Source organism: Archocentrus centrarchus, chromosome 21 (genome assembly GCF_007364275.1).
Source record: "Archocentrus centrarchus isolate MPI-CPG fArcCen1 chromosome 21, fArcCen1, whole genome shotgun sequence".
Taxonomy (NCBI): domain Eukaryota; kingdom Metazoa; phylum Chordata; class Actinopteri; order Cichliformes; family Cichlidae; genus Archocentrus; species Archocentrus centrarchus.
In genome coordinates, this window is record NC_044366.1 from 12,154,719 (window position 1) to 12,226,807 (window position 72,089).

Here is a 72,089-nt window from a genome sequence, read left to right on the forward strand (position 1 = left end):
ACAGCATAATTCTAGTAATTCGTATTTATTCTGTTTATCAGTTTATGTTATGAACTGGTATTTCAACACATAAACACATGGCAGTTGTCTTCCTGATTTTATAGTGTGTTTAATGTGATTGCGAATCTAACATTCTGATATATCATTTAAGTCTATTGATTTGTGCTCTGAATGTGGAGAGTTCAGAAGTTAGATGGATGCTATTTCAGATTGAGGTTGCATCTTGCTAATGCTATCAGCTGATTAGTGATGCACATATGTGCACAGTGTCCATTAGCCAGCCTAAACTCAGTAGTCCTCTGACTGGATGTTGGGATGATTGAGGCCTTTCATATAAGAATGTGGAGATGCTGCTAATATACCTGATGAAGGTTGAAATCAAACATGTTGCCATTTAAGCTGGAGCTGAAGACAACTCAGATGAAATGCTGGGGTGTCATTAAACACTAGTGAATCTTTCATGTTACACTTTGAGAGAATGAAGAAACTGTAGATCAAATAAATCATTACATGCACACTGGTAGCACTGACATATGTGTTTATTCCAATGAACTGCCAGAATGACCTTAAATATAATTAAAAATAACTTTCCATTCAAGTCTAGAACATGCACTTTGGTGTGTTAACATGAATAAATTTGCTCGCAAACATTGCAAAGATAATATCCAGTATCAGAGCAGTATCTGTTTGCACAGAGTCATCCAAGTCCACCCAAGTAGTAAAGTATCAAATAAAACCATGCACTGAACTATTTGTAGCTCATGGTGCTGAAGTTCTGCCTCACAACAATCAGCCCAGTGGATAGTTTTACTTCCATATGACATAAGGAAAGTTGTGGTATCTGCACCTATATGCGGAGCAGTAACATACACTTTATAATGATAAAATAGTGGAATGTGTTTATCCATAGAGCTTGTATATAAAAGCTAAGCTTTGTAATAAAATGCAGCTCATGTGAAGCATTTGCAGAATGAGACCAGTTTGGCTTTTTTTCCTAAGTGGGTCTGAGCCCTGAGGAAGTCGGTACAACTCCTTAAGAGGATCACATTCCGTGGTTTGCAAACAACAGAGGAAACATTCGAATGTTCAGCATCAATCCCACATCCGGTCTCTGTACATGCCACAAGCTGTCATGCTGTAACACAAACTGAGTTTGCAGTAACCATTCAATAAATCCTGTGGCTTGGGCACTTGTTATGTTCAGTATTTGTTTGGGAGGGGGGGGGGGGGGGGGGGGGTGCTGTGTAGAACACTGACAGGTAACAGTTATTCAATCACATGTATTTACTTTAAATGACAGACAGTAAATCAAAATCTCACCCTCAGTACTGGGGATGTACTGGATTATTTTAGATTGTAAACGCCAACTTAAAAAATGCTGAATAAATACCAGTTTTTGCACAGAGATTGTGTCACACAAAGATGCACAGCACATACAGTAACAAGGCAATCCAACACACTGCAGGTGATGTTCGAGTCCACCGCTATAGCATGTTGTATAATATTATATTGTAGGTGCAAACAAAAAAAATTATAGGCCCATAACATACTTATTGTGCATAATATTAATGGAAATAAACACTATTAATATCTAAAATGATACAAGTTGGAAACATTTAAGGTTATATACACATTCAGGACATTTTTTTCTTTGGGCTTATTTGATTATTTCAGAGATAAAGCAGTAACATCTGTCAATAATGGGTTTTTGGCATCACAAGACAAGCTGGCAGCAATGCTTTCAAATCATCATATTATTTCCAGAATTCTATGTTCTCTTAAAACTCATATATTATTAATTATAGGGAATCAGCAAGCATGTGTAAAGCATACAGTGCAGCATTTTTGCAAAAATGATACAAGGCACCGAGCAAGTTAAAGCTGAATAACAGTTTAACTGTAGAGCTGCCAGGTTCAGGCACATGAAATTGAAGATCAATGCTTTCTAGCTGTCACTGAAATAACCAACCTAAATGCAATATACCACTTATATAAGACACACAAATTCTTTATTGTAATTCTGGGCTTGCACGTGGCCACCTTGCGCTCTCATCTGCCTCTCCCTCTCTAGCTGTTCCACTGTGTTTTTACTTCCTTGCAACAGTTTCAGACAGCTTTTTCAGTCTCTTCTTCAGCTCCAGAGGGAATTTCTCATAGCACTTCTTACACACCGGCTTCATATCAAACTCCACAAACTTGTTCCTGTGAAAGAAAGATGAACAGTTGTAGGTTGGATGCTTGAAGATGCAGTCACCATTAACATATACATATCTTAAGTTCACACATTGAAGATACGTGTGAATCATTTCTACACTTAGTAGCATGCAAAATGGTTCAAGGACTTTTTGGTTTGTAGCTGCACTTTAGCACACTTAATTACAGCTTTAATTTTCTTATAAAGCACCACAGCAACAACACACACTGTACAATGACATATTGATGTGCGTATATTGTGAAAAACAGAAACCTGGTCAGTGATCAGTAGAGGATATTGTCACCAGCTGAAGGGAACTATCTGGAATGGTTTGCTTTTTTGTAACATTTCACAATTTCTGTCACATCACTGTATTGAACTAATTCCTCATGAAGCCCAGTTTTTACTTGCATTCGACCTACCGAGACTTTGAGATTACTTCTAGAGCTTGGACACAGATGCATAGCTTTGCACATGTTTCTGGTAGGGTGCTGGAATTAATCAAATTTTTATCTTTATATACAATATGTCAGAACATATTTTGTTCATTTATTTTGCAATAATGTTCTTGTGTTGTCTTGTGCACCTATTGCTTTACAGCACTGCACCGTTGCTCATCCTTTATAATAAAAACTCACTCCTTGCAAGCCTATGACATGATCCAGATGACAGAAAGAGCAACTTTGGTCATCAAGAATGGTCAATCTTTTCTTGAGGTCTGGAAACACTTTGTGTTTACTGAGCAATGCTTCAAAAGCCACTGAGTAATCATGATCTCAAGATTCACTGAAAAAAATCCTGATTGTTCTTTTTGTGTGTGATGGGATTCATGGTGAACCACTGCACTTCCTTGACATAAAAAAAAACTATCTGACCCATGTTTTCCTAGACTGAAATCACTGTGTGTTCTGACATAAAGTTACATGAAAACATTTTCTTCATTAAAATAAAAAAATTCACAGAGGTGTATGAGCTCTTTTTGTGCCTTCTGATTATGTTCTGTATTAAATGCCTTCATTTATACCAACTTGGCCAGCTCCCTAAGCCGTTTCCTCCAGCTGCCCCTGAACAGCATTCCCTCCCAAAGCAGTTGTATGGAGTGGGGCACATGTCATAACCATTAGGACCTCGGCATTTCAGCAGCTGAGGCCAAAAAGCTGCCGGAAGTGATTATGGCTTTACTCCTTACACCAGACAGACTGGGAGACCCAAGAAACAAAGCTTTCCCTTCAACCTGTGATTGAACTGATTTTCCTGCTTACATAGCAGAGGTTACAAGAGTACCAGCTAAAATCCTGACCAGAGTTTCCGACTTAGACGGGACCATGTTGCTGAAAGGTTCCCGGTCTTACGTCAATCAAATACATGTACAAATTTCTGCTTTCATTTTTTCTGGCTTGAAAGCCAGTTGAACTCAGTGTATTAGTGTTCTAAAAGTTAGAAAGCGGCATGGAAAGTAGGAAAAAAAATTAAACAGACGGCAAGGAAGACGAAAACTGACCAAAGGAAAATCTGCTGAAGCGAGGAGAAAGGAGAAAGAGGGGATCACAGACACATGGGTATCAATTTCTTCTTCTTCTCTTTTGAGTCTCGTTCTCGCTTGGCCAGCCGGCGTTTCATGTCATCGGGGAGGCGTTCATAGCAGTGTTTGCACACCGGTTTCAGATCCACCTCCACAAACTTATCCCTGATAGAGCAGGGAGGAAGCGGAGATGGCAGTGTGAAAGAGGAGGAAGACAAGAGGACGGGTAGACAGAGAGTACGACGAGAAAAAGATGAAAGAGAGGGCAGGGGAAAAGTGGAACAAGACAGGAGGATGATGAAAGGGAGGAGAGGTGGAAGCCCACAGAGACACAACAGAAGAGAAAGGTGAGAAAAACAGCAGAGAACACGACTGAAAAACAGTTTGTCAGCAGCAGCAAACAGTCTCAGATGCAGGAAAGTTGTGAAAGCGAAACATGACAAACTAAGCAGTGAAACCGTCAGACAAATCACGGGTGAATTTCTGAGTCTTCAGAGAGTATAATTAATTAGTTAATTGTGTCAATTGTCTGTAAAACTTACTTGAGGGTGAGCTTGGTGTTGCAGGTAGAGCAGGCAAAACAGTTGACACACCACGCCTTGTTAAGTGCAGACACCACTGGAAAAAAAAAGCAGAATAAAAAGCCACATGATGCAGATTGTCATCACAAAATTTAAAGGAAACTGATGCAGTTTGGAGTGGAATTCAGACTACAAATAACTTTCAGGGGAAAACATGAGAAGAAATCAAATTAAGGTCAATATAATAAAGAGGAGAATCACAAAGTGAAAAATGCCTGATGTAAACAGGGCTGCACAACTGCCATTATAGATTTGCTAAAGTTAGCTTCCTCACCATCTCCTTCAATAACACGATTGCAGTGGTAGCAAACATCCCCGAACAGCTGTGTGTGATAAGGGAAGAGAAACAGCATGTTAGCAGTGCAGTGACAGTTCTTATCAGCCTTCACCATGGCCTCATATGACACACAGGTCTGTGGTCAGATGGCACAGCGACAAGCACAGGCTACAAGGCATCTGTAGTGTTTTGGGGTGAAAGAAAGCTTTCTAACACTAGGTGGCGTTGTTACATTGATTAAATCATCTTTGAGAGCCACTGAAGTTTACACTAGTGTAACCTGTCTTGCATCTGTTATAACATAGATACATATTCTCGAATTCCACTGCAGAGACTTTGCATTATTCACTGTTTTAAAAATAAAAAGCTTATTTATCTTCCTTATTTTCTTATTAGTTAGGAAAGCCCACTTTTCTGAGTGCTCCTTACTTGGCTTTCACAAATCGGTGCCTGTGATCCTAAACTCCTCACAAACACAGAAATCTGTGCCAAGCTGATGTTAGCTCAGTACAAGAGTAGAAAAACATTGCAAACTGAGCATTTGGAGCTGGCTGAGGCCTGAGCTTTTGGCTTGGCTCACTTCTACATACATTTATCTCATTATTTGAAACTTTAGCCACGTTTAAAATAAGAATCCAACATATATAAATATAACAGAAGATAAAAAAAAAGGATGATAGGTAGTCTCCTTTAATATAGTATTATAGATCTGTGTTTACATCTGAAATTTGATAATTGCATTGGAACAGAAGGAATATCTCATCCAATGTTCCTCATATTGACCAGTAGAACAGGTTTATATACAGACACACTAGCCACTTTAATAATTACACGTTGATAGTACCTGGTTGGACCCCTTTTTGGATTCAGAACTGCTGTAATTTGATGTTATCATAAACAATACAACCATGTGAGGTTTAAATGATGCTCAAATATGAACCCCTGCTACAACGCTTTCATGTTGTTTACACCAAATTCTGAGGGAACTGCCACTCACTGGATCCATCCATCCATCCATCCATCCATCCATTTTCTTCCGCTTATCCGGGGCCGGGTCGCGGGGGCAGAAGCCTAAGCAGAGAAGCCCAAGCTTCCCTCTCCCCAGCCACCTCCTCCAGCTCATCCGGAGGGACCCCAAGGCGTTCCCAGGCCAGCCGAGATACATAATCTCTCCAGCGTGTCCTGGGTCTACCACGGGGCCTCTTCCCGGTGGGACCCTCACTGGATATTTTCTCTTTTTTGGACCATCTCCGTGAACCCTAGAGATGGTTGTTTGGGAAATCCCAGAAGATGTGCAGTTTCTAAAATACTCCGGTTGTTGGTGCCAGTCCGTCTGGCACCAACAACCACGTCACGTTCAAAGTCACTTAAATCACCTTTCTTCCCCATTCTGATGCTCAGTTTGAACTTTTGCACATCATCTTCACCATGTTTACATGCCTAAATGCACTGAGTTGCTACCATCTTATTGGCTGATTTCCATGAATGAGCAGCTGATCAGGTGTACCTAATAAAGTGGCTGGTGAGTGCATATATTATATATAGATGAAAAATTTCTTCTCCAGTTTGATATTAGATTCTCAGGTTTTTATCTTCACATTATACTTCAGCAGCTGTGGACAAACACGCAATTCCAACTCACTGCTAATGTAAACTGTGTTACTGATAGCTGAGTCTTGTTTTGACAGACATGCACCGTAAGCGAAGCCAGAGAAAACAAAATTTCACAACAGGATAAATATAACAGCATGTTTGATTTTCTATTTATGCGTTCTACATCAAGTGAAGTGTGTGTTACCTGGTTGTAGTGCGTTTCGCAGTAGGCCAGGCCCTTGCGCTCATAGTGACGATGTCCCAGGAAAGGTTTCTCACACTTAGCACACACAAAATGCTGCAAGCAAACCCAAGCCAGGCACACATGGTTAGCACAGCCATCAGTCAGTTTATTACCACACACAGACTGTGCTAAAGGCAGCACCACAGTCTGGCCTAGATATTAACAGATCAGAGCATAAACAGGTGAGCTCAGTCCAAATATTTTGTTACTGCATCCATACAGAGAGTCAAGAAGGTGGTCAGAATAGTGACCTCTAGCGGGTATGGGATAAATCCATTTTTTATTATGATAGTGACTTATTTTATGACTATTATATGTACAGACATCATAAAAAGCATAAAGACTATACTATAGGACTAATTAGCAAACTTATATACTTGTGTAACCCTTGTATGGAAGCCGGGTGACTGTAGCCAGGCAGGGACACGGGACGGTAGTCAACATAAGGCCTCTCCTTAATCCCCTCACCATATCAAAGTGTCTCTCACAATAGGCACGACCACCTCGCTCATAAAATGGGTGGCCCTGAAATGGGCGCTCACACACAGTGCACACATGATGCTGCATGTGGAGGAGGGAAGACAGGAAAATATGCAAAGAAATATGTAAAAACAGAGGTGAAAATATAAAAGAAAAAGACACAAAATGGAGGAATAAGGCCACTGAATTTAACTGTGGAGATGAAGTCGGTAAAAATATGGGTTACATGCGGCACATTTTTAAGAGCACTTGCTAGGATAAAATGCGTGTCTATTCTATTTCTATAAAAAGAGAAAAGGAAAAGAACCGTAAGCAATACATCATTTATACTTAAAACAGATCTACACACAGTCTAACAAGTGACACTAAACAAACAAACACATTAAAATGTTATCTCCTTTAACGTGACTGTGAATTCAGCTAAGAAATGAAGCCAAGTTTAGTGTAACTAAAGCTGTTTTCAGAAGCATTTCAGTTCTTTTCTTATCTCACCTCCACATGCCACTGCTTGCCCATTGCATTAACCACTCGGCCCTCAATGGGTCTCCTACAGGCTCCGCAGATCGGGACACCCATCTTGTCGTGGCAGGGTAGACAGTAGAGCTCCCCCTTGAGCTCCCTGGCATCAGCTGTCAGCTCCTTACTGCAAAGGTTAAAAAGCTACCAGTCAGTTTTCCTGTAATTGAAGAGATTTAACAGCAGTACATCGTAGCTCTTTTTCATGTACACATCACAATAAAACATAGCTGTATGTGCTTGTGTGGCTTCACACAACTGCTATAACACAGTTTGTCCAGCAGAGTGCAATATTAGGTATATGCACTATAATTTTGTGATGGACTGATATTGCTACTGGTTGAACAATGGGTTTAAATATCTAATTATATGTTTAAAAATAGGAAATATATCTGTTTACCCGCAGTTGTTGCAGTTGAAATGATCAGGGTGGTATGGGTCATTCTTGAAGAGCAGAGGCTGCTCCTCAATAATGGCGTGACACTTCTGGCAGATGTACTTGCCGAGGCCCCGGGCTTTCTCCCTGTTGTGACATGGGCGGCACAGATGCCTGATGGGACACCGAGAGGGAGAGAAAAGACAGATGGATACTTGATTAGATACTTCCTCCCTTAAGTTGGACAAATAAGGTACTGTGTTGCAAGGCCCATCAACTACTGTAGCTCAACAGGCACGTTCTGTCAAGGATCTTTCCAGATCTAGATTCATATAATTTAAAAGGTGTTTGTTTTCTGTGATTCAAGTGAATCAAACAGAACCTACAATTATCAACCTCCTTTAATCCTGTTCACTGGAAATTGTGTGTTCATGACATGTTTTCACACATTAACTGTGAATAATGCAGAGAAAATCTGGTTGTGACGTCCTCACAGTAGTATCAGTACTTCAGATGTACAGAAACGACTGGAAATATTCTGGTTTACACAAAGGTGCTGCCTGGGTAGAGCATGCAAAAAGCAGGACAAATGATGCTTGCTCATTGCTGTGAATCCACCAGACATTTACCTCAGTTGGTCATTAGATGGACTTTGTACTAGGGGAGCTGGCAAGGTAAAGACTGTCTAATGTGTTCCAGCTGTGTCAGATATTTTGGTTCTCACATTATGAACTGCTGGATGGCTGTGTTACACCTATGAAAACTGCTTTGGTGTAAGATTTCTGAGGTGAGCCAGGACAATATAAAAGGTGGGGAGAGGAAGATAGGGGCTATGTAAATGTCTGGAGACAAGTCAGTACCTGATAAAAAAAAGCATGACAGAAAAAAAAAAAACATCTGTTAACTGATATTATTTTAGAAAAATCAACGCTGAAATGGTGGTGAACTGATGTAAAGGGACCGACCTTCCAGCATTCTTAACAAATCCAACATCTGCGAGCACAGCCTGGCAGATATCACAGCAGAAGCAGTCTGGATGCCAACTGTTGTTCATTGCCTTGATCACACGGCCAATAATGAACTCACCTGGGAAAAGAAAATAAGTTTAAATAGGCGTGTACATGAGCAAACAGTTAGATATAGATTAACTGTTTAAAGAGGAACAAACTCCACATTCTCCCTCTGACAGGTGAGGCAGGTAAAGAAGATGGATGGATGTTATTAATTTCTTTTACTTACCACACTGGTGGCAGCAAGGAGCAAAGAGCATCTGGAAGTCATGCTCACAGTACTTCCTGCCTTCAAACTGTCAACAGATTACATCAACAGATTGTAAAAGTCACAACACTGATAAACAGAAAAAAGCTCCACTGACTAAATATACACAAACTTCTAATTATTATGCTGTGTTGTTCAGAATTAGTAGACTGTATATAAAAGGTGGATGTAGCCTTGAGGTCTGAAAGCAGAAGCGCCTGAAACCTGCATTCTTTCTGGTGGCCAGCAGGGAGGGACTCCTGTGGTTTAAAAAAATGAAATCGGACTGTATTGCAGTTTCTCATATCGCATCGTGCATGTATTACTCAAGAGTTGTACACCACAACACTACCACCTGATGCACAGTTTATATGATATTATATTCTGAATGTGACTGGAAACACAGTATAATCCAGTAACAGGCATGACAGAAAACCTGACTGTCTAATGATGCCAATGATACCACTTCCTTTGAAAGATTAAAACAAAGAAAACAAAGGGGTGTTTCAATCAGCCTGCCAGATTGTGTTGAACCCGTCAGTTGTTTGACTGTGAAAAAGTGAATTTCTGACTTGCTACATTTTTGATTAAGTCTTCCCTTTAAAACCACAGTTTTATTCTAATTGTTATCGAGAGAATTAAAAAAATTGCAATAAATTTTAAAACCTTGATGTGTATTATCTAATACAGCACTGACAATCAAAAGTTGACAAAATGACAAGAATTATAATACATTCATCAGGGATGTGCAAGTTGTGAAGCCGTTTTATTTGTTATTTATTCCTGCATTTATAAACAAAACAAATCATCAGATCTTTGAACATTAAGGAAGCACAAAACTGACTAATGCCATTTAATTTGCTGATTGGCCTACATTAGTCAACAAGGCTGATAGTGATGTTTGGACATGATATTAGAAAGTCTGTAAAATTAATCCTGTAAAAAAAATGTCTTTGTAATTAAAAGGTAAAAGAGAAACTTAATGCAGTCAGCATTTTTAGAGCAAGCATCTCATAATCATTGAACCTGTGGAGTTTTCTATCACTATCAACACACTCCTTTAAGATTTTCCTCATTTATTACCACCCATCCCAGCATTTACTGCCCAAATACTGGGGTGGCTAATCTTTATCTCACTATTTATAGCAGCATGTAGCATGAGGAATGACAGCTAACATCCTCTGCTTTGATGTTTATATATTGATCAGAGCTGATAGGTTCTCTGGGGCTTGCCGGAGAAACATCTGGCCCTGTGTGATGTAAGCAAACAATTTACTGGAAGAGGGCTTCTAATAACTCAATAGTGCTTTGAGATTGTGCTAACCCTTCTTTATTTACCTCAGTTGGACAGTTTCCTCACACTTAACATTGATCTAACTATAAAGAGAAAGGCAGTTTATTGATCAGCTGCACTGTACTGCTATAAAAAGCTGACACAGTTGACAGGTGTTTATTATAATGCCCAAACCTGTCAGGTACTGCATAATGCATATTTAATGGGATTAATAAAGAACAAACTCGTTACCTCATAGAAGAGCCCCTCTGGGAACTGCTGGAAACACTGGGCGCACACGAAGCACTGCTCATGATAAAGTTCCCCATTACTGTTCACTATCTTCTCGACCGGGTCAAAGCCACTCTTGCAGCGCTCACACATGGCATTGGCCAGCGCATTGGCCATGTTGCTGAGGAGAAGAAAAAAGTTTTAAAATCAAGGACAAAGTGTACTTCTGCAGTTAAATTATATATATCTATATATATAAATGAAAAATCATTACAAAAACCTTTCTCAACTGGAGTAATAGTTGGCTCACAATAACATTTTAAGCAAAATTCAATCTGGTTTCAAACTGGGTAATAATACCATAACAGCAGCTATGCTAGTAACAAATTATATTATTAATGCCTTGGACAGGAAGCCACATTGTGCTGCCCTGTTTGTTCATTGGTCCAAAGCATCTGATTCTGTCGAGCAAGCTTTTAGGCAGACTTAGTGATGTTGGTTTAGATGGTCAGGTTCAGGAGCTAGCTTGCAGATAGAAATCAGTATGTTTACACAGATGTATACAAGTCAAGTTTTATGGAGATCTCAAAAGGAGTTCCACATGGTTCAATTTTAGGCCCTGTTTTATTTTCTATTTATTGAAGTTTTATCTTGCAAATCTTTGGGTATCAGGTTGGATCATATACCTTCCTTTAGACCGCGTACCGAGCACTTGGTGAAAAAGCTGAAGTTTGTACTGGATTTTTATTATCGATTGAAGGCCTGTCTTAATTTAGAAGTTAGGAAAACAAAACTTGCATAGGCTACATTCGTGCAAGTTTTTGATTACAGTAGCATTATTTACATGCAAGCTGCCTCATCTACACTTCATTGTCTAGACTCTGTGTATCATAGTTCTTTATTTTTATTATCAAATTTGTTATTTGGCACATGTCACTGTCTACTTTACAAACTGATTTCTTGGCTTTCATCAAGCCTAAAGCTGTGTCCACACAGGAAATGAGTCGCTAGTCATGCATTGCTTTGAAGGTGACTGCTAGTTGCTTGCAGACATTCTAGGCTCCACCTAAGTAACCCGCTAATGAATTAACTACCAGATCACAAATCAATCCATGGTATTCTTCACTCTTACTGATAGTTGATTCAGTTACCCGCCTGGAAGTTGAGAAAAGTTTTTATCAGGTCCTGCCCACTTTGCGTTGCCAGCAGTTACTTTGCCTGTAGTCACTTGAAGTTGTCAAAGTTGCCACATCGCTGTGAATCACATCCAGGGTGGACGCAGAAGGAGACAAGAGCACTGGTATATTTTTATGTACAAATCCATACTGGGTAAACTCGTCTCTTATCTATGTAAACGCTTGATGCTTACAAACACCTGCTATGATGTGTGCTCCTCTAGATGATTCCTCTTTAGGGTTCCCAGGATTTTTTTCTAATTTAATTAACTTAAATCATATTTCTTCAACATAATTATAAAAATGCTTTAGTTGTTTCCTTCCATTGGTTGTAACATCTGTAAGAAATTTGTTTCTGTTTCATATTTGCCAAAGAATAATAATAATAAGGATCATCTCAGGACACACCTAACATCTAACCTAGAATCTCCTATGATGCTGTTTCCACCAACATGATAACAGCTGAAAGATATACTCAGTAAAATGAGAAAGTATTGTGGGAAAAATGTGAAGAAAGAGGTTATCTAACACACGCATGCATGCACGCACGCATGCGCACACACTCAATCTGAGTCTGAGGTTTATTTTGGCTCTGCTTATCAGGGCGTGGGGTTTAGTGAGGTGGGAAACCTACATGCTTCTTGTCTTTTGGGAGACAAACCAAAGTTGCTGCTCATCCATCCAAGCCATGTGAGTGCATGCACTAACACGGATTAATACAAAAACAACCAAAGGTAGTTTTATGACTTTTTAAATAAAAACTTTTAGACATGCAGCTGGTATTGCAATTTCCTTTGACAATCAGAATCATTTTATTGCTGCACTGCTAAGAACACAACTGTAATACATCATTAGGGGCGAGGCCTAGGCTAATATTTTCTTACGCTGGAAAAACTGGTGCCAGAACAAGCAGCACATAATGAGGCACACCCAAAAATCTGCCACAGAGCTTTGTAGGGAAAAAAGAAAAAAACAATTATTTACACTCCTTTTTTCTGTCTACCATCACATCTGCAAATTTGTCACAACACACTGCAAAAAGCCCCAAACTTTTAGTTCATTAAAAAAAACAAAAAAAACAAAAAGACATATGAACAGCTGGCACACAGCTGGGTGTTTTGATTCTGATTTTCAAAATGGAAAGCAAGCCAATCTGATCTGGCAGCAGACAAACTACACTCTCCTTCAAACTCAATGAAGCTATTATGAAAAATGTGCAATGCATCTGTTAACCAGTCAGTTAAAATTTACAGCACCGAGTTTTTATAGTTGTTGACAAGTTCTGGCTATGCTATCATCTAACAGTTGGATGATCAGTCCAGTGTGTATCGGACCAGCCTGTATTCATTCCTAAAGGGATGTTTTGTAAGACTGAACACAGAGGTCTGACTAGATGAATGTGGTATAGCAATTTTCTGCACCACTGAACAATTTTCCATCATCTGATTCTGTATATCATCATAATTCATTTCTGTTGCAGATGATGCTTAAGCTGAACTTTGGACTACATTCATGCTCAAACCCAAGCGCAGAAAGCATCCAATGCCAAAATTGCAACATTTTGTACTAATTAATAAATAGCAGATGCCCCACTGCTCAGAATAACAACACCTCCTAATACTTGATACCAACTGGAGGTAAATGGGAATGTGCTGCAGACATTCATAAGTTCATAAGAGAAAAAGGAACAATGAGTAAATGGTGGGATGATCCCGACGTCGCTGCTTTGTTTTAAAGGTCAGAATACCACAGTGTATCTAAGCAACACAAGTACGCACTCAAGGCCGTTCAAGGATGTTTATGGAGTGATGCCATGTGTTCCTTTTAACTCGCACCAACTTGGGAATCATCAAGAATTCCATAAACTTCAAGACATTTTATCTCATTGTTTAGGGCTTTACTCTAAACTGGTCATCATTCCAAATTTCTACCAACTGGCTTTAAGAGTCCACACTACATTAAACGGGTAGAGTAACTGGAGCTTCTTTTAACATGACCACATTGAAACAAGATGTTTCCACTCCTTAGATGCATATTGTTTTATATGCCCTGTCTGGGCTGATATCAAACACACTGAGAGCCCTGCCCTGTGCAAAGGCTTGGTGGGAGGAAATGATACATCCCTTAGGCATTTCCACCCTGGTATCTGCTTCAAGCACCCTGTCTGAGCCAAAGATAATCCAGAGATGCAAAGCTCAGGGGAAAAAAATGAGCTCTTAATTCTTCATTAAACCCAATGTAATCAATGATAGTCCCACTTTTTAAGATAGTGTAGACTGAAAAAGAAATCCCACACCAGCTTCTGCATGAAGTGCTCATTCGGACAAGTCAAGAGGGGGCCAAACGTTTTTCTGAACCTTGCACTATCCAAACTCCCCTGTATTTGGGATCTTTAATGCGTACATTAAACTAATCACAAAACGAATCAGCACCTTTACAGTGGACCAAAATGTATACATATGCTCAGGCAATGAGTTATATTCAAGACACTGCTGCATATGTTTTGATATTAAAAAAATTAAAGCAAAAAATGTACTCCAATTGAAGAGACACAATTAGGATGGGGGCGTATTTCTTAAAACTCACCTGTTAACTCCACAGTGAATACAAAGGAGTCTGGCTGTCATCAAAAGAAGAATCACATGTGTTAAAGGATCATCTGTTACCTCTACCCTGCCTTCTCTGGTCTCCACTTATCTTCAGGTCTTCTGTTTTACATCACATTTCATACATTTTCATATACTTCCTTTAATACTTAAAAACTCACTCCTCTGACCATGCTATGGTCAATTTCAGCTTTTCACAGCATGATTTCACTGATTTAAATATAATAAATATCTCATTACAGTAGTAAATGCTCATATTAAAAATGGCCAAAGTTTCAAACAATGAGGTCAGCATATGTGCAAGTAATCCCTGTGAGCAACAACTCGCTTTCCCAACATGGCCCTGTATGATGTCATTGAGAGGAGATATTCCTAACATGACCATCTTAGGAACACAGTTGTAGCTGTGAACACAGAAACCCCGCCTACCTGTTGTTCAAACCCTCTGTTTGCTAGGGGACGCCAGTCAGATGAAACTTGGCTTAAAGGTAAAGGCAGCCACAAAGGTAGAGGAGATAAAACAGCTTGTTTCACGATGATGAAATGAACATCTGCATCATAATAAAAATAAGGATAACATTTAACAGGTCCACCTTAATGTCTTATATATCTGACACGCCTCTCACTTTCCTCCAGCTAGTTCATGCAGAAGCTGGTGAGGGATGACAGGCCTTAAAATGTCCTTTCAGAAACCCGTGGGTGACCCTAGTGCCATGCTTTCCTACATGTGATGATGAACCCAGATCAGTCAGAAATAAAGTATGTATATTTAGCCTTCCTGTCTTTCAGGCACACATACTTCGAATGCCAGTTGGCATATTCTGCTTTGCATAACAACTCCCCCCTTGGCACAAAAATAACTCTTCCTGTGCGCTCCCCTCCTGTAGCGCTTAGAGCTATCCCTGCGCAAACATGGCACCTAAGGCAGCTTAAGCTGATAAAACCCAGTAAATATATCAGGATTCTTCACATTCTGTAACACGGCCGTAAGCTCGGGGTTAACACATTAACGCTATGTCAGCGAATGAGCAGAGCAAAGTGTTCAATGCACAATTCCTCTATCATAATCCAATTTTTCTGCACTGCTACCAGTTTAATTGGAATGTTGTTTACAAAAATAAAACTCTTATGGTCAGATGTTATGATAAATTATCAACCAGTCATCATACAGCCAGGCAGGGAAAACAACTCTTAAATCCTATTTAGATTTATAAGCCTAGGTGTGATATTTTGAAGCTGAAACAGATGAAAGGGGAAGTATGTCAAAAAGCATTAAAGAAATTTAAACATAAATCTTCATGCTTTAAGACTACTATACACCTAAAGGCACAACCACTGAATTACATCTTTTCACACCACACACACCAAATTTGTCTGGTTAGATATGTAAAACTCCTAAGACACAGTAAAATCGTACTTCTATTCTACTTACTAGCGAGCATAAAAATCACAAAACTCCTTATAGACTTTCACATCGCTCTTTCGCCTTTGTGATTTGGACACAGGGACTTCATCCTCTCCTCCATCACCACCCTGAAGCCTCTGGTGATAACCATTCATCTCCCCGTGAAGACCGTGGTGTAAAACTTCGCCATCCTCGGGTATTGACGGTGGTATTCTACGTCCATTCATATCCATGCTCATCTACCAACGGCGTGAACTGTAAAAAGTCTGTCTAACACCCGCCCAAAGGAAGTGCTGTCAAAACTCCTTACACTCCAGCAAAAATACTTTGGGATGCTTCAGCGTTAGTTTCCAGCAGCAGGAATGCAGTAAGCAGCGAGAGCCGTAATCCACATAGCAAGAGGGGGAGCGAAACACCAATCACACTATGCTGGGAGTAGTCTTCCTCTCTCTCTCTCTCTCTCTCTCTCTCTCTCTCACACACACACACACACACACACACACCCTCTCTCATGGACAAACTCCCCCTTTCTCTCACTCCCTCCATCAACTCGTTCTCTTTCCTCTCTCTCTCTGTCTATTCTTGGGCAGGTTGCTGAAATTAAAGGGCCCACTCTGACGCCTGACCAGACAGAGGTCACTATGTCAGGTCGCGCAGCTACGCACTAGGTACAGGCTTTATTTTATTTTTTTAATCCATAATATTTAAATAGTCTTTGCCTGATGCCTCCTCATTCTATCAATCTTTGCACGTGTGTGTTAAACAGCTGGAGCTCTCAGCTTTCTGGGAGATCTAACAATGTGGCTCCAGCTCAGGATTGCGCAAAGTGGGAATGTTGGATAGCAAAGAAATGAGCCTAAAAGAGTCCAGTAAGAGAGACCAATAAAACAGAAACACAGAGAATAACAGTATAACAGAATACTGTTTATTTCTTCTCGTGTAAGACAACATGGATAAACACACTAGATAAAGAAACCAAGCAACAGCATGCTGGGCAAGATTTGAATGATGTCTAATCCTCCTCCTGATATGAGGTATGTAACTAACGCTTGCAGGAAAAAAAAAACAAAAAACCTTGAAACTGATCTAATTTGATGCAGAATGGTAACAGAGCTGATTTTAACTGCATGCACGCTCCCTTTGTTTTTTATTATTACACACAAGCATCCATGTTTCTTCCCTTTCCAGCTGCTGGGGAAAGCAGGAAATTCACAAAAATAACCCCAGAGTTATGAAAGGTTTTGCCAAAGGCTCTGAAAAGTTTGAGCAACACAAGTTGCCTCGCTGAGTCAGAATCTTTGAACACTTTCACATTCACTATTTCCAAAAACACCTATTTATAAACTCTTTTTGGCAGTGAGACTCGGCAACTGGAAAAATAGTATGAATCTTCTTCAATATCAGTCTGAAACATCAGAAGCTATCGAGGGCTACAATTATAAATTTGTTAATCATCTTGCAGTCCTACACTGGTCTAAGTCAAGGGCATTCCTTTAAAGCCATAATTCTCTCTGATGGCTCTTTATGTGGCCACACTCAGCTGGCATCTCAAATTAATGACCACTTCCCAAACCATCAAAACAACACCAGGCCATATCCGGAAATACGCTCCAGTGAAGCAAACATGTTTGACTCTCCACTGGAGAGCAGCCAGTGTGTTAATCCTGCAAGAGTAAGGGATGACTGATGATTGTTTAAACCTATAAAGGGTCAGCACCACGATGTTGTAGTCCCATGTGTCTGTGTGTGTCCAGCTGAAACATGTCGGAGTCCTTCGGCATAAGTCTTCTACATGACTCCATTCTACAAATAGACACCCAGTGGAGCCTCAACTCCAAACTAGGTGCTGGCAGCTGCTGTTCTGTGTCTGTGTATGTGTGAGAGAGTTTGTATACACGGTAGGGGCCAACTGCTTCAAGTGAAAGAGGCTACATAACATCACATTTCAAGTTTCTTACCAACAATTTATTGCTGAACTTGTTTGCAAAATATGTTTTTAAATGCATCATAGCTGGAGATGCTTCCATGGTTCTGCTCTATAATAAAGTATAAGTGTATTGTTGGGATGCTCGCGGCTAGTTGACTGGCGTAAATGAGTAAGGTGGAAAGTGAGTAGATGATAACCTTCCTAACTGGTGCAGTTCTGCAGTACTTTGATGCAGAAAATGAGCAGTTACATGTTGACTGCGTCAGAGCAAACTAACATATAACCATGCAACTGAAGCCAGGTGTAACCACACTCTGTTCATGTGTCTGGATAGTAGCATGGAAGAAAGGATGGTTACTGATAAGGTTACCGCTAAGGTTAGCCACACTCAGCGAGCTAATCTGATATTTTACGCATAATTTTATGTTAAGGCTCACTGAGGCTCGCTGCATTGGTCACTTTGAGAGCAAACAGTGATGTTGCTCTCTACCATTTATACCGGCACTGAGTGCACGAGTACTCTCCTGTATTCTCCTGAACAATAGGCGTCGCCACTCAGACAAAACCTCCACATCAGCATCAGGTAAAGAAGGAAAAGGAGTAAAAACCAGGAGCAAAGAAATTGGAGTTTGTTTTTTTTTCCAAGTTTTTTCCAGAAAGTCTCATCTTGTCAAACTGTTGCAACATCTCAACATCAGAACTGAGAGCATCAATGGGCCCTTACGCACAGCGCAAAGTACTACAATTTGTGTAACGTTTAAAATAGTTTCAAGTAGCTCTTAAATACACACACATTTGTGTGGCCAGAGTTTAACCTCATCCATTATTAGACTGTGCTCAGTTTTAAATATTTCCTCAGACTTTTTTTTCCTCTTGATTAAAAAATACAAAATTAGCCACCAGGACCATCCATAACTGTAGGCATAGACTGAATTTAAAAGACTGACATAGCTTCCAGGTCTGAAAAGTAAAGCCTGTGCACAAATGTCTTAAACCGGAATTCTGTCTTTCCAGAAAGGGGAGGGGGGGGGGGGGGGGGGGGGGGGCTCCTCTGGTTGCAAAAGGACACCCAGTTGTATCAAAGACTAGGTGCTTTAGTTACCTTGATTTATGAAACTGAGGCCATATTTTCATTATGTGTTTATGGTCTCAGTTTCTAATTTTATGATTGCTAAATATTATGTATTTGTGTAAATAATGGTCTTGCTCAGGGTAAAAATATAAAGTAGGGTATCCTTTACTGTTTTACTGACAAGTGGCTCCTAGTCATATTCATCCCTCGTGTGCCATGCCAGCTTTCAAAACATCAATATGGTGACAGCGAAAAAGCTCACAGGAGTACTAACCAACGGGCGATGTCTTGATAGGTACGTCTATCTTTTATAAAGAGGCAGGGTTTCTGTCATTCACCCATGTAATGATCCAAACATATCACCAGGCAGGATTTAAAGCCTTCAGAGCCTTTTCAACAAAAGAACATTTTCTACAATAAAGTCACATCCTCTGTGTGGGGAATCTTAGTTATTTGGAACCAGTATTGTGCGACCGGGACACAATGGTCACAGGGTGGGTGCTCCACAGGAAATTTTCCTCCTGATTACAGTCACAGCACAGTGTTCCACCCTAAAAATGAAAGCTCAACAATTATTCAAGTTCTCTGGTGCCCAGCATGACCATAGTTGTTTTTGGAAGTTGGGAAATTTGAAAATATTTAATCTGCCTTTACTGAAACCAGAAAGCTCAACTGTTATAACTGAACTTCTCTAGATATTTATTTCAAGACTAAACAAGTGATTTCACCCTAGAACAGAGTTTGTCATTACTCAAAATGACTGTTTAGCCATGTGAGGGGATCAAACCACTCAAGAACTGTGTCTCTGGTTTGTGCTGATCACTGCAGACACAACTACACTAGAAAATGTGGGGGCAAAAAAAAAAAAGAAACCCCACCATGCATGACTTTCTGTCTTAAACTCCGGAGACATCCAAGACACAGAACAGATAGAGCTGTGTTGCTCTATAGATGTCAGCTCGGACACTTTGATAGTGTGTAGTCTGATCTTAGCACTCAGAGGTTTTCAATGCCACAAGAGAGAGAGAGAGAGAATGTGAATGCTGATGTGAATGTCAACCTGAGCTTAAAATTGGCTACAGCAACTGTCAGCAGTTGGGCTAAATGTCTCTGATGTGTTCCCTTAGCAGGACAGGATTTTCAGACTTCATTCACGCCTTGTTAAGTCTGACGTAATGTTGTCAGGCGCTACTGAGGGTTAAAAAAAGATCCAAGTCCTTTCAACTCCAATACAGGGATCAATGAGCAGTGCAGTCGAGGCATCCATGAAAGAAAATAGCAGTTTCTTTACTATTAAACACAAAAATTGCTGCCCTTGTTAGTCCACACCCTAGTCAGCTAAACAAGTTCATATTTTATTAATGTACATAATGCCAGTAAACTGTTGTTTCTGTGTTATGCAGCCACCTGCCACCAGCTGGGGCTGCAGTTCTACTAACAGTATTTAATGTCATCTATTAGTTTGTGCTTAATTTTGAATGATTTTATTAATTCTATATTAGTCAATTAATCATATTATGCACTTCCGTTTAAATGACTATTAAATTAGTCACCAGGAACAGCCCATTATTACATAGCTAATAAAAACTAGAGCCTGACTGGATTTCGTGGCAAGGCAATATTATCAGCTGATATTAGCTATTTGCTGATTGATCAGTATCGGCATTTATAATGGCTGACTACATATTACAAATGTTAGAGTGATCTGTGCTGAAAGAAAAAAAATTGGCTGATATATTGGCATATCAGATTTTTAAATCAACAAATATCAGTATTGGTTTATAACATAAAGAGTATAATAAACCATAGGAATCCAAATAGTTTTAAGTTAAGATTAGGAAATAATAAATTTATTAAAAGGTTTAATGAGTAAAGTACAACAGCTGAAACAAGTGTCATCATATAGCAGAGCACTGAAAAAGGAGGATTTTACAGCCGAGAGAGTCTAACATCACACCATCCACAACACTGGCTTAAGTAATCCATATTTTGTTGTGTAGTTTGAATTCCCCCCCCCGAAAAAAAAAAAAAAACATGCCCCCTTAATCTTCAACCAGTATCTCAGCTTGCAAGTACGAGTCATCATTTCTAAAACTTTAAAGAACATAGGACACCTGGGACAGCATGTCCAGCGTCCACTGGGTTAGCTTGAAAGAGTGCTATAAATGACCAGTGCTAATAAAAGTGTGGAGAGGGGGGAATCACTGGAGGTCAGGTTCCAATAAAATGACCTGGGCTTGACTCCAACCGTCAGGAATATTTAGACAGAAATACAGACTTTAGAGAGAAACGCAGTAACAATATTTTTCTTTATATTTTCTTTGTTTCCCTTCATAGACTCTAGCACTGTCTGATTTTCTTGGAACTGATGAAAAGCATCCACTGATCTCAAAGGAGCTGATGTTTGAACTTTTTTGACCAGCTTATCCTGAAAACACTTGTTTCCCACTTGAAACAGAATGAATGATAGTTACAGTGATTTCAACTGTTATATCTCCTGTAAAATTTATTGAATATACAGGGCCCCTATTTCCCAAAGAGAACGCCACACCAAATTTCATTGTACTGCATAATGACAATAAAGACCATTCATTCATAGTATAATACAATAGAAAACAGTTCCATTTAAATGCATATTACTGTAGGCTCAATCGATGGTCTTTCTGCAGGTAAATTTTAAAACTTCCTCTTGTGCAACACAAGCAGTCTCAGGCCAGAGAAACAAGCATACACCAGTCACACACACACACACACACACACACACACACACACACACACACACACACACACACACACACACACACATATATTCGCAGTGTCAACAGCAGCCATGGCAACACAGACATGAGGTCTCCTTGAGCAAAACGTTTGGCGTAGATTCAAGTGTATATGCACCAAATGCACACAAACACATAAAACTGAGTCACACACTATGAATCAGTGAGTGTGCAAACTATTAAATAATAATTCATGACTAACATTTCCTTTGTTTTAGGCGTTTTGTCCTGAGGGCCATTTTGACCTCCACTATCAACGGTCCAGTCCCACTTAACTGCCCAGGACAGGAAAAACACACAAAGCATAACAGCAACGTGTCACATGCTCTTTGTTATTAGTGCTGAGTTACTGGCAGCCTTTGTTTTCCTTTACAGATTATTTAACACCACCCCCTCACAATAAATACTAATCAATAGCTAATCATGACATGTAATGAATAAATAATTTTTATGTACATGTCTCTGGTTTTACAAATGCAAACGTTACCTTTGTAAATCTTTGAAACCATGCTGTTTGTGTTCTTTGTCAATGTTATAACCGCTCCACCTAATGACGCGTGGAAGTGCAGGGGCGGAGGCAAGGGGTGACCATGACCACGGACACCGGAGACTAAAATGTGGCCACCCCTCCGGCCAAACCACACAACCAAGAGTGAAGTTAAAAGGGTACGCACGCGCTCGTCAGAACTGGTTTGCGAGGGCAACTATTATTCCTCCACAGATGGCAGTCATACCTGTATAAGCAAATGAGTAATACCAGCTGTTCTTACATCAGTTCTGTTCTGAGATCAGCTCATCCGGGCACAGTCGGAAATGAGTAATCCACGACTTGTTTTAACAATAAAACAGACTCGCAAATAACAAATGTTAAGGAAATATTTTTTTTGTTTTTCTTGTGTCTAAATAGACAAAAAAAAAAAAGTTAAGTCACCAAATATCAACACAGTCTTAAAAATCCAATATTGTTTGCAAAGAATAAACCTTTCTTTGATAACCACCACAGTTTTTAAATCTGAAACAGTTTCACAGAACAGAGTGAATCAGAACTATTGGAGTAAATAAATGCACCAACATCTTACTGCCCTCACTTCTGACTTTGAAACTAAACTCGGCTGGTCTTCTAGAGCTATTCGCACTGGTTTGTTTTCTAGCTCTCTTGTGTGTTTTATATCTGTAGTTTAAAGCAGTCTCATCATTTATTGATGCTGCCTAAATTTAATTATAGATATAAGCAAATACTGCACAGTCAAAAATGTCACATAAAAGCATGATTTTTATGTACATGTATCAGTGTAAGCTGTTTGCGGCAGTGCATTTAAATACGAGACTTACTTGCTACCCCGATGAGGCAGACATATCTCCTCACCAAAGGTTTAATCTTAATTTAGTCGTGTAAATAATCTGTGCTGATGATTACACTGCCTGCTGTGCAAACCGTAAACTCAACACACTTCTGAAGAGGGTCCTCTTTCTGTCCACATTCCTCACATTGTTGCATTCCACATATGGCTCAGCATCTCACACACACTCGCAGAAACACACACCGGAGGAGGGAGCGAGAGAAAGGGGTGTTTGACTAACAGAAAACTAACGACTAAAACTGATATCATCATATTGTGAAACCAATATTGCAAATGTCTGTACATGTTGTACACATATATTGCTGCTGCTCGCATAACTCACAGGCATTCAACCATCAGCTGCCATATTTACAGTTCAAATACCACAGAAAATATCACCTTATTCATCCATGTCAATACCCAACACATCGGTAAGCACTTTTCTTCAAAGGGGCTTTGGTAGCGATGTGTATCTGCAGGACCAGCAGCTAAACTTCTCTGATTTGTTATTTTATGTGAGATTGCAAGACAGTGCTGATGATAAGGAAGCTGATAAGATAACACAGCCGATCCAAAGGCCCAAAGACCCCACATTAAAAATCAATATTTGCAAACCGAGATTAAAAACCCTAAAAGAAAAATCAATTAACGTCGAACAAAGACCTGAATAATGGATATGAAGAAGTTCATTTGTTAGCTGGCCAAACACCTCCGTAAGTACACTGCAGTGCCTGAGATAATCTTCAGAAAACCTGCATGCTGTTACTGGTTTCTTATTGCAACAAAAAGTGTCACTGTGAAGCCATTTAAAACTATTTCCATGTGCTGCGGGTGAAAACCTAAGCAGGCGCGATGTGCAGCGCAGTCCACACTCAGTTAAAAAGTGTTACAGCCTGGTGGTTGCACTTAGGTGTCAGGCAATACAACACACATTATGATACAAGGACATTAAGTGCATTAATCATTGTTTCTCAGCTGTAAATGCGACAGTTTGCACCCACCTGTAGCTGTCCCAAGCTGAACTCCCACTGCCATTTCCATTGTCTGGTTTCTCCTTTCTTCGCCTGTACAAGTCTGAATTTGACAACTCTTTGAGCCTCATGGAGTTCATCTCCCCTTTGCCTCTCTTTCTCTCTCTCTCCCTCCCTTCCTTCCTTCCTTCCTTCCTTCCTTGCTACTTCTTGTCTGCTGAAAACACTCAGATCAGAGTAAGAAAAGTCTTGTCTCACTCCCGCTCTTGTCTCTCTAAAATACACCTCCAGGGCTCACACCCTTGAGCACATAGAGGTGTGGTTACATGGTTACACACCTATCAAAAAAAAAAAAAAAAAAAGATAGGCTCCCCCTCTCCCTCCCACAACAGGTAGAAGGGGAATGCATCACAGGAAAGAGGAGAAACAAGAAGAAGAAGAAGAAGAGAGCCCTTGACCTTTCTCCACTGTCAACGCCCTCTCTGTTTGCCTCCTACTACTCTCTGCCTCAGTCCTCTCTTTACAGCAAATATGAACAAGAGAAGAAAGGAAACCCACAGTTCTAGCGAAGAAGAAGAAAAGCTATTTCTTTGGTCACACTCATATAATACAAATGTACAATGGCAGGCTGTGAGTGCCTTGTGTATAATTCCAAATAGGCCATTAAGGCTCAGAGCTCCACTGATTCTGGATGCTTTAGGTAAAAAGTGGTACCCGAGAGTTAAAAACTGCCAATATTTCCAAAAATAAGTTGCACATCTGTCATGATTTTTCATTAAGAAACTGTAAAAAAGTACTTGTAGTAGTGGACAACTTCAAACTTCTTGTACTTTGGCATTCAGTACCATTACTGATATCTGATCATGAGTACATGAAACCTTTTCCCAGCAGAAACAACAAACTATTGAGGAAAACTGAAATGTCAGTCTATGAATAATTCATCACAGCATTATGTGGGAACAGCAAACACAAACCACAACAGAGTTTCAGATGTAGCTGAAAGCAGACCTCTCAAAACACGCAGCGTAAACAGCGGTAAACAGCGTTCATGGCCATCAAGTGGCTGTCGTGCTATCTGCGTGCTCTAGTCAGGCACCTCCCTCGCTGGCGAGGCGCGGATTATTTCTGCACTGGTGACAAGTGCATTGTTTATATGTGCAAAAGCGCAATCAAGCGTTTATATGCATGCCTCGTTGTCCACCTTGAGGTCTGCTGAGTTTTTTGTCACTCACCATTACATCTTATATAAAAAGGTGGGATAAACTTCTAGCTAACAAACAACTGCAGTGCTGTACAGTGTTTATTTACGAAGCTTTACTGCAAAGATTGCCTGGTTGCATCTGCACTACGCTTAAATACTTTGCTGCCCACAAAAAATATGACTTTACATTCTCTTATTTCATTGGAGGATCTATTTACGTATCTGCAGCTACTTTTGCACATGTCTTTCCTAATTTGTGAACATGTAAAATGTGCCTTTTGCTTTATGAGTCTAGCTACTCCTGTAGCCTTTTTCACACCAACAGCTCCTTTACCAAAGCAGCTGATGAGCTTGTAAACTCCCAGCAAATCAAAATGGATCACTGAAAATCAGTCCGCTTGGCTTGAAGAAGGTGCTGTGTTCTCGACTAGTGGATAACACCGAGAACTGAGTTCTCACACTCATATTTCTCTGGGCAATTTAATTCTTTTTAAGGCTATTTGCTAGAGTTTGTGTACTCTGAACATCTGTTGTTGTTGTTGCCGCATGCCAGAAAGCATATTTGGCAACAGGAAGGTGTTTAGTTCAAACTTGCAGTAGTAGCTGGTAGTTTGGTTGAATCAAAGTCGGATCATGCTCTCACCAGAAACGAACGACCTGTACATCTGTCCGTGAGGTTTTACCTTTCCTGTCTATAGACTCCAAAACCACAAGGAGTTGAGCCATGAAATGTGTTTTTTACTCTCATGTTCTTTACTCGCACAAAGATGTGCAACATGATTTCAAAGATGTGCGATATGATATTAAGTGTGGTTGTTCTGCTGGGGGGGCAGAGTTCAATTTAATGAGACAACAGCGAAGGTGTGAAAACACCCTTTAAAATGTGTATGTATTTTATTTTATTATTGTATTAACACATTTACTACAAAGTTAACATCCGCTTTAAAGGTGCTGGCTATAGAGCAAAGAAGCTGCCACATCAACCATTACTTTCATGAGTTATTACTGGATTTTCTTACGGTGTTTGCTTCTTAGTTGTGTTTATGATGTTTATATTAAATAAACTCACCATTAGCGATACCAAGGTACAGCTTAGGTTTGATGGCTGACAAAAATCATGTATCTCCTCACTATGTACAGACAACTACAAGCACAATTTCCACCACCCAGATTCACCTTTAGCAGCCTGCCTTGACCTGTTCAGCATTCCACGTAGCTTTAACACACACACACACACACGCGCGCACACACACACAAACACTCATGCATAGAGTGTGAATTTTGAAATTCAGTGTCAGATTCACATCCTGGAATAGGGTCACAGCAGCGCCGGCCAACATGTCTCAGTATGCCGTAACATTCATGATGAATCCCAGACTTTCCTTTCTCCGCCTTACTTCACACAGTTCAGCCACTTTCTAAAGGTTTCCTCAGAATGAATAAAAGTGTGTCATCTGCACTACATTTCAAGGTGAAGAAAGGCAATGCTGGGAAATGACAACTGTAGAATTTAAGAAGAAAAGTTGTGTTTTGGACTGAAGCTGCTGAAAGAGCTGATTCTTCACTGACTCATCACACATACACACTGCCACCTGGCAGAATCTGAGCAGATATTTCCTGCAAGCCCAACATGGCTCTCACCATGAACACAGTGCCACTGTGTGGACATTGCAGATATTTCAGCTACTCTAATGTCTAAGCCAGGGGTGTGCAACTTACTGACTTAAGTAAACAAAAGGCCACACACTAGATATATTACTAACACACACATACAAAAACACACACAATCCACCTAAATGCTTTATCAACATTTAAATGTCCTACATTTTTCCATTTGTGTGACATGCACGACTGCAGGTAAGAGATGAAACACATCAATCAATCATTCAATCAATCAAAGATCTTTATTGTTCCCTAAGGGCAATTATTTCCACAGCCAGTAGTACAGTAATCCTAAAAACCAGGTTATACCATAAGAACATAGATAACAACAAACATAAAATCACAACAGATCATTTAAAAACCTAATCGCTGTTGGGACAAAAGATTCCCTCAATCTATTACTGATACTGAGAACAGTGGTAGGTATTTTAGGGTGTTGCATGCCAGCTCTGTGTGCTTCACACAGTGTGTCATCTGCACTGCATTTCAAGGTGAAGAAAGGCAATGCCGGGAAATGACAATTGTGGAATTTAAGAGGAAAAGTTGTATTTTGGACTGAAGCTGCTGTAATGATGATGATTACAATGTTATACAAATATTGAGCTGGCAGTGGAATTACAGCTTTCAATAACACCTAAAATCACCAACATACACATACTGACGATAAGAGGAAAGAAAGTCAGTAGAAGCAAGACAGCATACCTGTGTGAGTGAGAGGGAGACAGGTGTAACAGTGAAGCTACAAGAAGTAGAGGTAGTGAAGGTGGATGAGTTTAAATACCTGGGATCAACCATCCAAAGCAACAGACGGTGTACAAGAGAGGTGAAGAAGAGAATGCTGGCAGGGAGGAGACGAGTACCAGAGGTGATTTGTGACAGACAAATAGCAGCAAGAGTGAAAGGGAAGGTGGTATTAAGACCTGCAATGATGTTTATCATGATGGTTTGGAGACAGTGGCACTGACAAGCGACAGGAGGCAGAGTTTAAGATTTTCATTGGAAGTGACCAGGATGGAGAGGATTAGAAATAAGTACATGAGAGGGTCAGCTCAGGTTGAGGAGTTTGGAGACAAAGGTAGAAAGGAAAGGCTGAGATGATTTTTTTTTTGGCCACAGCAGCTTTATTAACAGTGGAGAGTGACAAGAAATTGGGAGGGGACATACAGGGGAAGACACGCGGGAAATAGCAACAGGCCAGGACTCGAACCTGCACCGCTACACAGCATATGTATGTGGTTGCTTGCTCAACCTCTGAGCCACCCCGGCGCCAAGGCTGAGATGATTTAAACAGTGGTTATACTGGACAAAAGATGTTGAATGTGGAGTTGCCAGGCATGAAAAAAATAAGAAGACCACAGACAAGATTCATGGATGTAATGAAAGAGGACATGCAGAGGGTTGTGACAGAATAGGATGCTAAGGATAGGGTGAGATTATCCACTGTGGTGACCCCTAAACGGAGCAGCCGGAAGAAGAAGAAGACAAAGACTTTGGGCACCTTAATATCAACTGAGCATCGTTTAAGCACCACAGACTACCTGAGTTTTATTACCAACCATCCCTTTATGACCACAGTGTACCCTCTGATCCTCTGATGGCTGTTTCCATCAGGATAGCACATGATGTCACAAAGCTCAAATGATCTCAAACCGGTTTCTTGCACATGGCAGTGAGTTCACTGCACTCACAGTCACCAGATCTCAATCTAATAAAGCACCTTTGGGATGTGGTGGAACAGGAGATTGTGCAGTTGATACATCTGCAGCAACTGTGTGATACTATCATGTCAATGTGGACCAAAATCTCTGAGGAATTCTTCTACCACTTGTTGAATCTCTTTCACAAAGAATTAAGGCAGTTCTGAAAGCAAAGAGGGGTTCAACCAGGTACTAGCAAGGTGTATCTAATAAAGTCAACATGTTCAGATCTAAAAAAAAAAAAGCTTTTGATACAGTTGACCACAACCTTTCACTAAACAAATATTGGATCAGAGGGGTGGCTTTATCATGGGTCAGTAGTTATCTGTAAAATTGGAATCAATTTGTCCATATTAACGCCACAAAATCTAAATTAAAATCTGTTGTGTGTGGGGTTCCCCAAAGATTTGTCTTGGGGCCACTGCTTTTTATACTGTACCTTAATGACATCTGTGCAATTTCTAAGACACTGAAAGTAATATTGTTTGCAGATGACGCAAACTTACTGTGCTGTGGAATCAAATCAGTTAAATAAAATGAAGACCTGGTTTGACTGCAATAAATTAACACTGAATTCAAAATATTTGAGAACCGTACAAATTGTACCATGAGGAAACTCGTGATAAATGGCATAGAATTAGAAAAAAGTATCTGAAATCAAATTTCTTGGGGTGATAATACATCACAAGTTATCCTGGATACCCCACATTAATTATATTAAAGGCAAAATGTCAAAGTCTGTCACAATTCTTTATGAAGTTTAAGATTTTATTAATCATACATCATTATATACTTTGTATTGTTCCCTCATACTTCCTTACATAACGTACTATGTAGAAGTGTGGGGAAACACACACCTATTCTATATACATTCTGCAAAAAAGAGCAATAAAGATTATAAATCATGGGAACCATCAAATCCACTTTTTATTAAATTAGATACTCTTAAATTTAAAGACTTGGTCGACCTCAGAACTGCACAAACAGTGAATCCAGCAGCAAATCAATCTTTGCCCCAAAACATTCAGAACGTGTTCCAAATAAGACCAAATTATGACCTGAGAGGAATCCTTGTTCAGCAAGCTGGCAGTAAGGACTAATTTAAAATATCACAGAATTACAATCCCAGGAGTTGGTGTGTGGGACAAATGTACAAAGTGAAAAAATTTGCAAATTGCATGAATATAGAGTTTCAAGTGAGAGTAACCCAAGCCAAATGTACACTATACTGCCAAAAGTATTCACTCATCCATCCAAATTATTGAATACCGGTGTTCCAATCACTTCCACAGGAAGTATAAAACCAAGCACCTAGGCATGCAGACTGCTCAGTGAATTCCAGCATGGTACCGTGATAGGATGCCACCTGTGCAACAATTCAGTCATGAAATTTCTTCATTACTAAATATTCCACAGTCACCATGGAACAGGAGAACGGCAGTTGTCTGACTGCATTGTGCAAAGTGTAAAGTTTGGTGGTGGTGGTGGGGTAGTTCTAGTGAAAGGAACCTTTAATGCTTCAGCATACCAAGACATTTTGGACAATTTCATGCTCCCAACTTTGTGGGAACAGTTTGGAGATGGCCCCTTCCTGTTCCAACATGACTGCGCACAAGTGCACAAAGCAAGGACCATAAAGACATGTATGAGCGAGTTTGGTGTGGAAAAACTTGAACCTCGATAGTATGTACATAATATGTAATATGTTAAATTTAAGAAAATTTCATATTTTTATGTATCGCACATGGAGTACAAGGGTTTTCCGTAATGTACGTCCTTTGCTTTCGTGGGATTTTGCCTTTGTTCTTGCTTTCTTGATATGAAAGCATCTTGCTGTGTATACTATATGTAGAATAAACTAAACTAAAAACTAAACTTCCTAATAAAGTGAGCATAACTGTATGTGGGACTTCTAAATGTAAAGATTTTTATCTGCTGCAGTTATACTAGTTTTCATAGGAACTACTTATTGTCATATTAAAATAAATAGAATCTTGCCAAGTTTCACACCCACAGGAGGAAGCAAAGACGACTAAAACAGAAGGAGAACTTGACACATGCAAGTAATAAAGCTTCCCTGCAAAAGCGACTACAATCACAAAAAATGTGATAATGAAATGTTTAAAAAAAAAAAATCATCTTACCAATGTAATGTCAAGCTGTATTTAGAATATTTCAGCTGCTGGTGCAAAGTCTGCTTTGCCGTAAATGCAAACACTCTAGCAGCAGCTATCTCAATCTGCATGGCCACATCACTTCCTGTTCGCGGTGGTGTGTGTTTGTGGTCAGACACTTGCTAGCACTGTGTGTGTTTGAGTGATGGGGGGGGATGTAGAACCAGCAACAAATTCCCAGAGATAAATGTTCACATGGAAAAGGGGAAAACGGAGGAGCGAGGTGGTGCAAGCAGCCGCCAACGAACAGATGTGGATAGTAAAGCAATTCTCACAGATCTGCCAAATTTATTGTTGCTCTCAGTTTCAATCAAGAGGGTCTAAGGCCAAACCCAATTAGCCACAGGCTGAGCTCACATTATCTTGTGTCTGTGAAAGATCCATCATAGTCGTGGGTGTGCCTTGGTGTATGTAACACTGGTCTGTGTCATTGCAATGAGACAGAAGACATTGTGAAATGTCTCACTGTAGAAATAACCAAACCAAGGACTTTACCCAACTTAGATTAACTATGTGGATCCAGAAATTCATTGGAAAGACATTTTTTCATATATTCACAAATGCATATCACATGAAAATAAGAAAAACTGGGAGAAAAAGTCCTGATGTTCACTATAAAATATCCCAAACTAATCTGGATTTGGATCTGGACTTAATTCATGCACTGTATGGAGTTAACTTTTAGCCTGCAGACTTACACTCCCCTTCTTTCTGTTGCAACTGTGGCAGGATGTTAAGTGAAATATGTTTTTTCTTGTCACATATCAGTGTAATGGGTTCACCTAGCAAGCAGACACAAATCCCTCTGGGGATGCATCTGGCATTTAAAAAAAAAAAAAAAAAAAGAATCTGCCAAATCAAACGTGGAGCCACCCGCTGTGGCGACCCCTTATAAATAAGGAAGGATCAAAAGTAACAAGACAAGCAATAGATATATCTGCATCACACTATTTAAAGGCCCTTACACACACACAGACACACACACACCACTGAGAAACTTCTGCAATTGCTGTACAATCATTACACATTCTCTCAGCTAACTAACAGAAGAGTTTTTCTGGCACTGAATGAGCCTTTGAGAGGCGACCACACATGACAGCAGGCATGATCAGTGCTTTTATTAAGGGCAGGGCCAGTTACCTCAGCTGACAGAGGTTTATGCTTTTTACACACACACACACATGCTTGAATAAACAAAACCAAAAACAGAATTAACAGGTGAGTTAAAAGATAACATATATTAGAAACTAAATAAAACATCAGCAGTGCTTCTTAAAGACACTGCAGACAATCCTTCAGAGCATCCACTTACAAAGAGGAACTACAGTGTTTATAGTGTTTCACAGCATTGTGGCTTGTACAATTTTCTTCCTGTAAGAAAGACTTTTGGCGCCCCCTAAAGGAAAAAACAGTAATGTGATAAAAGTATTTTTAATCAGTTTTCACTTGTGGTTTCTTTACTCAGGTGTAATATTTTGCTTATCTAATGAAAAAAAATTAAATTAAACAGGAAAATGCACAGCCTTCTGTTAAATTAAGTGACACAAACTCATTGCTTTTAGTGTATGAGGAGCAATTAGTCATTAGGCAGGAAAAACCCTGCTGTGGAGTTGTTACCGCTCATTAATTACTGTGACTGAGGCTAATTGCTGTAGCAGCAGCCATCTTTGGACACAAATCGTAGAACAATTTCAGCTTATATGAAAACATGTTTCACAATTCGGACACAGTAAAAACACATTTTCTAATAATTTACTGAGCACAAAGTAAAGTTTCTCAAAACAAAGACCTCATGATTTGCCTTGCTGTTCATGTTCTCTTTATCATGAACAAAAACAGCAGTCCTGTCATTAACACTATGTTGTTTTCTTCTCTGCACTGTTCATTGTTGCATGAAGCAAATATTATGTAAATAAACTACTGGTACCAGGTCTACATGTCATCTCCCTGTTACAGTCAAGAAAAAAGAAAAAACATTCCCACAGGACTCTACACTGTCCTGTGTAATTTACATTTTCCTTTACTGCTTCCATAGGAATTAAGAGGATAAGCTGCAGCCATGTGCTGCTAATCAAATGCACCTAATTGATCATCAGCAGATGTTTTGGCAGTTTGCTGGTCTGAAGCAATCAGGTGTGTGTTAACACAGTGTTATCATCTTCCCGGGAGTGAAGGTCCCAGCAAATTTACCCCAATGTCACACTGCACTTTGCTCAGAAGAGACTGCAACCACCCCCTCCAAGAGCTACATCTCAGACTCTGCAGGCCTCAGTTAGCATGTTAAATGTTAACGTTTATAAGAAATACACAATAAGAAAGACTTAATAAGCATTGCTTGTTGGGAAGGGTTTCCAGGAGATAGTCTCTTCTGTCTAAAAAGAACGTGGCAACACGGGCTAGGTTTGCAAAGCTGCATGTGGACAAACTGCAAGACGTCTGGAACAATGTTTGATGTTTGAAGAGACAAGACCAATGAGGAGATGTTTGGCCATTATGCACAGCACCATGTTGGCACAAACCAAACCAAACACAGCACAGCACAAACACCTCATATCAACTTTCAAATACGGTGGTCGAGGCGTGATGATTTGGGTTTGTTTTGCAGCCACCTGAGCACCTTGCAGTCACTGAGTCAACCATGAACTCCTCTGTACACCAAAGTATTCTAGAGTCAAATGTGAGGCCGTCTGTCTGACAGCTAAGGCTGCAACAGGAAAGTGATCCCAACCATAGCAGCAAATCTACAACAAGGTGTTTCAATGGCCAAAATGGCCTCAACTACACTAAAATGCTGTGGTGGGACCTTAAGAGAGCTGCACATAAACAAATGCCTGCAAATCTCAATGAACTGAAGCAACGCCAAATTCCTCCAAAATGATGTGAGAGACTGATAAAGTCATACAGAAAACAATTGCTTTGAGTTACTGCTGCTAAAGGCTCTACAAGCTACTGAATCATGAGGTCTACTTTGTTCTTTCCCATGACTGTAAATGCATTTTAATGAGGGGTAAGTGGTAGGTTCTGACTGTGAGGCAACTTTCAGAGTAGACAATTACAGAAAGCTGACTCTGTAAATGACTTAATGGCAGATGGAGGTTTTTCAACAGGAACTGCGCCTGAGCAATAAGAATACAGAACTTATTTTTCCTTCTTTTAAAACCTAAATTGTTTAAAGTACTCCGACATTTTGGAATGATTCAGCACAGTAGGAATAATCACCCACATAGTTAAATCCTACATCACACAACTTTGCCGCTTCCAAACAAGGACAAGTCCACACTGGAGACCGAGACGTTGGTCTAAGCTCTGGTTGTATCAACAGAATGTGGGATCAGATAAATATGTAATGCAGAGGGAATGCAGCAATCCTCAGGCTTTTAAAAAGGCTAGTCATCTCAGAGCTTTTAGTGTCTGGTGTGCTTTATAAAAGCCATATTCATCCTAGCCCATAATTAATTCTGCAGAAGCATTCACACTGGTGGAGAAACTACTGCTCTGAACAGCAGTCCCAAAGGGACTGTTTGGTCAGGAAGTGATTTGGAAAGCAGTACTGTCCAGTCTCTTTATATGGACATTCCAGGGCAGGGTGGAGGTTACAGAGAAGAGGAACATCCTCCTTTATTTTTTTTAAAAATATCAACAAAAATATATCATGCCTCTCCCTGGAGATAAATATTCTTGTAGCATCATGCATTTGGGAAAAGCCTGCTGGGTGCTGCTGATTGGTTTGCATACAGAGTACCAGTCAAAAATATGGACACACTCATCCATTCAGATAAAAAAAAAGTATTAAATTAAAACCCCACTTACAAAGAGTGTGTTAAAAAACACAATCCTGGTCATTTTAATTTAGGGAAAGGATAAAACCTCTTAGGTAGGTCCCAAAATTCTCCTCAATGGATGAAAAAAAATCCAGGCCTGAATTTGTGCAAAGTCATATAAACACAAATTCCTCAGGTGTAGTTTCTAACAGTACACAACTATAGCTGTTACTCTGTAAATTCAAGTGAAGGGTTTGGATAAAATAAAACTTAAAGACGTCCAAGTCATTTAGAAAACAGCGAAGCTCCTTAAGAAATGTGCTTGTTTGCAGTTGTTAAGAATATTAAATCATCAGGTTACATTACTTTCAAACCTGCAGTCCATGCTGTTAGTCACACAGAGCAACACATTAATCAGAGGAAACTGCTCTCCAAACAGAGGCTTCTTAAACCAAACTCAATTCAAGATATTTAGAAGTTTAACTTTATGATACCTGAACGTGTTTTAGTTCTAACCCTACCTTAAACTACTTTACCTTTTCCCTACAATGGAAAAAATTCGGTAGGGGGCGCTAAAGAGGAGCTTAAGTTGTGATTGAAGATACAATACAGACAATATTAGTGCGCAGCTCATTCTCTTTAATATCATGACTATTTTAGACTATTTCCCCTGAAGCCTATTATGTATTTTAAAAAGTCAAACTGCCCTCGATGACTTATAAATCACCAAACTGCTGTTTTCCACTCCATAGAAGAACGGAGCATCGGGGGCTGTCAACTTTTCACATCAATTTCTCTCTTTAAACAAACTTTAAAAAAAAAAAAATCACTCACCCGTTTGTCATTTCCGTAATGCCGAGCATCACTGCGCGCTCTCTCCCACCAGATGTGCGTTATCCGATCACCCGTGCAGCTGTCCAGATGTTGTACAGTCCAGGATGTAACGTTAGTTTTCGCACAGCAGAGCAGAATGGCGAAAAAGGGGCCTCGCCTCAGCCCAGCCGATCTCGTTATTCCTGAGCCACTTCCCGGTGGGACCTTTCAGTCTAAAACTGCGTGCTTGCATGATTCAAACGGGGATCTAATTCCTCTTTGCGCACAAACCTGCAAAATACCTCGCCTTGTGTGGGACTGCACGGCATTTTTATTCCTTCCCCTTATAAGAAACGTTGCTTAGTAAAAAAGACATCAATTCAAACCCCAAAGATGATGAGCAGCCAGAACAGCAGATGAAAAAGCTGTTAAAGAGTTTTAAAAGTCATTAAAATAGAAAGAGAGGAAATAAGACTATAAAAACACATTTAAGCTGCCATTTAGGCTGACAAGAAGTCAGCGTGCTCACAAGTCATGCAAAACTTAATCCATGCTAATCTAAAAATATATGAAAACATTTTTTTTTTGTTATTGGTGCAAAGATGTTTCAGTGTCAGTATTGTTTGCTCTTTTTTCATTTATGATAAACAAATTGCGATTTCCTTGTAGGCAGATTTAGATTTTTTGGTGTATTTGCAAAGATATTTTGACATGACATTTTTTTTTGCCATTCATAAGTCAAAGTTTACGGTTATTATCGCAAAAATGTCTATTTACTAACTATTGCTTACTAACGTCTGAGAAAAATAACTCGAAATTGAGAAAATGACTTGAAATTTCGAGTTATTGAGTCACATTTTCGAGTTATGGATCGTTAAAGCAACATTTTAATAACATTTTTTGTTAAAAGTGTCATTAAGAGCTTGTGATAAACTTTATACTTGTTGCACTTTGCTTAAAAAAAAAAAAAAAAATGTTTTACCGAGATTGAATTGTAAGGTTTTTCCTTCCCTCACTGCTTTATTACGTGACGATGTCAAAACTCTTAGCAAAAAGTTAAATTATTTACGGTTTTATTTATTTATTTTGGTAGTGAGGAACTTAAATCCTGTCCTAACACATTTGGGGAAAACAGTGAACATGTAACCCAGAAAGCTCAGCTCTATCAAATCGGGTGCTTTTATTTTGGAGACCAGAGGCTCGCGCGGTGTTGCATGCAGTCCAAACGACACATTTTCAGGTTTTGTTGGCAGGATTTACCAAGAACCACCCAACGAAAGCAGTGCAAGATCTGCTCTTATTCTCTCACTGAAGTCAAATGTAGAGAGACGGATGCCGAGTGCTGCAGCTTTCTGTTAGGCTGCGTCTACACATGAAGCATCTGCGCTGGAGAGATGGAAAGTCTGACTTTCCCGTCCGCGACCACTGGGAGGACTCTAACTATAGCTCAAAATGGCGAGATGGCGCTGTGAGGAATCATATGCCAGGCCAAGACCTTCACTTTGAATTGTGAGATTTTAAATAACTAAAAATAAACACAGACACATTTGGTGATCACCCCTACTCTGTAAAACTAATGAAAATAAATTAAAAAGATGACACTAATAGGAGAAAAAACATTTGAAAGAATGCATCACATAACAGTAGCAGGGAGGTAAGGGTTAACAGCCTGTTTACATTACTTACAGTAACAGATACAGTAGTTTATTTGCTATTTCCTCCCCTAATTGCGTCACGATATTGCATCCAGCATTTACTTCCTTAAAAGGGAAATCCCTAGACGTGCTTCCTCCTTCCAGAGGGATGAGGACTTTCATAGCAACATCTGCAGCACAAAGAAAAAAAAAAAAAAAGACTGGTTGCTGCATCTGTTCAGATGCCCAACAATAACACCAAAAACAGGAGGTATTTTAACACAGCTCTACATTAAGGTTCATCTTGTATTTATTTATACTTTTCAGATGTGCTATATATATAAAAATGATCATCTGGATGTTGATGCCAATTATAAACTGTAGATGCAATATTGCACATCAAAATTATGTATAAAAAAGGAGGACTGAATGCAAAGAATGGAATCATTTTAATTTGTTAAGTTCATTCATTTTGTTTTACAGTTGTAAACAAATCAGAAAAAAAAAAAACCCCTCATAATCACTGTTGTAGCCATTCAGTAATTCAGGTAATCTCTCATAGCATAAATATAGATACAAATACATTCCCTTGTGCTGGGTGAATCACCAAAAGCTGCCACTGGAATGAGAAAATAAATCAGATTGAGCAGAAAACTGTTTCCATGAGTAAAGTACGTGTAAATATGCGTTTCATTGGGAGGGGGTGTATGTGAGGACTTCTAACTCCATACAGAGGTCATAAGACTATAATGAGGGAGAAAAACAAAAACACCACCACCCGTTGGTCTGACAGGGAGCCTTGCTCAAGGACACTTTAACAAGGCAGATGTACTTGCTGCAATGGAATCTGCAAGATGCAACAAATCTATTAAGTTTCAGTGATTAAGCTGCAACAGACCTGACAAAACATAAAATACTCCCAAAAAAGAGAGACATAAACCATTAAAACCATAATCTGATATTATAGTCACAACTAATATTAAAACGCAGACACAACCAAAACAATCATTACAGGGCCAGAAATGGAAACAGTTACTGCTCCTGAGTTGGGTATGTGAGGCATTAGTCATAAAACTGCAAAACCAGTCAAGTCAGGCAAAAATATATGAATAAGTTAAAGGGGGGGGTCTATTATTTTCTGTTAGATGCTCGCATGCACACACACGCGCACGCACGCACGCACGCACACACACACACACACACACACACACACACACACAGCAATGGATGATCAGATTAAACATGGACTGCGCATGTGTAAATAAGCCCAGTCTTCAACTGCTTCAAACACTCTTTTTTTTTTTTAATTCTTGGCTTTGTGTGATATCAGTGAGAGGGGGATATCACTAATATGATCATGGGCGGTTCAACCTTTTGCTTATGAAGGACAGCCAATCAGAAGAAAGCTAAAGGGAGAGGGCGGACAAGTTGGATGAGGGGCTCCACCGAGGCTCAGTATGTGATAAATAAGGATTATTTCAAACCACAAATTCTGAAAAGCTACTCAAAGAATAAAAATATAGGAGGTGGAAATGAGCATAACAGGTCCCCTTTAATATGATAACATTCAGTAATAATGTTGAGGAAAACCTCAGATTCTTAAATAAGCACTCCCATATAACTGAAATGATATGACATGACAGATTAGCCCACGAACTGCTGTAAATCATGCACACATTTTCCACAGCATGCTGCAGATTTACAGGCTTCTTAATGTCTTCTTTACCTTCCAGGAAACAGTTAAGGTAAAAGTAAAATTGGGGAACTTTGTGTGAAGAAGGGTAATTCCTATACGTCAAAGACTTGTAAAAAGGCTGACTTGAAGAAGGTAAAAATCACATTCAACAGTCCACATGGTTGGGTATGCCCTTGAGAACAGCTGAAATGTAATCATGTGTGATCTGTAAAAAGGAGCTAAAATACTAGTATAGTTATTGAGATGTACTGTGCAGTACAGAAGCCCATCACAAAATACAGGTAAAGTTGTCTTAAGAAGTAATTAAACATCTGTAAATTATATTCAAGTAATACACCAGCACACATTTCTCCCCTTGATTAACTCTCCTATCACAAATAGTTAACACCCTTTTGGATTCAAAAATGCTGTGATTATAACAGAACATAGACTTAATGTATTATACTCATTAATTTTACTAATGATCCTTTAAAATGCCTCACCGTGTAACCATCATGTCCAGTAAATATTGTTAGGAACACGTTTATAATAAGCCCAAGGAAGACAGAAATTCGTCACAGTTATTGGTAAGAGATCCATGTAGCTATTGCACTGTCATTTCAAATTATTTTACATGCTGAATGTTTTGGTTTTCATCATCTTAACCATCATCTTTTTCTGATACATTCCTTGGTCCCACCTACTGCGTCCCAACAAAGCTGTAAATGCCCCAGTTAACCTCCCAGTTGCCACCTTTTTAAAAGTGCAGCATCACTGTTGAGGACAGGTTTTCACATTAAAAATAAAGGCTCAGTAATGACACTGATTCTGTGCTCCCAGTGTTTTCTCTGATTTGACTTGTGGCCAATTTTATCTGATCCCAGACCAGCTGTGGAGGTAGGAGGTCCAGCCTGAGCCCCGAGCCCCAGACGCATCCTCCTCACCTGCAGAAAGACGAGAGACGAGAACAACTGGTTAGACATTTCTGAGGTTTTCTGAATGTTATCATCTTTCCTGAAGTGCTGCAGATGATGATTTTAAAAAAGGATTTTTTCTCTGAACAAACAGCAAAGAGGTCTGTGTGTTTATACAGGATGGAACGATTGTACAGTATACATCTTTAATGGCTTCAAAAACAAGAATTTGGTGCATAAGTTTGAATTTATTTAGGATTTTCTCTAATCCACACAGGGTCAAATATATACATACACACACTTAAATCTTAATGAGTGGTGCTGAAGTTTCTACAATGTCTTAACATGACAAGGCCAAGGCCTATTAACTTCTCATTAGTGATCATGATTGACTACATCTGGCAAATCCATAAAAAGGATTTGTTTGACAGCACTCATTGGATTGACCAATACTCAGAACAATGGAGAAGCCCAAGGAACTTGGTGAAGATATAAGGAGGAGATCCTGAAGAGTTACACAAGTTGGGAAGGTCTCTTGGACTAACTTCTAAACAACTCCAAATTCCAAGATCATCAGTACAAACACCTATATGTGAGTGCAAGTTATTTGGATGTGTCACCACTTTGCCAAAATCTGGAAGAAGACCTAAAGTGTTACCCTCAGCTGAGAGGAAATTGGTTAGGATGTTCAGGGACAACCCAGGAACCGCCAAGACTCAAGCCTGCCATGAACTGCTGGAACACCAGTGTTACTGTTTACAGTGAAGAGAGTCTTACATTGCCATAGACTGAGAGGAAAATCAACACCTTGAAGCGTGACTACAATTTGTGGCTGCCCACATGGGCAAGAAAAATGGCTTCTGGAGAAAAGTTTTAATCTTCAGATGAGACACAGATTGAGCGATCTGGCCACAATGACAAAAGGTATGTTTGGAGGTATTAAGGGGAGATTTTCAAACCTAAGAACATTGTACCAACTATCAAACATGGTGGTGGTAGCAGCATGTTCTGGGGCTGTTTTGCTGCCAGTGGTACTGGTACATTGCACAGAGTGGATGGAATAATGACAAAGAAGGACTACCTCCAAATTCTTCAACTTCACCTCAAATCAGCAGCTAGATGGTTGAAACTTGGATACAAATGGGTGTTCCAACAGGACAATGATCCCAAATATACAACAAAACTGGCTTTGGAATGGATAAAGGAGGATAACATTAAGCTTGTGGAATGGTCTTCCTAAAGCCTCGACCTAAACCTTATTGAAAATTTGTGGACTACACTTAAAAGCCAGGTCTGTGCCAGGAAACCAACTAATTTAAACAGACTCTACCAATTCTGCCAAGAAGAGTGGTCAAATATCCAGCCAAAATTACGCCAGAAACTTGTTGATGGCTACCAAAAGTGTCTGGTCAAGGGACATTAAACCAAATATTAGTGGGGGTTTATGTATAAATTTGAGAGTGTATGTATACGTTTGACTGTGCGGATTAAAGAAAATCCAAAATAAATTCAAAGTTGTTGACCCAGTTCTTGTTTTTTGAAGTCATTAAAGATCTATGCTGTACAATCATTCCACCTTGGAAAAAGAACAATTCAAAGACATCATTAAAAGCCCAAAATAACCATGGCATTCATGCCTGTGATGAGTGTCTGTAAACATCTGGCCACATAGGTAGAGAACATAGGACAGATTTCTACACTTTAAATGATACATTATAAACCTTATTAAGCTTTTCTTTTTTGCATATTTGATTGAACTGCACAGGCTCTGCAGTGATTCTCAAACCATTGGGTTTTGTTTTAATACAAATTCAAATCAATGTTTACCTATCACCTACCTTGTGCAATGGCAGCCAGTTTGCTTTTTTCCTCTGGGCTGAGCTGCAGCATGGTGTGGATGACGGGCAGCAGAGCCTGCCTCTCGCTGCCCGATCGCAGGAAGATAAACTGCAGGAGGACATTTTTCAGATACTCCAGGTTGGCCACACTCTTCTCTCTCTCCTGGTTTCGCTCCAGACGGCGCACTTCACTCTTCAACAGCTAGCAGGCAGAACATACAGGCAAAATTAAATCACAAAACCCAAACGTCCATTCACCTGATGATATCACAAAAAAGGTAGGAAAACAAGCCAATGTACAACAGCTTATCGGGTTCATTTTAGGTTAAAAACTAGCTGCAGTGGATTTAATCAAATTATACTTCACAGTCGGATACATTAAAGCTTTCATGATTTCAGTCCACAATCACTATTATAGATATCTAATTGATAATACAGGGTCTGATTTAAATAACACCAAATCGAAATAAACAAATAGAACCGCAAGCGGCGGGCTCAGCTTTTTTTCCCCCAAAAGTGATCATCATTATTCATAAAAACAACTTTGATCTTGGGCTAACAGGGCGCAATTAATTTTGACCCACCTTACTTTCCGTAATCGAACATTTACGTCATACATAACAAACATGGCGGCGTACTGTGGGCTACAGAAGTGTGGTCGTTAAACGCGACGTATAGCAGCGACGTTTAAACCTGGACTGTCGCAGGTTTCTGCGAGCTAGTTTATAAATTTATAGCGACAGCGAAAGATGGGGTTCGAGCGGCTGCTGGGGTGTTACTCCAGACATTTTCGGTTCGGTAACGTTCAGTTAAACCCGCTTCGAAACACGTCGGTGTCGGCAAAGACTTCGCCTATCACCAGAGCATCCCCCCGGGTTGGCGCTTCTTCTGGACTGTTCAGCGGGCTATTTGTGCACACAGGCCACCAGCTGGCCAAACCTCGCAGCCTCTGCACCTCCGCTCAACCACCTAGAGATGTCACCTTGTTCGAGCACGACAGGACCCGCTTCTTCCGGCTTCTCTCGGTCTTCTGCGGCGGACAGTTCGTCTTCTGGACGTACCTGGCTCATTTCGCCTACACGGGGCTCAAAGACACAAGCGGCTCAAAAGAGATTACGAAAACCAAGGCCCCCACCACCACCACCACCACCACGACCACGGGACTGGCCGGGATGTGGAGTTTTGAGATGAACCTGGGCTCAAACACCTGGAGGTATGGCTTCACGCTGGGATGCCTGGCAATAGGAGCAGGGATTGTCGGACTCGGGGCTCTGTTCTGCCGGCGCTCTGTCAGCAAGGTGGTGTTACACCAAGGTGGGAGGATGGTGACAGTCTGCACACAGTCACCTCTGGGATCAGGCCAAGGTCGGAGAATAACAGTCCCTCTGTCACAGGTGGCCTGTCACGCCCACAGACAGGAGACCACTTCGTTTATTCCTCTCAGGGTCAAAGGTCACAAGTTCTACTTTCTCCTGGACAAAGAGGGGACTGTGAACAACGCCCGGCTGTTTGATATCACTGTAGGTGCCTACAGGCCAGTTTAAACACAGTTGTCACACCTGAAACAGCAGTCTACAGGTGTGTCTTTTTTTTTTTTTTTTTTAAACATGGCTGCCAAAATAATGTATCAGCATGTTTCTCATTTGATCTGAATTAAATGTTTGCTATAAATATTTGGCTCATTTAGGTCAGTTATTTGGCAAACCTCATGCTTTTGACACAGTATCATATACATTTCCAAGTATTTTTAATATTTAAAATTATGGATTGGAATTTTTATGTACACTTTATTGCCAAAAGTATTCACCCACCAACCCAAATCATTGAATTCAGGTGTTCTGATCACTTCCATGGTCACGGGCGTATAAAACCAAGCATCTCAGCATGCATACTGCTTCTAAAAACATTTGTTAAAGAATGGATCACTCTCAGGAGCTCAGTGAATTCCAGTGTGGTACCATGATAGGATGCCAGCTGTGCAACAAGTCCAGTCATGACATGTCCTCGCTACTAAATATTACACAGTCAACTGTTAGTGGTGTTATAGCAAAGTGGAAGTGCTTGGGAATATCAGCCCTAAAGTGGACATTTTGGACAATTTCATGCTCTCATCTTTGTGGGAACAGTTTGGGGATGGCCCCTTCCTGTTGCAACATGACTGCGCACCAGTGCACAAAACAAGGACCATAAAGACATGGATGAGCCAATTGGTGTGGAAGAACTTGACTGGCCTGCACAGTCCAGACCTCAACCCAATAGAACACCTTTGGGATGAATTAGAGCAGAGACTGTGTCTATATCGGTGTCTGACCTCACAAATGTGCTTCTTGAAGCTGTTATAGCTGTAAAGGGTGGGCCGACATCACATTAAACCCTATGGATTAAGAATGGGACGTCACTCAAGTTCATATGTGTGTAAAGTCAGACAAGTGAATACTTTTGGTAACAGTGTATATTTCATTACATATAAATGCAGTGTGCTTTACCTAAAAAAAAAAAAAAAAAAGTAACATAAAGGCAGTTTTGAATCAGCAATTTGGATGCATGCGTTTTGAATTGTGGGAAGAAACTGGAGACCCTGGAGAAAAGCCACAAAGGCACAGGAAGAACAAAGACCTCAGTGAGTCTGAATCCAGGACCTTATTGCTTTGAAGTGACAGTGGAAACCACTGCACCACCATGCCACACAAAATAAAAAGATGAAAAATGAGGAACAGACAGAAATATAAGCATGAGTAAAAATACAAATACTCATCAATGAATACATAACAAAGAACAAAAAAAAGGTAGTCACTATTAACTAGTTGCATGTATGAGTAGCATAAATAAGCATGTAATGACTCATTCTAACAGCTTTTCCACCAATAACCTAAATATTAGCTTGATAGTAAGGAAGTTGAATCAGAATTACAGTCTCTGTATGTGCCTTAAAAGGTGCTGGATCCCCAAGAATAGACTTTTTTCCATTAACAATAAATATGGCATATTCTAATGTAATAAAACATGATGTAAATGTACTAATACTATATAAAATAACTTTACATTCTTTATAACTCAGCTTTTTAAAAATAAATAATAACTTAAAGATAGGCAGCTTTCGCCTGCTCCCTTATTCACAAACTGTTGCTCCTCATGTTTGATTTGGCAGTTGATTAAAAAAAAACAAAAAAAAAAAACATGGGGTGCCATTCCTGATGCAACCCCCAAGGGGTTGGCATCTCCTCCTGTGATAAAAACTTTAAAATCTGTGTGATTCCTTAGAGCGCAAAACATCAGCTAACACTAATACAGCAAATGTAGGCAACATATTTATTCTTAGTCTTGAAGAAACAATGCTATATGCTTTTAATTATGTTTGTAAATCTCAACTGGTTTATTAATAAAGGAGATAGTTCTCTTCCTGACACCCTAAAAGATCTCTAGTTTTGTAACCATTACTTATGAATAGGACCTGCTTATTACAATGGTTGTGTCATGTCATAGATTTGCTAAGTGTGAAGGGGAAGCAACTTTAAATTGGGGAATACTGTCATGCAGAATAAGGCATTAATAAGTGCTTTTTAATGACAAATAAAGAGCCAATTAACCAACTAGTTAATTGTGAATATGTGTACTTTAATGTAAAGTTTTACCAAAAGTGAAAATTTTCTTAATATACTGTGAGTGTAAGTAGATAATAATTGAGTAAGTATACATACAGTGATCTGCTCCATGAGAACAGCGTTAGTGGCCTCAGTTTCATGCAGCAGGCTGTTCATGTGCTCCATGCTGCGGGTGGCTGTGTTCAGCTTTTCATTTAACTCTTCTTTGGTTGGCTCCACTGTCCACACAAAAGGCTCTAGAGATGCAACCAATACAGGAAGCATTACAATACACAAAATTATGTCAAAGTCAAAATCTTTTTTTTTTTTGGCCCAAACAAATTTTGCAACAGTCACTGTTATAACTCTCATTATTATATTTTGCTAAAAAGGTCACATATATGGTCCTTTGATAAAGTTAATTTGTTTTGCGTGTACCTCTGCTTTCAAACATACCTTGCTTGGGGTTTGGAGATGTGAGAAGCTGCTCCAGAGAGGGTAGGGGTGTAAGAGCAGGGGAGGAGCTCTCAGTCTCAGTGGTCTCCATGCCTTCGCCCTCCTCCCTGGCCATAGACTGGAGGTCGCTGAGGGCCACTAGTCCCAAACCTGTCTGGTTCTGATCACCGTTTCTGCGCTGTGCATCTGATGCAAGTGACTTACGGGTGGACTGGGCAGCCACTGAACCTGTGAGGGTGTAACAGGTTGGTAGAAGATTTTTATGGGTATTATGGACATATTACTAAATTCATGTTGAAAAGGGGATCTGGGTTTACAGTGGGCTACACAAACATTCTGCTTATTTTATCAGTGTTGGCTTTAAAACATTTTAGTGAAATGCTGTTATGGAATTTTTTTGTGCAAAGTAACACATAAATGAGGGAACTTAAAGAAGTTTTAGTTGAGAGTGACCTTCAAATCTTCCATTTATTTTTTGCATCTTTGGATTCTTACGTCCACACAAGGACAATCCTAACAGTTATGAGTCAGTGTTGTACTTCACTGTGACATGAGGGGGCACCAGACTACCCCAGGTCTTAACCAGTTCATCCGGAATGAATAGTGACAAGTGGGAAGGGAAGGGGGAGAGGGAAGGATGGGGAACACGAGAGGAGGCTGACAAAAAGAAAAGATTGTGATTAATAAACCTGAATTGAGCCAAGAGGCCAGACAATCCCCTCACCTCGGCTCCTCGAGTCAGGCCCTTTACTCCCTTTGTCATGCAGCTGAATGAGAAGAGCAAGAAATCCACCTGCACACTCAATACACTAGAATCTGAGTAGCTTTTGTAATCTTATCTGAGTTCACCAGTAACAGGTTCAGAGCTCGCTGTGCCAGTTATGCCAGTACCGCAACACAACAAACCAACATATTTACCCAGTGAAGTGTAACATTACTCCTCCTTGCTCCTGACATAAAAGTCATTGTTATGAAGAGCCCAGCTCTAATCACTCAAATCCTGACAACTGCCACTGAAAAGGGCTAAACACACTTTAGTCCTGATTCAACAGTACAACAAGCTTTAATAAAAAGGTTTAAAGAAATCAATAAGGAAATAAGAGGACCAACATAAAGGAAAATGAACACCCTGGACATTATATATCACAGATAAATACTGAGCAGTGCTTCTGCAAAGCCATTACAACAGTCTGCAACAGAGGGAGCAGCTGGAAAGGCGTCAATCCTGACTGGTTTCTAATTTATAAAAGACTGTTTTATGTTTGTGTTTATGCACTGCTTCAAGGTTTGGATAAAAGATTAGACCAAATGTGACAATCGGCATAGATAACTGTTACAGCTGATTTATTAACAGAAAAGAAAAAAATGAGGCCAGTAGTTTTATCTTCCACCTGTCCAACAGGGCCAGTAATGCATTTAATATGGTATGAAATCAAATCACAGTGGTCAAAATGGCTCAAATATGACTAATATTGGCCCCAGTATCAAGCTAATCCCAGCATCCATGTGTGAGCCACTAATGATGAGTCTCTCCAGATGCCACAGTGCGCTGTTGGCCACACTGAGAGGCGGGGACAGAGCTGAGGAACCTTGCCAACACCTGGTGTGCTCAAGTGACAGAGAAGAAACACACATACACACACACTTGCCTTTCCTAGTCATTACTGTGTGTGTTTTTGCTGTTTGACTCCAGCGGGCAGCTGTGTGGGAGGTGATGAATGAGCTCTCAATGCTGCTCTTCTGATAAACACACTGATGCTCTCTTCACGGTTTTCTTTCTGACTCATATCATTCCTCTCATGGAAGAGAAGCGTAAACAAGATAGAAAACTTTGACACCGTAAACCACTTGATGCTTTGATGGATGTCTATATACTATACCTTTCATGCACCTCTTGAGTTTATTATTGTCTAAGCAATTTGAATCATTCTGCTGGTTAGTAACAGTGACCTCACCTCATCGATTTGCTCTGTTACCTCTTGTAGAGAAACAAATACTGGCTCAAGTTTACGATTCCCCTCCATGCTTACTGTTCTGGGTCTGCAGGCTAAAGAGCTGCTCCTCAACACGGGTCAGCTGACCCTGCAGGGTCTCCACTGTGGCCCGGTGGTCATCCTGCAGCTTCCTCAGCTGCTCCCTGTAGGTCTGCCGCTGGGTCTCGACCTGGGAAGACAGATCAGCCTGGGCCTGGGACAGGTCTGACCGCAGGGTCACATTCTCTGACTGCAATGTCAAAAGCCTGTAGGTGGACAGAGCAGGTAAAGATTTTAGAGAGTGCTCATTCAGAGAACCAATATAACACACCACAGGTAAGTCAAAAACAGAGGTATTTTTCAGACACAATCAGATGTTCTCAGCATGTGTGCTTATGTCTCCTGATTGCAAAATCAAATCCAAAGATAAATAGTTGAAAAGGCTAAAACATGCCACATGTCAACCACAAAACAGTACAATGAATTCCAGCCAAGACAACAACAAAAAACCGACAACAATTTTAAAAAACATCATATGAAAAATAAAAGTCAGTTCACCTCTCACGGAGCTCAGCCTCCTTGCTAACAGCTTCCTGAAGGATTTTATTGTGTCTCTCCAGAAGAGTGTCATGTTCAGTTTGGAGCTGCTGCAGTTCTGCTGCACTGCTCTGGAGACTCTGCTGGCTCTCCGCCAGCCGTGTCCTCAGCTGTTCTACCTGAGTGGCCAACTGCTCCCTGAAAAACACACCATGCGTTACTCTTACAGTGCTAATTTTACAAGGGAACATACAATTGATTAGTGCTCCTTTATCATTATATAAGCAATTGAATCACCTTAAAATGTAAATTATTTCTCATGTGGCATTTCCCGCATTTTGACCAATATCTTCAATAAACAAACTGATTAAAGATCGAAGCAGCTTTCATCATTGCAAACTATCTTTCCAAACTTTAGTCAGAAAACTGCTTGTTTAAAAGTCAGAATGAAAATTTGCAGAACAGCATCCATAATCAGTGCAGCAAGATTTTAATTCCTCTACTGCAAAGACCTGGAGTACAGAGCCAACCCCACAAGTTACTTACATTTACCAGCAGTCTGCTATTACATTATCCTTAGATTTCTGTCAAAGAATGCAATAACATTGTCTTTACCTCTCTAGTTTGCCAGAGTCTACTTCATTCTGGGTGGTCTTGCTCTTCTGCTGTTTGAGCACATTGTGGACTCGCACCTTGTAACTGTCAAACTCCCTGGTTGTTGCCTCCAGTTCATCCTGGAATCAACACAAAAATTAATGAAAATGCATATGGTTAAATAAAAACCAAAAAAAAAAACCAAAAAAAACCCCATAATATATATATATATATATATATATATATATATATATATATATATATATATATATATATATATATATATATATATATATATATATATATATATATATATATATATATAGACACACACACCATTTGCATCATTATACATTCCCCAGCTCTTGCCATATGTATTTTCACCAATTTTGAACTGTCAAGTGCTTGTCAGGCACAAATTAGCAATTACAATTTATCACCTTGGGCACTTAAAAAAAAAAAAAAAAAAAATTAAATACTACAAAAATTTAAGTATTAATCACAAATAATTGAGATATTAATAATGAAAATAGTAATTAGTTTGCAGCCTCATATAACACTGCTCAGTATAAGTCCTGAGCTGGGGTTATAGCAGATTTCAGTTAATTTAATCAGGGTTGGATACGTCTGATGTAGCTGTATCACCTCAAAATTTACAGCTAAGGTGTCCTTGAACATTGCACTTCAACATCTTGTCTTTGTAGTTGAGTTATTAAGAGTGTAAATTGTCAATCCAACCTGAACAACAGTTAAAAATGAAAAGTCAACACGTGTACCTTAGCAGTGTCTCTTTCCTGCTGCAGAATGTGGATGCGTTGCTGCAGGGAGCTGCTGGTTCTCTGTTGCTGTTCCAATGCAGACTTCAGCTGCTCCTGCAGGCGATGGCGCTCGGCTGTCAGCTCAGACACCTCAATCTAAATGCACAAACACAGGCTGTAATAAGTGCCAACAAATATGAAAGTCAAATTCTATGGTTTATCAAAAGGGATAGGACAGAGAAGTGCTGGGTGTGCTACCTTTGAGCTTTCTAGCTGCTGTTGGTTAGCCTCCAGCTCTCCTTTCAGAGAAGCCTGTAGCACCATGAGTGAGCTTTCCTACACACACGTGCACAGACACACAAAGTGAATTTTTAAATGCATACACCCAAATAGGAAAGCACACAAATGACTATTCCCAATATCTTCAAGGCCTGCTCCACAGTCATGTCTGCACATGGTTGCACAACACCATTTTCATTCATCATCCAGCAACATTACACACTGTAATAAGAAATCCTTGGGGACACATCTCTAACACACACACACACACACACACACACACACACACACACACACACACACACCTGTCTCTTGGCATCAGCCAAATCCTTCTTGGTCTTCACCAGCAGCTGTTTTATCTTAGAGTGTTTCTCCTCCCCCTGGTCCAGCTGGGACTTCAAAGACTCTGATGACACAGTAACAGGCACGTGTACACACACACAAACAGTATCATGGCTTCTTATTTGAGGACATTTTTTCCAGTATTTTGCTGTCATTATGCAGCTTGATGGCATAAAGCAACAAAAAGAGGGAGGGAACCCTAACTAAAGGTCCTACAGACACATGGACTGGTAGGCAGATAGGGAAAAGTAATGGCTGTCTAAGGTCAGTGAAAAGTAGACTTGTGGCTGGTAAACCTGGTAGCTAGAGTATACTGTAAGTATTTTTTCAATAATGTAGAATAACCAATAAAACTGTGGAGTCTTGCTAAAGATTATTCTACAATGCAATATCAAAAATATCTGTACTGTATTATTCTGTGTGTCAGTTAATGAGTGTAGACCTGAACTTGTTATCATACCAATTTCCTGTTTGAGAACTTCCTCCTTCTGGTTGAGGCTGTTTATCTGGGCTTTAAGCTCCTCAACACATTCATCCTTCTCTGACAGTTTGGCGTTGAGCTCTTTCACCAGACGTTCATAGTCAGCCATCTCCATGTCCAGCAGAGAGCTCTGCTGCGCTTCCTGGAGGCAGAATCAACATATTACAGCTTTAAAAAGAGCAAAGCAAAAAACAGCGAGTCCATTTATCTAGAACTCCTGACATCCTCCTCTCTACATTTAATTATGTTATGTTGAATATAATGTGCTGTTAGTACTTTTGAAACTTGAATGGGCAGCTGAAGAAAGTGGATGCAACACTTTAAGTGCAGACACAATATTTTCTTAAAGAAAAATAAGAATCTGACTCTTAAAAGTCCTATATTCATATAAAATTAAATAATTATAATTGTTCAGCCCACAATGTAATCTTGAGTTACCTGGTAAACTTTATGCATGCTAGATTAAGATTTAGATATTTGTGCTGCAATTTTATTTTTGGCAACATTTACAGTTAAAATCAAACATGCTTCTTTAGAGGACTGAAACTGCCAAAGTCAGATAAAAATAAATCTTTATAAGCATTTCATTTTCTTTTTTCTATCAAAAATCAGGCTGTTCTAACAATGTGGACACATGACATAGTCATACCTCCTGGCAGCTCTCATGTACACATCTGTACTATGTAGGTCTGTCTCCACTAATGGAAAAGTAACCGCAGCCCATGTACTGCGGGCTAGAATTGCTCTTTCTTTCTGTGAGGTGCTACTGTAGCTGCAGGCCGGCCATCAGCACTTCAGTCGCTTGACTGGATAGGCCCTCTGAGACACACTAGTGTCTGAGAAGCATTTGTGTGTTAGTTTGTGTGTGTGTGTGTGTGTGTGTGTGTGTGTACTTTGCGTAGCTGCTCCAGCTCCTGGGCAGTCTGCTGAGACTGCTGCTGCTGTTTCTGGAGCTGAGCTGTCAGTTCTTCTACCTCCTTCATGGCAGATGACAGGTCCTGAAGAGGCAAGCAAACATAAATAAAGGGGTGTTACACTTAAATGTATCATAGCTTGCATGTTATAGAATTAAATTCATTGCGCAGGGTTGTTTTTAGGATTATTTAAAATCTAAAACATGAAGCAAAGGCTCATGTGATGGAGGGAGAAAACATCCATCTCTCTTCATGTCTACCTTGATCTTTTGGTCTTTTATTGCTCTCTCAGCCAGCAGGTCTCTTTCCAAACTTGATAACTGTCTTTGAATCTCCTGATTCTTGGCCTCCAGCTGCTTAACTGTGCTCCTCATGGTTTCCATGCCGGCCAGTAGGTCCTCCTTCTCACTGCTCAATGTCTCGATCTGCAAACAAATAAAGACTCGTTTACTGTCGCTGTGTATGTGCATCTCACACTCATCTCAGGAACAGAAACAATGGATTTACCAACAGAGGTAATCTCAAGGAAATCCAGCTTTGTATTCAGGTGTAATTTACTGCTCATAACCAGTCACTTTTAGTGACTCTACAGTGTTAATTTAAGCCTGGTTTTAGCAGTTTACTGTGCCAGTTAATCACATGAAACAAAAAGGATGCCATACTGAGAGGAAAGCTGATTTACATATTTTATAGTCAACATTTTCACTTAAAAATTCCCTTGTAGGCAAATGCACCAAACCTGCACAAACACACGTGACACCAAAAAAAACCCAAAAACAAAACACCCAAATCATTCATGCAAATCTGACAGTAGCCGGCTCTACGGGCTTTCTCTGCAGCAGTTCTTGCCCATCATCTGTCAGCCAAACAGTGAAACTATGATTGGTAAACAGAGATGTCCAGACGTTCTCTGAGATCCCCAACTAGCTCCAGTCTTCGTGCTCCCCCTGAGAACCATGAGCGCACACAAGATTAAGCCCGTGTTTCAGAAAATGGTGTTTCAGTACTGCAGGCAGCAGATGGAAGCTACAGCCCGCTCCATTTACCTGCCTCTTTTTCTCTCACTGGAGAGAAACAGTTATGAGCTTGGGGAAAAGAGTATATATGAAAACAATTTATCCCTAGCTCACCCAGTCACATCTGATGGGCTATTTGTGGGCACCGGGCTGTCAAATATAGCTGGGTAAAGTGTTGTTGGCTAAAATGACTCCCTCTAAATCATATGGAATCTGAGTTATGTGGTAAGTATTGAAGAGACGTATTACTGGACAAAAACCCACTGCTTTGATTTAGAGGACGGTGAGCATTTGCGTGGTTGTTATTGTGTGTGTGTGTGCGCGCGTGTGCACGTGGGACTCAGTGTGTATCTGTGTTACCTGCGTGACAGCACTGCTGAGTCGTTTGGTCAGCTCAGCAATCTGTCTCTCTGCCGCCTCCACCTTCTCTCTCTCCTTATCCAGTTGCTCTGTCTGCTTGTCGTAATCTATCTGCAGGTTCTAAACACAAACACACACACATGCACACACAAACAAGTCTTCAATATTCATTACTGGAAGCCAGCTGAACAGCTCAGTGAAGGTAAACACTATGCATCTCAGATATCAGCTGCATTTACATTTGAACGTGGGACAAAACTCTCATTAGATACAACAGAGTGGTTTTATTCTTTAATGGAGACACAGTCATAAAGCACAGTGCAATCTGGGGGCTATTTATGGAGACAACTGGGAGCGATGTCTTGCACAAAGTCTGATTTAAAGAGCGCACTCTTCCACTTGCCAATTAGGAGGATTTTTGTATTAGTAATGCATGAAACTAATCAGATGTGCAATCAAAATCTGTCAGGTTTATTTTGGTTTCATTTATAGTGTGCTTTTATTTTGATGAAACGCTAATGATTTAAAAGGTCCATGAGATCCAGTAACACCTGATACACCCGGATACAAACCTAATGGTTCTGTCATTTTCGATCAGCCATGGAGAAAAAGTGTAAACATACTGCACTGTGGTGTCTGTGTTCAGATATGCGTTATATTTATTTTTAAAAGGTCACTGAATTTTAGTGTGGTACTGTAATAGGATGCCGTTGGAATACAATACACTTCGCAGTACTGCCAACTTAGAGCAGAAGTGCTTAGAAACCAGAGCAATTTGGTCATCAAGTGTCAAACCACATAAAGTTACAGAGCAGGTTTGCTGAGTGCAGAGACACACAGTGTGTAAGTTATTGAACTGCCAACTCAGTAACTGCCGAATTTTAAACCCTCCTTTGCCATTAACTTGAGCACAAAAAATGTGCGCTGGGAACTTCGTGGGATGGGTTTCCATGGCTGAGAAGCTCCTGTAAGTGTTAAAGTGTATGCGGCCCAGTATTTTTGTCTATATAGTGTATAAGAGAAGTCAAAATTGTGATATAGTTTACATACTTCATGCAAACTATTTGCTCAAGTACGCTACAAGTCTTCTTTAGCCCAAGAGTCCTACCTTGTAGCCCTCAGCAGAATGGATGATATCTTTCATAGAGCTGTTCACTTTCTCCCTCTCTGCTTTCAGTGATTCTACTTCCTCCTTCAGGGATAGAACCTTAAAAAAAAAAAAAAAGTATAAATTTTCTGGTAAAAAAAAAAATATACTGATGATTTATGCTTAGCTCTATCTGTGAAACAATGCAGTGTTATGGTATTTACCTAATGAGTATGGAGTCAAAGTTTTCTAAAACAATGTCTGTGTTACAGTTGAGAAATATCATCCTTCACAGTACCTCTTTCTTACTGGAGTCCAGCTCCTTCTTTGCTTTGACAGCAACTGCCTTGATTTTGTTCATCTTCTCATCCTTTTCTTTGTTTTCTTTCACCAAAAGAGCTGCCAGGAGTTAAATTAAGAGAAGTCTGAAATTAAAGTCTGTGATTTACCAAAAGACCAGTGAAATTACCTTGTTTTTTTTTTGTTTTTTTTAAATGGCATGATAACTTGTAGGTTAACTTCTTTTCATAATTTGCATGGATAGAAATCACTTCCACACCTATTTTCTCTGCAGTCTCATTGGGCTCATTTTCCTCAGATGAAGCAGACTGGGCAGGAGACTCCTGAGAGAGCGACTGAGGAAAGGAGTTGGAAACAGCAGAAACAAAAGAAAAAACAAAATGACATCATGTGAACATAATTAATTGTTTTTTTTTTTCCCTCAGAGCTTTCATTACTCCATCATTAAGGTGGAGAAGCATTTCTTCTCAGGTGCCCCACTCACCTGGATAGTGGCCATTTCACTCCTCAGCTGCGATATGAGCGAGTCCTTCTCTGTCAGCTGCTCTCTGAGCTCTCTGCTCTCTTTCTCTATGTTCTCGATCTTTTGCACCATGTCCTCCCTCTCTTCTTCCTCTTTGGTCACCAACGTAATTTTAGCTTGTAGTTTCTGGTTCTCCTCACTAATTTTCTCATTAACTGACTTCATATCGTGCAGGTCTTTCTGCAGTCCCTCAGTATCTTTCACCACCTCCTCTAGGTTGGTTCTTAACATGTTTCTTTCTTGTTCCAGGTCTTTGATGTGGGCCTTGAGCTCTGTTTGCACCTCCTCCAATCTTCTTTCCCCTTGAGCTTCTTCAAGGCTGCTCCTCAACAGGGTCCTCTCCTTCTCTAGCTCGTCAACACGTGCTCGGAGGTCTTTGACTTCTTCGGTGGACTGTTTAAGTACTTCAGACTGATTTTCCTCCAATGTTCTGATGGATGCACAGGCCTGTTCTGCCTCCTTTGTCAGTAAATTCAACTTTGCTTCTAGTTCTTGCTTTTCAGATGTCTCCTGTGCCAGCTGAGCTTCCAAGGCTGCTAGCTTTGAGCCTAAAAGCTCCCCCTCTTCCTTGGCCTTGGAAAGTCCTGAGAGAGCTGCTTCCATTTTCTGCTGGAGATCAGCCTTTTCAGTGGAAAGCTCTTTTATAGTCATCTCTAAAGTGGAAACCATCTGTTCACATCTTGCAAACTCCTCTTTTAGGCTTCCCTCTAACCTCCCTCTCTCCTCCTTTAAATGTTGCACTTCATCCTCTGTTTCTGCTTTTAAGCTTTTCAGCTCTGTCTCTTTTTCCTCTCTTAGCAAAAGTACCTCTTTCTCCTTCTCCTCCCGTAGCCTCTCAATTTCTTTTGTTCTCTCATCGTCTAGCTTTTGCATTTCCTCTTCTCTGAGTTTTAGCAGATGTTGTACTTTGTCTCGCTCTTCAGTCAGTGTTTTGACCCTTTCCTTCAGATCTTGAGTCATGTTCTCCTTCATCTCTAGTTGGGATGTGATCTCATCATTCTGCCTAGTCATGTCCTCCAAAGACTGTTTCAATTCACAGGCTGAAGACATTTGCTCCTCAGCTTGGGAGCCCTCGAGCTTCAGTTTCAGGTCTTGCACAGTCTCCATCAGAGTGTTCTTCGCATCTGTAACTTCTCTCACCTTTGCCAGCAGTTCCTCCCTCTCCTTGCTGAGCAGTTCCACCTTCTCATTAAGGTCTTGTATATTATTGGCTGCCTGTTCCTTCATGGCTTTGTACTGTACAATAAAATCATTTGTCTTCTCACCCAATTCTGTCTCAAAACTTTGAAGTATGTCCCTCATGTGCTGACACTCAGCCGAAGCAGAGTCTCGCTCTCTGGTCAAGGTCTCACATTGTGTCTTCAGCTCCTGGTTCAGCTTCTGCTGCTCCTCCAGACTCTGAGAGTTTTGCTCTTTGGCCAAACTGGTTACAGACTCTTCAACTTCTATGTGGACCCCTTGCTGATCAGGATCCTGGGTCATTATATCTTCACTGGGAGCACTTTCCTTAATCATCTGTAGCTCATTGATTTTGAATTCCAGTTCTTCTTTTTCCATCTGAAATTCTTCTTTAACCTTCTCCAGCTCTGCCTCAAGCTCACCCTTCACATTGCTGAGAAGGGTAAGCTCATCCTGTAACATGGTGTTCTGGGCTTGAAGATCATCCAATGTCATTTTTAGCCTTACGGTCTCTGTCTCCTCTCTATCACCATGGCTAGAATCCCCCTGACTGCAGCCTGACAGCTCCAGCATTTTGGCAATCCCTGAACCACGGACAGCTTCTTCATCTTCTTCTTGCACATCCTGCAGGCAGCTGTCTGGAAATATAAGAGTAATATTTTTGCTTTTAATTTGAAGGAAAAAAAAAGTGCAAACACAATATCATTTTGATACCCAAACCTTCTTCACTATGACACATCTTGCTCATATTCTAATCCCTTTTAAAATGTGCTTTTGTACCTTTGAGAGCAAGCTGCTCAGTTAGCTCCTCTTGGAGCAACAAGAGACGTTCCCTTTCAATCTCATAGTCCTCTTCTAGAGCTCTCATTTCCTCCTCGTGCTGCAGACCCTTCTGAGCCAGCTCCTCCTTCAAGTTCTCCGCCTCTTGCTGTGCCAGTGTCAACTCCTTCTGGTGGTTCTCCTGCAGCTCAATAATCTCCTGAGAATTTCGCTCTTGCACTGTTTGCAGTTCAGCTCGAAGCACTTCCAGCTGAGCTTCTAAGCAACGTCGGACTTCCTCTGCACTCTCTTTTGCACTAGCAACATCTGCTTGGCGCTCCTTCTCTCTTTCACTCTCCCGCTCTCTGTCGCTCGCCTCGCGCTCTTTCAGTAATTTCTGGAAATGTGACACTTCTTCGCGGTGTTTGCTGGTGCATTCCTCAATGCTGTTCTCTAGAGCTTTGATCTTCTTTTGGTGCTCTTCTATTGCTTGGTCAAACTGACTTTGCAGTGCCGCCAGATCATCCTGCACCAAACAGCATATGTGTGTTAGGACAATCTGGTTATAGTAACAAAATATGAACATCAGACTACATAAATGTCAAAGTGTGTTCAAAGAAACCCTCTGAAGTCTCTTTGAACACAAACCTGGATGTGTAATCAGGTTTCTGCATCATACAGTACTGTGTGTTATTTTTCACCTTGGCTTGCTGTTTAGTTTTCTCTACTTCTTTACGAGACATTGCAAGACTTTGTTGACTTTCTGCCTTTTCCAGCAGCAATGCATCCATCCTCTCAGTCAGCTCCTGTTACACAAGTACGATTCACACGATGCAGCATAAAAATGAAGTACTGCATGCTAACAGAGGGAGCATTTAACTTTTACAAACCTGTATCAAAGAGGAGTCATCTGAACTGCTGTTGCTGCTTTTGGATTGCTGTTTGAGGGCTTCGACTTCTTTTTCCAAATCTGAGAAGAGAAATAAACAATGGCATGTCATAAACTTGTATACTAGTGGCACAAAACAAACACAGGATGAAACTAATAGTACCTGTACATCTGCTTTTCATCTTTTGCATGGCAGCCACCTGCTTTTTTGCATACTTGATGAGATCATCTTTAGACAGTGTGTCCAGCTGAAAATATAACACAAAGTTAAAGAGGCTGATATATCTATACAAAAACATATCTAACAAAACAGAAAAATCATGTTTATGCAAACTTTGATTAACATTTAAGACAGTTGATAGACATTTTGAGCTGTCCTGTATAATATGCAGGACAGTAATGACTTTCCATGTCTGTAAAACACTACTGGAGGCATAAAGGAGCAGATTTCTGTATTAGATTTTTATTGAAGGTGTGGGAGAGCTCTGTCCAAACATCTCCTATAACATAGCATATGATTACCACCATTTTCAGTCTCATCAAACTATTAATTTCATTTTGTTTATCTTTATTTGGTTCATTTACATAACAAACAAAGCCTATGAGGGTGTAGGCTGAAGCCAAATCTTATATAATGCCTTCCCCAATACAACAATCAGCACGTAATGAAAATTATATCAACCGCAACTTTAAATACAAAATCACAACAAAAGAAAAAGAATAGTAATAGTAATTATCATAATACCAGATAATTTGGATAATTTTTAATTCATAATTTAATTTCTGTACTTTAAACAAAAACATTTAAGTGTGCTGCACATTTTAATTATGTCATCATGTCATGTTATGAAAATAGTTCCAAAGTTTAACCCCTGTAACACATATACAATGACATTTCATATTGGTCCTAATCTTGGGGTTATAAAAAAAAAAAAAAATACAAATTCCTCTAAATTTTTATCCCTCATGTTAACAGTTTTTGGATATTAAATGTCAACTAATTTGCACTGGTCCATAATGCATTAAATCTTTGAATTTCAGTCTATTTAACTGAATGAATAATGGATTAGTTAACTCAGTTCAGTCAGTTATTCAGTTCTCCCTCAAGGCACTGTTAACTTCCACTGGGACAGAAATCTTTCATCAAAGGATAAAGTGATTCGCAGCAACACCTCCCAAATCATGCCAGCAAAATGCTTCCCACAGTGTAATAGATGCACACTTTCCTCACACTTTCCTTTTATTTGTCACAAGTCTGTAGATAGCTGTGATACTTGCTGAAGTGCAGTACCTTTGACTTCGGTGTACCTGCTGTGGATGGAGCCACAGACTCAGCTCCAGTACCGCCAGGGTCCTTTTTTAATAAAAGAAACATGCAAAAAAAAAAAAAAAATGAAGAGCAGGCATACTTAAAAGGTAGAATTTAAAAGATAGAAATTTGTTAACCCTCAGAGTTTTTGCTTTTAAATGATAAGCTCCAGATGTACTCCACAAAGGTTACACTGTATTTCCTTTGAATTTTACTTTGCTGTCCTTGTTACCAAAAGTCTGCTCCTGATGGAGTATATTTACAACATTTCCTGATTAATTACGGGCCTTTTTTTTTTTTTTCAATTCGGCAAAAATAAATTAAGCAAAAGAACTTTTATAAAATTCCGTAAACAAAGTTAGTGAAAGTACTGTCACCCTTTGCCGGTGTTGTGCCAAAAAGTGATCGTCTGCCAGAAAGTGATTTTTGATGTTTCTATGTGCTTTTATGTGTAATGTATTTGCTCATATTGGTGAATAGAGTGTAGTCAATAGGATTTATGAAGGGCTTAGATATAAAATGAAGAAATGACCTGTTATTGAAGTATGTTTATGACTGCATTATTGGAAGTACATTATAATAAATCCAGTCCTCTTTGGTCACTTAAAATATCTTTATAGAGTGTAATGTCATATTTGTTCTGATTTCTGCTGCCCTCTTGGTCACATATCTCTTTAAAAATCTGGCCAATCGCAGTTTTTACCCTGATAAATAAAGAATATATAAAAGTGGCTGCCAAAAACTTGATTGCAGCTTCTACCTTGTGACAGAAATGTTGTTTCTCACTCAAAATGACTTGATATCATTCACGAGAGATATGTTTGACATATTTTTCACAGATTATAGGTCAGCAAGTCATTTACAACAGTTTAAATATGGGCAATCATTTACTGGCAATCACTTTTTGGCAGACGATCACTTTTTCGGGTAACGTCTTAATATTAAGCGCATTAAAAACATTGCTACGGTTTTACTGTTACCAGCACAACTCAGTGTGATAATTAACTATCCATTAAAAAACAGCTATTTAAAAAAAAAAGAAAGAAGAAAAAGACCTACACATGCATATTAGCTAACCTGGCGATGCCACACTCATCATTACTGCCTGAGACTAGCTAAAGCTAACCCCTTCACAGTGATCATTTACCTCCATCTCAGCCTGTCGGACGTTTAGCTGCTTCTCAGTCGTCTGCCAAGCGCAGGAAAATCACCGCGGATAAAGTCCGGATAAAGTCGAATCGATTTCCAAGATTATTTACGATTCCTCACAAAGTAAATACAGAAAACATCCCCTCTGTTTTGGTTTTCAGTTATCAGGCTAAAGCAAATGCTTCCGCATTCGTCAACTAGGCGACGTCAGTGTAATTGACGTCACAACTTTAAACTGGATCATCAATTAAGCAGCGTCAATGAACTGAAGGGAAAAATGTTTTGAAAATAAAGGCAACAAGCGATTCATTATTGTTAACTGTCTGTTTTACTAGGAAAAAAATTAATATCCATAAATTGTCAATTCAACCTCTGTTATTATAGCGTTTCTAAGTGATACTGATGATACTTTGACTCTCTTAAATTCATGACAAATAAAAAAAAAAGCACGTCACTCGCTAAAATTTACGTTTATCTGAATAAGTCTTTGTTTGAATGTTTGACCGATATAATTCAGGTTAATTTAGATTAAAATACCTTTCAGTTACACTTTATTTGTTATGTTCAGATTTAATTTGTTTAGACTATTAGATCTTATTTATTTATTTTATCCAATTTGAGTTCGATCTTTTATTCACCAGCTCAATGTCTCTGTCTTCATGATGTTCAATAAAGAGAACAGTCTTTTACAGACTCTGAGTTATGCACAACCAGGCTGAATTAATGTTCACTACCTGTTAGTCACAAACATGTCATAATTTAATTCCACTGTGTCCTCATGCTGCCATACTGTACAGATGCAATACAGGCATCAAACACATATAATAGGAAGGACTGATACCGACAAACTATGTGAGGCAAAGAGTGTGTTGTCTTGAGTTGTGTTCTCCTTCATCTCTAGCTGGGACAAGGTGTTACATGTTAGAAAGTTTAAAAGGTAGACTGAAATTTTGATATATCTATATATTAAGAAATGAAGACAAATAAACTGTTATATTCATTTGAGTTTCCAAATTTCTTTGATAGTCTTTCTAGACTCCAATAGTTTATGTTGTTGGTGTGTAGAAAGACACTCCAACAACATAAAGTGCTTGCAAGTGTTGAAGCAGTTTTTTTTTCAACTGCTGTTGTGTTTCAGTGAGGCTGCATCCATAAAGCTGCAAATCTCTTTTTCAGCCAAACATTTCTTGTGAGACTTGTGTTTATTTTTACTGAAGCCAGAGCCAATAAAATGTGGGACAGTGCTTCTATATACTTTGTAGTCCCTTAAAAGTTGAATACCTGGTTACCCTATTAATACACGTCATTAAGAAAGATAAAAATAAATAAATAAAAACATGAAATATAGAGTATGCAGTCAAATATTAGACGGGAGGTGGCTGCATACAGCGCATACCGTAGCTGAGATCCTAACTGTGTGTGCAAATCCATATGTGGGACAAAATCATCCCAAAGCTGTCTGATGCTACAATGATGTTTCTGGGACTGCTATAGAGAGGTTGGGGGGTATCTGCCCTCCTGCTGACATCAGGGCTGTCATAAACCCAGTGGATGGCCTAGCTGTGCTTCAGTATTCCCATCACGTGAGGACCAGTTTTATCTGTTGAATATGGAGAGCGTCTGTTTTGACACAAGTGATAGAAGCACTGACGGAAGCAACTTAGCGAGATGCCTCTCATCCTGACAAGGCTGAGATGCTCTGAGCAGGGGGGCAGAGGCTCTGCCGACTCGCTGTCTCATCTGGAAGAGACCCGTGCCTACCTTCTACCCCGCCTGGGTCAAACACACCCATCCATCACAGCCACTCCCTTGTTTTCTCCCAGGGCATCGAGCAGTATTTTGCTGCCATTTTTCTCCCCCCACTCGTGGCCGTCAGTCAGGGATGGCTTTGCAGTAATATAACTGACACTGGCTGGCGTTCCGGGAGTAATGAATAGCCTGACTGGGTCTATCAGGAAGAGCAACAGACGCTCCTTCATGCTTCTGTCTTTCTTTATTTCTCTCTCTGTCCCTCCACATTTCAAACTAACATAACAAGTGAGACACAGTCACCTTTTCTTCCTCCTCTCCCTCACCTCATCTCTTTGCATCAGAACAGGAAGTGACTTGTAGGCTCCTCTTGTACTTGCAAATATGTTTTGCGTTTGTGACTTTGCAAATGTAAATAACTTAAATAGTTGTTGGTTGTCATTAAAAAGCATATTCAAATACAGTAACAGAAATTACATTTTTCACTTTAATTTAATGTTAAATATTTACATCATGTCAAATTCAGATTTAGAGCTTTTGTGCTGTATTTACACTACCAATAGTTGTGAGTAATAGCTAATAAACACAAGAGTGATTCGTCATCACCTTAATCTTCACCTTAGGCTATATTGATATGCCTAACTTGTTAGTGGGGGAGTAAATTTACTGTTAGGTGCAGCTCAGTACAAATTTACCCTATGAAACCACTACTTATATAAAGCATAACCATTAATCTACAACCGCTCTTACATTACAGTTGTTTCTGTTAATGAGCATTTAATGAGGAAGTAACCTTTGTAGATCTTTTAAGCAGCTTTGCTGTTCTCCCCAGCTAGTTGATAGCTTTGTAGCTGCACAGGTAGCAAACAAAAAGATTTTTACATCTTTTTTTATTTACATTAGCTAACTAACTGAACTAACACGGTAAAGTGGCACGAAGCTTGCAAGAAAACAAAAACAAGTTGAAAGACACACAATGCAATCAAGCTTAGGGGATCAAGCAGAGCTGGGCGCTCATCCTCAGTGTGTTTGTCACTATATTACACAAAGTTTTGACTTTTTAATGGATTCCTTAAATCTGTGATGTGCAAAGTATAAACTTTGATTTAAACAGTCTGGAAATCAGTGTAGCTGTAAAAACACTGAGGTGAAGGGGATAACAAAGTTGCCATCCTCTCCAGCCTCTGTTCCCATTTTCAGTCTCTGTTTGTTCCCCCAGTCTATTGCACTCAACCTCCTACCCAATCACTGAAAGGTGACTTTGGGGGTGGCAAGGTGGGGTGCTTATGTCACTGACCCCTACAGTGTGATTGAAGCTTCTCAGTGGGTGCCCTTCAGAAGCCACGGTAGTCACTGATTAGCACCTGAATAAGCAACGACTTCACTGAAGACAATGAAATTTGGATTTAGGCTCAAATAAAGACGGCGTAAAGGTAAATTTGGATATATCATATACTTCAAACTTATGTAAGCTAAGGATACAAGTAAGAATACAAGATCTCTATTCATCACTAAATTTGTGTAAAATACTGTCAACCATTCTGGGGACCATCTTTAATCGTTGTAATCACAGCAATAGTATTCAGTTATTTTTTGCTGCCTCTCTCATAACAAGGTATTTGCATTTGTATGAATGAGTCCTTGAGATAAGATTGTTACCTTTACTCAGCATCTATACTGGTCTACCCCTGTTTCCTGCATTTGTTTCCTTCTTGACATTTTACCTTTGCAGACTGGCAGCACCATTAATAGGGTTGACATTTTAACATATAGCTTTGACATTTTAATGTATTAATGTGGGAACTGAACCTCTCAGATTGTTCTTTTCACTGCAGACCCCGAGAGCGCAGGTTCTCTAATAAATGACCAAAGCGTGCACACCTGAGAGATGACAGAATATGTCATTATGTTCTGAGCTGCTGTTAATAACTCTGGCTCTTTATATAACAGGTTAATAGTTAAATCAGTGTGTCAGAATATCAAGAAGAGGTAATCCGTCAGCGGCTGTATTTCATTATTCAAGCAGAGATGCCCTGAATATATAAGAAGCTATACAAGAAGCTATCCATGTCAGCACTACTGGTCATTATGACATGTCATCTCTTAACCATGACACCTGCACAAATTATCATGTTAGTCCATTACATATATAGTTGATTTAAGCCTGGACTCATTGAGAGATGGCGAGCCATGCAGCAAGGATTAAAAGAAGCAACATGAAAGGTATATTGTGGATAAGTGGCCTCAACCACCTAACCCCATGTAGCTCTGCAACAGGAGGTGTTTTAAGCAGGCTGCCAGAACAATAACAAACAATTTTAAGTTACAAGAAAAACTCCATTTGACTGTATTATTGAGACTGCTAGCTTTGCAAAGAGATGGGTAGTGAGATTTGATTAAAATAACAAAACATTGTGGTAGGTCTTCACATTGATTCTGTGTTTTCAGGTGCAGCATAACAGAAGAGGTGGAGGCCCTTTGTCCCAGTACCCCTAGTATATTATTGATGTTGCATACAGGCACCAAGGCCTCTGATCTGATGAATCCAAATGTGCATGGGTGACCTTTGATCTCATCATGGTTTTACTCTCTGGTTAACCTGACTTTTTTGAGGCAGGTCCAGAACAGCAGTGACTACAGGACAGGGTCAACTGTTTCTGTAAACACTTCAAAAATTTGGGATTGAGCAACTCTTGGACTTTACTTTGTGTATAATAAATTTATACTTTTGTTTTAGTGAGGTGTCGAGCAATAAGGAAGAAAGAACAGTTAGTGTAGCAGTTTTCTCTTCCGTACCCATAGGCTGTCAGTGTGTTGTATATAAATAGTTTGGTGGCTCAGCAGGAGAACAGCACTTCATCAAGGACCATGGGCACAACCTGCATCCGTCTGCACTAACACTTGATACCCTTGATTACAACCGTCTTCCTCTCTCCCTCCTCCTCCTCCTTTGTCCCCACTCACTGCCCTCCTCTTCCACATGCTTACGCCACATTTTGAACATCCTGTACAAATCCTGCAGATTCACCGAATTGCTTCCTCCAGCAAAAACTGAAGCCAATATAAGTTGTTGTCTTAAAATTTAAGGTAAATTGATATGATTAAAACTCCCAAAAGCAAGTAACCGGAACTTGAATATGGGGTTATTTTGTTTTGCATGTAATGGAAAAAACAAACTGGACCTGATATATCTAAAGATTTCAGGGAAGCTGCAGCAGGAGTAATAAAGATCAGGTAGTTATTTTTATTTTTGGATAACACATCTGGAAGCAGGTAGCAGCTTTTCATGCTGGACATTTTATGAAATCTGTGCAGTCAGATGGCTAGCTGTAATCCACATCATTTCAAGACCATGAGTGAGAATGCAATTTTTCACTGTCAGTTTGTTATGCATGACCCTGTTGCTCAGTCACCACAGAAGCTAATGTATACATTCATTCAGCCTAGTGAGGCAGCCCTGAAACTTCAGCTCTGTTTAATACATGATGAAATACATCTTTGAACACACAGCCAAACGCATACATGCAGATACAACACACACACATATGCACATGCACACAGCAGGCCAGTGCTGATTTCATTAGTGGCTGTGGAGAAAAAGCACAGTAGCTGATAGCTCAGAGAGTGATGAGACATCTGGATTCACCAGTGACAGCTGTTTGCTAAGTGTGACTGAAATACCGCCTCGCTCTGCGCCCCTCTTATGCTTCTTTTCTCTCCACCTTCTTCTCTCTCTCCTGCTTCTTGTCATTCATCATCAGTCTGGTGGAACTGCGACCTGTAACCACTGGCCTGTAGAGCTGTGCACATGTGTGCATGAACATATTTGTGTGTGTGTGTGTGTGTGTGTGTGTGTGTGTGTGTGTGTGTGTGTGTGTGTGTGTGTGTGTGTGTGTGTGTGTGTGTGTGTGTGTGTGTGTGTGTGTATTGAAGAGATGTCTTAACCTCCACTGAATATATTTCATCTACACGGTTCAATTTCAATCAGAGCTAATGGAAATGCTGGCCAGCCCTCAGCTCAGCCCTGCTCCTTTGCACACACACACAATCACAGGAACTTGTGTGTGAAATTCAGACAAGCTCAGCATTTGCAGTAAATGGTAACCAAGTCCTTACATTAAAAAAAAGCTTCTCAGCAGTAAAAAAAGTGCCTTATTATAAGAACACTGTTTAGGCATTTATTTATTAGTGAACCAATTTCTTAAGATTAACTGGGGTGAATAAAAGTTAATGATACAAGATAATGGTAGTCATTCAAAAACATTAACCATGACCATGCTTCATATATGCTAAATTTTCACCATGAATCAAAGATAAATGCAGTCCAAGAGGGCAACGTTCTAACAACGCTTTCTAAATTGATGAGCACAGTGACACGAAGGTCGTTTGTTTGAAGCCAGGCAGGGCCCTGCTGTGTTTGTATGCTTTATCCACGCTTGTGTTACTTTTTCTCCAGGAGCTCCTGCCACTGAAAAACACGCTGCCCACCTGGACCCAGGAAAGTCTCTCACAAGAGATTCTCAATCTCAAGAGTTTCACTTCCTGCTTAATTAAAGGTTGATAATTAACTTTAAAATCACCTATATTTAAAACGTGCTGAGGCAATCATACTTTACTCTCATTTAAGACTAACCGGCTGCACTACTGTGTCTTAATGGAAACCAACTGCACAATCTTAATACAGATCACTGCAGAGAGCTTCTACTTCTTTATGAAACATCCCATTTCTCTGCTGTCATGTACATCGTTGATTAATGGGCAGTTACTGTTGAGTAACCTGTTACAGTCACATGGTTATTTAATTTTGCTTTTAGAAACACAGTTACAGTAATTGCATTGCAGGTACTAACATGAGGAGCTCTGAAGGGGACCTATTATTCTTTTTCTTATTTTTCATCATATGTGTGCTGTTACAGTGGTGGATACTTAAATTAAACTTGAATAAAAAATTAAAATGGTAAAGTCATTGCTGTGATCCCTGTGAGCTGAAAGCTGTTTCTTATTGATATCACTAAGAGCGGATGTTCCTTATATAGTCATCTCATGGGAGATGGGACAGTTGGCTTAAAGAGAGGGTGGTCTTAAAGGAAAAGGAACTAAAATGGTTTACCTCAGAAAGCAAATAAATTAATTCCAAATCTTTTGTTCTGTTCACCTGATTTTTAGCCCTATGACAGACTTACAACCTGTCCAGGGTAAGATCCAGCCTCATAAAAGGTTAAGAAAGTGACTGTGGCACCGGTTTAGCCCACTAAGCTGAGAAGGTGTTCCTTATGCTGTAAGTCTAATGCATTTACTGTATGACTTCCTCCTGATTTTCTCAGCTGCCGTACTGAACAAAAGCCAAAAAGCCTCAAAATTCTATTTAAAAAAAGCAGAAAGTGGATGGCACTTGTTTCTTCTTTGTTCATAGTAAACAGTAACCTCTTCAAAGCCTGAACTGAGGATGGTGTGTGGATTGTATCTGTAAATAGACAGCAACACAATTAATGTTTCTGTTACTAACAAGTTACTGATGTATTTCTGCAAGACACCAACATTGTGTTCATATATTGTATCTGTTTCACATTCATGCAAATGCAGCATCATTAGGAGTCCAATAGTCAGTCTCTTTTAGGTCTGTTCTGAGGGAAATCATTTGCTGTCTACCTGCTAATGGCTCCATACTGTATATATTAACTATTGCAGAATTTGCATTTAGTGTTCACTTATTTCAGTGAATATATTCACAATACGTATGAATACATCCTATTCTTCCTTTTTGTTTTTGCTGTGCTATTATAGCCCAGCTGCAGAGCTCTGCGCCTTCTGATTTTGTTCATGAGAAACAGAAAAGCCTCGTCCAGCATTACTGAGCAGACTTATCATTTCATATTGTTCCCTTGTGAGACAGCGAGTGCTTGGGTGTAACATGTCTTGGCTTTCATGATGGGAGTGCCTTCCCTCTCTGTAGCTACTGTTATGCTTAGGCAATAGCTGGGGAACCACTCTTTTTTTTTCCAGCAATTAAGCAGCATCAGTCACTGTCAGAAAACTGGCCCTGAATGGTAAGCACTCCATTAGCGGAATTACAGCAGCTTCAGAGTACTGCAGATAGAGGTGAATAATGAAGTCCAATTAGTAATCCCTCAGCTATGATAGAAATACCTGTTGACAATAACTTAAACCTGTAGTTTACAGTAGGTGTAAATTATGTATTGCTAACATATTCGGGTGGATGCAGGTAGAGACAATCTCTATTTGATCCCATTGGTTTGTCCTGATTTGAAGACTGGGTCTGAGGTTTCTATGAATGGAGAAGTAAATGTAGCACAGAAGGAAAGCTCCTAGTTCAACAAAGTCATAGTTTTAATTAGAAATAAACATAAAGTCAGGATTCACTGGAAGGAGAATTAGCCTGTAGTCAGCTCTATTTTCCCTGTCTTGGCTTAGTTAGTAAATGCTGCTAATTTTATGTTTGTTTAGACCTTTATAGGCTTTGCTTCATAATATCTGTTGGATTTTAGTCTATAAAAAGTAATGTTCCTACACAACCATTTAAAATCTTTTAGTGACAAGTAGCATGTTGGTGCACTGGTTTAAATTGTTGCCTCACAGTGAGAGGAGTTTTGTTTGAACCTCCTTGTCAGGTGGGACCTTTGTGGACAGAGTTTTCATGTTCTCCCTGTGCCTGTATGGCCTCAAGTGCGAACGTTATTACCTGATTGATTTAGTAAGTCACCAGAGTCTTTAAGTGACAATACATAACACTTAGTGCTCATGCTAATTAATGTGTGTGGAGTACTAACAAGGAATTAAGAATGTATAACTCACTATGTACATTTAAAAATGTTAGCAAATAAGTTGAGGTGGCACAGTGGTGCAGTGGTTGGCACCGCTGCCGCCAGGTGAACTGGTCCTGGTTCAAAGCCAGGCTGGGTTTTGTCTGTGTGGCATTTGTTTGTTCTCCCTGTGTCTGCATGGGTTTTTTGGTACTCTGGCTGTCTCCCACAATCCAAAAAATGCATGGGATTAGCTTAATTGGTGATTCTAAACTGACTGTAGGTGTGAATGGCTGTCTGTCTCTATGTGTTAGCTCTGCAGCAGATTGCCAAAACTGTTCAGGATATACCCCAACTCTTGCCCCCCACGGCAGCTACGAAGTCTTCAGCACTCCCGTGGCCCTGAATAGGAAAAGTGAAAGAAAATGGATGGATGGAAAAAATAAGGTGGTAAACGAATACACTTGTGAGTATTACATTTTCCAATGTCCTCTTTTCTACTCTTTATTTCTGATGGTGTCAGTTGGAACATCTGACATCATCTTTCATTCAAGTTAAGACTGCAGATGACAGATCATATTTAATCATCTTTAATGATGATGGGTAATTAGTAAACAGATGCAAATTTAATCAAAATTTGAATGATTTCAAGTTTTTAATTTTTGACTGAATTTCAGCATTTAGCACTATAGTCTGTGCATCCACCCCTCCCACTGCCAGTTTAGTCTTGTAATCCACTGGGACTCAGACCTGTGTTGTTTGTGTCCTTCTCTATTTTCATCGCTGTCAAATACAGCCTGAAACTTCAGAATGAACTTCAGAGAGATGTACTATGAGGCTATTAATGGGTTAGTGACATAGATTAAGCCCAAAACCAGAGCCCTTATCTTTGTATTGATCAAACAGAGTAACGAAACAATTTATTATCAGAATATGCAACATGAAAAAGGCAGGTAGGCTTCAGCTTCCACCTGCACCATTTAGGTAAACATTTTATGTTGTTTTTATTTAATTTAAATTTTTTTGTTATTGCTCTTCATTCCGTTTGATTTGCATTTTTTGTTGTTTTCATTGTGAAAAACAGAAAAATTGTTCAAGTCCATTCAAGGCTGCTGCATGCCTTTTTCTCTATTCTGTCTTTCCTACTGCCTTTGTAAATGCAATGCTGAAAAATTCACATTATTATTTTGTGTGATGTAATGAGTTAATAGCCTGTGTATGTACTTAGGAACTTGGTTAATAGGGCCAGAAGCTAAGTAACTGACTCACTGGTAACTATTCTGCTAAGACCCTGCATAACCCTGCATACACATTCCCCTTGAACCCAGCAGCCTATTGATCCAGACCGTCACTGGACAAATGGAACCAAAATTTGTGATGGCCTTTCCCAATCACATTCTGTAACTTTCTTCATTGCTCAGCCTGACACTTTCTTTAACACACATTGCCTTTCTATTTTTTGGACCTTTATGAATATCATACACACACTTCCAGGGGAATTCTTCGGAGCATCTCTTCCCCGTGTCTGCTGATCAAGATGAACTGTTGTGTGCAGCCAAAATTTAATCCAGCAAGACCCAAGCATCAATAATATATTAGTGTAGCAGTTAGCAGCCTAAAGATATCAGTATTGATCTCCTATTTAGCTTTAGCTTGTTTGGACCAGAAGACAAATAGCCTTTCTGACTCTCTCAAAGAATCCATTTCATTTTACAGAAAGATTTACTGTACAGTGGTAGCCTGCTGCCTCTCTACAGCTGATGTCATTCACAGCCTTTACTCTAAGTCACAACGGCATTACCAATGCTTGAAAATGGATCTAGCAAAAGTTATTATCTAACAGCCCTGAATGGAATAAGTGAAGCACTGGATGTGTGCATATTCAGACTTGTTTAAAGGTGTACAAGTGTCACAGGTGGAACTTTGGATCTTTTCATTTGATGAAAAGCACTTTCTCCAGATGGTTTCCTCACTTTTTTCAGAATAGGTCAGTCAATACGCTCTCTATCCTCCCCTGTTTTCTTTTTTTATGTCCTCTTTGTCAAGCAAATCAATGCAGAGACTGAAAAGGCAGAGAAACTTAAAAAAAAAAACCCTTCATGATCAAGGCTGCATGCTAATTGTGGCATTTATTATGTATTCATTTTTTGTGAATCCTGCCTTTTTGCATCAGCACATTTCCATCTATTTTTTTTACTGTGAAAAATATCAAACAATAAGACAGCAAATGTTGCAGTGCTCTGGTTTTTCTGGTAAGTTTAGCCATTTGTCTGATAGTAATGAATGATTTTTGTTAAAACAGTAATAGTCTGGAAAATAAATTGTTATACGGGCTAAAAACAGTGGTATAGTTGATATACAGTTGTGGTCAAAAGTTGACATACACTCGTCACTGGCATGAATGTAATGGTAATTTTGGGCTTTTAATGATTTCTTTCTGATTTCAACTGTGGAATGATTGTACAGCATACATCTTAATGACTTTAAAAAAACAAGAACTGGATGCACAAGTTTGAATTTTTCCAGAATGTTCTCTGATCTACACAGATTCAAAATTATATATATAGACTCAAATATGTAGATACATTGAATTTCTGCTGAAGATTCTACAATGTCTTTTAACTTGACAAGACCAAGGCCTATTAACTTCTTGTTAGTGATCATGATTGACTACAACTGGTAGTTTCTCTTTGTCAGAATAAAAAGGATTAGTCTGACAGCACTCATATGATTGACCAACACACTGAGGGGGTGCTAACCAAGAAAGAAGCCCCTGCTCAAAAATTAACACCTTCAAGCTTGACTGAAATTTGCGGCAGCCCATATGGACAAGCCAAATGCCTTCTGAAGAAAGGTTTTAAGGTTAGATGAGACAAATATTGAGGTGTTTGGCCACAATGACATGAAACATGTAAAGGTGAGACTTTCAGAGACACTGTTCCAGCTGTCAAGAATGGTGGTGGTATCATCATGCTCTGCGTCTGTTTTTCTGCCAGTGGTACTGGTACATTACACAAAGTAGATGGAACAATGAAAAAGGAGGACTGCCTCCAAATTCTTCAACTTCAGCTCAAATCAACAGCTAGACAGTTGAAACTTGGACACAGTTGGGTGTTCCAACAGGACAATCATCCCAACACACATCAAATATTTTGGTTAAGTTTTAAGTGCTAAAAGTATTCTTGCTTCCAAGAAGATCCTAATATTTTTCCTGTTACTATCCAAATGTTTATCGCCTGGCGTCATTAGGCATTAAAGGTTGTAAAAAAAAAAAAATCTAATGAGAAAATGTATATTAACTGGACAGTAGATGTTTGTGAACATTGTCCCCTCCAGTTAAAATGCCAGCTTGAAGCTGTAATGGTACAGCAGGTCTTTAGCTAGTCAAAGCTGGTGGTTTGGTCCTGCTGTCTATCCTTTCTGAGTGTCCTTAGAGAGGTAATGAACTCTAAATTGCTCTCAGTCTGTAGCGGAAATAAAAAAGAAATGTTTGCTAAAAGTATTTGCCAAATGATGGCAATATAATGCTCTCAAAGGAATAAGTTAGTGTGTGACCTCATGTCTCGTAGTCATCATTAAAAAAAATGCCATAGCTTTGTTTGTCCCTACATCTTTAGGCTAAAAACATTTTCATGCATTCAGTTCATTTTTTTTTTTCATTCCATAAAACATTAAAAGACTAAAAGACCATATGAAAGGGCCTATACACACGTATACAATAATATATACTATTCAAGTGTATCCTTCTCAGTTAGTGACGGACATAAAAAGTGTGCGAAGCTACATCAGCATTAATTCTGGGTCAGCTTTTATATCTAGAGCAGACCATCCTTTTAAAACACAGAAACGGTGGTTTTCCCTGCTTCATCACAGTCTTCAGGGCTTTATCCATTTAGCTCTCCACTCT

General features: G+C 39.7%; 3 protein-coding genes across 7 annotated transcripts; 1 reads left to right on the plus strand and 2 right to left on the minus strand.

Moving 5' to 3' along the window:
* Positions 1 to 521: 521 nt before the first annotated feature.
* Positions 522 to 35,308, minus strand: lims2 (LIM and senescent cell antigen-like domains 2). Of its 5 annotated transcripts, none has more exons than XM_030758426.1 (11): positions 35,147 to 35,308; positions 10,566 to 10,725; positions 9,023 to 9,089; positions 8,749 to 8,869; positions 7,808 to 7,957; positions 7,384 to 7,534; positions 6,373 to 6,465; positions 4,572 to 4,620; positions 4,259 to 4,334; positions 3,696 to 3,881; positions 522 to 2,202 (listed from the first exon to the last, which is right to left on the minus strand). In XM_030758426.1, the coding sequence occupies exons 1-10, from the start codon at positions 35,173 to 35,175 to the stop codon at positions 3,740 to 3,742; spliced, it is 1,038 nt and encodes a 345-aa protein (XP_030614286.1). In that variant the 5' UTR covers positions 35,176 to 35,308; the 3' UTR covers positions 522 to 2,202; positions 3,696 to 3,739. The 5 variants fall into 5 exon arrangements, with proteins under 5 accessions (XP_030614286.1, XP_030614285.1, XP_030614283.1 ...); XM_030758425.1 differs by lacking the exon at positions 35,147 to 35,308 and adding an exon at positions 23,848 to 24,081; XM_030758423.1 differs by lacking the exons at positions 6,373 to 6,465; positions 35,147 to 35,308 and adding exons at positions 6,880 to 6,972; positions 15,758 to 16,105.
* A 1,881-nt stretch (positions 35,309 to 37,189) lies between these two features.
* gcc2 (GRIP and coiled-coil domain containing 2) lies at positions 37,190 to 59,849 on the minus strand. Its single transcript, XM_030758045.1, has 24 exons — positions 59,671 to 59,849; positions 58,506 to 58,568; positions 57,378 to 57,462; positions 57,216 to 57,295; positions 57,027 to 57,131; positions 56,347 to 56,851; positions 54,349 to 56,204; positions 54,124 to 54,199; positions 53,863 to 53,963; positions 53,586 to 53,684; positions 52,478 to 52,597; positions 51,362 to 51,526; positions 51,081 to 51,185; positions 50,167 to 50,329; positions 49,670 to 49,770; positions 49,344 to 49,421; positions 49,104 to 49,241; positions 48,349 to 48,467; positions 47,755 to 47,931; positions 47,254 to 47,462; positions 45,224 to 45,451; positions 44,885 to 45,024; positions 41,187 to 41,388; positions 37,190 to 39,378 (listed from the first exon to the last, which is right to left on the minus strand). The coding sequence occupies exons 1-24, from the start codon at positions 59,674 to 59,676 to the stop codon at positions 39,305 to 39,307; spliced, it is 4,995 nt and encodes a 1,664-aa protein (XP_030613905.1). The 5' UTR covers positions 59,677 to 59,849; the 3' UTR covers positions 37,190 to 39,304.
* On the plus strand, positions 41,808 to 42,816 carry tmem223 (transmembrane protein 223). The gene has a single exon (XM_030758046.1). It carries the CDS (start codon positions 41,936 to 41,938, stop codon positions 42,728 to 42,730), a length of 795 nt encoding a protein of 264 aa, XP_030613906.1. The 5' UTR covers positions 41,808 to 41,935; the 3' UTR covers positions 42,731 to 42,816.
* Positions 59,850 to 72,089: the final 12,240 nt, after the last annotated feature.

What these genes read in the sequence shown, in the direction of transcription:
- lims2 (XM_030758423.1), bottom strand. Translation starts at nt 15,969, where the DNA reads ATGAGCATGGATATGAATGGACGTAGAATACCACCGTCAATACCCGAG. An exon ending in TGTGATTTTTATGCTCGCTA is followed by an intron (nt 10,726 to 15,757) that starts GTAAGTAGAATA and finishes TCTTCTCCTCAG; the next exon opens with CAACATGGCCAATGCGCTGG. An exon ending in TTTGTTAAGAATGCTGGAAG is followed by an intron (nt 7,958 to 8,748) that starts GTCGGTCCCTTT and finishes GTGTCCCATCAG; the next exon opens with GCATCTGTGCCGCCCATGTC.
- tmem223 (XM_030758046.1), top strand. Translation starts at nt 41,936, where the DNA reads ATGGGGTTCGAGCGGCTGCTGGGGTGTTACTCCAGACATTTTCGGTTC.
- gcc2 (XM_030758045.1), bottom strand. An exon ending in CAGGTACACCGAAGTCAAAG is followed by an intron (nt 57,463 to 58,505) that starts GTACTGCACTTC and finishes TTATATTTTCAG; the next exon opens with CTGGACACACTGTCTAAAGA. An exon ending in ATTCTGCTGAGGGCTACAAG is followed by an intron (nt 52,598 to 53,585) that starts GTAGGACTCTTG and finishes GTTTGTGTTTAG; the next exon opens with AACCTGCAGATAGATTACGA.